Source organism: Lathyrus oleraceus, chromosome 7, assembly GCF_024323335.1.
Source record: "Lathyrus oleraceus cultivar Zhongwan6 chromosome 7, CAAS_Psat_ZW6_1.0, whole genome shotgun sequence".
NCBI classification, from domain to species: Eukaryota; Viridiplantae; Streptophyta; class Magnoliopsida; order Fabales; family Fabaceae; genus Lathyrus; species Lathyrus oleraceus.
Genome location: NC_066585.1, coordinates 146,598,298 through 146,670,386, shown reverse-complemented (window position 1 = coordinate 146,670,386; position 72,089 = coordinate 146,598,298). Strand labels below are relative to the sequence as shown.

Below are 72,089 nucleotides of genomic sequence, written 5' to 3'. Positions count from 1 at the left end.
TGAAGAAAGGGGTTCTGCCCCGACCTTTTACAGACGCTGTGGCGGGCGCCACAGGGTCTATGGCGGGCGCCACAAGGCAAAATTTGGCTGGGTCAGATTTTGGTCCTTTGACTTGGGCTTCTCTTGTCTTTTGGCTTTGAGGGGTTCGGATAGCATTTGTCTTGTGATTTTCCTAGTATCTTTGACTTGCATAATTTTATAAAGGTAAAAAAAAAAATGAAACTGAAACAAAAACAAAAATTAAATATAAATAAATAAATAACTGAAAAATTAAAATGCAAATAAAATAAACATAGAACATATATAGATAAAAATAGAAATACTAATGTATAGATTTTATATAATATTCCAAATGCGATAATATAAGATGAGTTATGTAAATACGAGAAATATAAAAAGGAGATAAAATAAGATTAAATGGTGAGATCATATAGTGGGGATGTCATCTTCCTGAGAGGAACCACGGAGCATGGCTACTTCTTGCTTGAGCTCTGCGATCTCCTGATATAGACAGTTGGCTTCAGTAGCATGGGTGAGATCAGACACTCCCATCTGTAAAGTGAGGCCAGCCACCTCCTGTCTAAGCGCTACGATCTCTCTTCGACACTCAGCAATCTGAGTGCGGATGTCGGGTGTCTACAATGAAAGATTATTAGAGAAAATAGTGATTCTGGGAGATGGTGGTGTAGGTGTGTATTCAGCAATGGATGGTGATCTCGGTTCCTCAACGGTCTCTCCCTGGCCCTCAAGAGCATAACTCCAATTCGCTGGATCATGCACACTGGTCATCATAGGATCTGGCAGTGTGAAATAGTGAATAGCCTCACTGTCGACTAGCAATCGGAACTGACATGGGTGGAAAGAGGCTCTCCTCATCAACCCTCTGGTCAAACAAAAGTCGATGTCCATGGTAGTGTACCTACAGTAGGTCCGAAGATGTAAATGAAGGTGAGAAAAACAAGAAAGGGGGGTTTGAATTGTTTTGGAAAATAAGCGCTTTTTCAGAATCAGAACACACAGGATTTTATACTGGTTCGCTTATAACACAAAGCTACTCCAGTCCACCCGGCCAAGGTGATTTCGCCTTCAAAAAGGACTTAATCCACTAATCTTGAAAGATTATTACAACCAACGTCTAAGAGAAAGATCTCTTAGTCCTCCCAAGTATACAGACTGCGCAGAGTCACTTGAGGAATAAAAATCAATTTAGGTAACAACATAATTTGTAATCTAGAGTGCTTCTAGGATAAAGCAAATATTACAGCAACTTTGACCAAGTAAGAAGTTTCACGTAATGAGCAAAAACTCGTGAAAGATTAAGAGAGAGAGTAGAGTATTTCTGTGTGTTCAGGTGTATCTCTCAATGAGGTTCGTCGTCCTTTATATAGAGGTGAAACGATCGTTGTAGTGATGGCATATATTTTGTCTTGATGAGAGTTTAATGCCATAACTTTTGTTGTTTCTTGCCATAGCAAGTTTGTCTCCCTGAATAACTTCTTTCCAAATATAATTTCTTTCTATTTGAAGTTGTAGTTGCCGTTACTCTTTCTGGATAAGGAAATTCTTCGTCAGAGTCTGAATTACTCTATTAATCTGAGATCTGAGAAATGACATTAGAGCTTCTGATAGTCCTGGTCTTTTAGATCATTAGTGTTGACTTCAGAGGAAGTTGAGAGCTTTTGGTATTCTGATATGCTGTTGCTCAGAGTCAGAACTTCTGGAGCGCGCGTCTTCTTCAGATGCTTCTGATATTTTGATATATTGTTTTGCTCAGAGTAAGAGCTTCTAGGGCGCATTTTCACTTCAGATGCTTCTGATCTTCTGGTACTTTGTATCTGATTTTATTCTGTATCTGATAAAGCGATCAGATTCCTTTGATCTTGTTCAGAGTCCTGCACACTTAGAAACTTTCCGTTAGAGTGCCATTTTTGGTTTCATCCTTTGTTATCATCAAAATCCTGGAATCTGTTGTAGAACTATTTTTGTTCTTACAATCTCCCCCTTTTTGATGATGACAAAACAAACTTAAATGATAGATGAAACATTCAGATATAAGAGTTTATCAGATCAGATAGAAGTGAGCTCCCCCTGAGATAGGCTAGGGAGTTCAGAAGTTCTTACCAGAGCTTCCAAGCAATGAAGTTTCTAGATACCTTTCTGCAATTTTCTAAGTCAAGAGTGTTAGATAGATTTTTATTGAATAGTATGTTTGCAGAGTACTTAAGGAATTAGACAATTTTTCATCAGAGCTGTTTGATTTCTCCCCCTTTTTGTCAGAATCAAAAAGACTTAAAAAAATAATAAGCAGGAAGAAAATATATATCGATATATCCAGATAAGAGCAAAAACATCAGAGACAAAACAATAAAAGCAACAAGCAAGAAAAGCATCCTAAGTGCCTAAGGATTGGGAGGAGGAGACATTCTCTGAAGCAGTTGAGTCAGCAGATTCTGGATGTTGGCGTTGATTGTGTCCTGTTGATCCAATCTGGCTCGGACTTCCTTCTGCTCTTTCTGAAGCTCCTCAAGGGTTCTAAGAACCAGAGGGGCAAAGGTAGAGGACTCCCTTTGAGTCAAAGCATTCTGTTCTTCAGCGACTTTAGCTTCAGCTTCAGCAGCAGCTTTTGCTTCAGCTTCAGCAGCAGCAACATCAGCTAGAGCTTTGGCTTCAGCTTCATTTACCCTTTGAAGTTCTTCTTGTCTTTCTCTTTCCTCTTCTTCCCTTCTGGCCTGTTCCTCAGCTTCTCTGGCTAAGCGCTCCTGTAGTCTTTCCTCAGCGTCTCTGATGAAGTCGTTTCTGACTTGCTCAGAGAGGTTCTTCAGCTTAAAGGCCTCAGAGGTCATCCAGCCAATGACTCTGTTCCAGTGTGTCCTCACAGAGGAAGGATCATCACTGATGTCAGAGTTTATGGTCAGAGACTTGACCTTTTCCACTGATGCTCCTGCAAACATCATAATTGCTTCTTCTAGGGTTGGCAGGGAGTGTTCAGGTTCTGATGGTAGAGGTGAGGAAGTGGGAGGACTTAGGTTGAGAGTTTGAGGTTCAGCAGAAGTGTTTGGAGGGGTAATGTCAGAGGTGTTGGGGTCAGAGGGTTGGACGTCAGAGGGAATGATGGTTGGTTGTTCTAGGGGTGGTGAGGTTACTTCAGGTTCAGGTGGAGGTGGTTGTGGTTGTTGGGAAGCAAGGTTTTGTGTCTGAAGTTGGGCTAGAGCGGGAGAAGCGGGGTCAGAGAATTTTGTGTCAGATGAGATGATATAGTAAAGGGGTGATTCTGGGGATGAGGATGAGGAGGTGGTTTCATTCATTTGTTCAGCTTCAGATATGGGTAATGAGGTAGTGGTGAGATTGAATTTTGGGAGTGGTTGAGATGTTCTAGTTGTTGAAGGTGGGGTTTCAGATGTGGTGTATAGAGGTGTTGGTAGAGGAATAGAAGAAGCAAGTTGCTGTACAGAAGGAGCAAGAGAGGTAGACTTACCAGAAGACTCATGCAGAGGTGCTGGAGGTCTTGATTCAGAGGATTCTCCTAGCTTTGCCTTCTTCGCCTTCGATGTCTTCTCAGATGGACCTCTTTTATACCTCACGAAGTTTGGAGTTGTATCTGGCAGTTCGCTCAACCTAAAATCTGAGATGTCCACTCCTTCATCCTTCAGACGTTGGAGATAGTGGAGAATTACCTCTTTGGGTTCTTCCTTGTAGAACATACAGAGACCATTTGGAATTTTCCTCTGATCTTTTAAGGCTTCCCAAGAGGTATCCAGAGTAGGTCTAACGTTGACCTTCTCCAGAATTCCCATGCTCTTTAGATTCCTGGAGTTCAGAGGCTTTCCAGTTTCTATTGTCATGTCTTCCATGAGCCTGTGTTTTACCAGATGGTCCACGAGACCATTTTCTATCAGTACATCTGAGATTAGTCTTCCCAGAGGAATGTAAGTTCTTGGCTTCATGTGATTTCTGGTTTCTCGTACAGAATCTCTGAGGTATTTGAATAAAAGTGTAGGGAGGCATAACTTCAGACCTTTGTGAATGCAGTACAAAATGCATTTCTGATCTGTATTGATGTAATCTGATGAATTCGACGCTGGGCGATGATGGATTGTTCCCAGAATGATTTTGAGCCAGACTCGGAGGTTCTGATGCAGTTCCTTGTTCTTTGAGGGGTTGCCTTCTGCATTTTGTTTGAAGATCGTTGGGTTGATTTCTTGAGATATGTATTTCGCCCTGGGATTGATGTTATAAATCCTTCTTCCTCCATCTTTCTGCATGTTCAGCAAAGCAGCGATGGACTTTTCAGTTATCACAATCTTGACTCCCAGAACGTATGAGACGATGAAATAATCGTCAGCATCAGCAAATCTCCAGAATTCCTTAATGAGATTTGGGTAAACTGGACCGTAGAGGCGTTGAAAGAAGTTTCCCCAACCTTGTTGATGAAGTTCTTCAGTGAGGTCTACGCCATTTCTTCTCATGTTATCAAAATCCACCAGGGATTCACACAGTACGTCCAGTTTTTCAAAGGGTGTTGCAAGGTTAATATGGGGTTCACGGTCAAGAATATGAGGCTCCTTGTAAACTGGTGTTGTAACTACGTTTGTAACCGTTGGAGTAGGGTTGCTGGTGCTTTGAGCTGGGTTGCTGGAATCCATTTGCTGAGAGTAGTTGAACACAGATTGTTGTTGAGTATCCATGGAGTTGATGAAGAACTGAGATGAAGATGAACTGTTTGCAAAAATGCCTGAGAGAGCTGGGGTTAAACGAGTGAGTGAGAGTGCAAAGTGTGAAAAGAGTGTTTAAATACCCAAAAGGGCGCATGCAAAACGACACAGAAATCAGAGTTTAAGCACACAAACCAAGTTAGCACGTTTAGAAGGAGAAATGATTATGCCTTATAAATGATGTTTAATCCCAACAGTTTGCACACTGCTCGAGGAGATCTCAAGAGTCTGTTCTTTAATTACTGCTGGACAGCTGTCTAGAAGTTCCAAAGTTAGACGCAAGTCACTCCACGTGTTGATTTATCTGATCTTCAGGAATACCAAACGATTGGTTCCTGGAGATTTCCAACTCAGATAACTTCTAACTGGGTAGAGGTATCAGAGTCAGAGGCAGAATCCATTTGTTTATGTCAGAGTCTCATTTAACCACTTCAGAGGCACATTTTATTCAGGGCAGTTTTGAATGTTCAGATTTTCTAAGATAAAGAGGAATCTATCTTCAGCTAAGGGTTTAGTGAAGATATATGTCCATTGATGATTTGTATCAATGAACTTCAATGTGACTATCCCTTTCTGAACATAGTCTCTAATAAAATGATGTTTTATTTTAATGTGCTTAGCTCTGGAGTGCAAAATGGGATTCTTACTTAAACAAATGGCAACAGTATTATCACAAAAGATAGGAATGTTACTCTCGAAGATTTGAAGATCTTCTAACCGATTCTTCATCCAGAGCATCTGAGTAATGCATAGTGATGCTGAGATGTATTCTGCTTCTGCCGTGGACAGGGCGATAGTTGATTGCCTTTTACTTGCCCGGGATATCAGATTGTTTCCCAAGAGTTGACAATTTCCAGATGTGCTTTTTCGTTCCAATCTATCGCCTGCGTAATCTGCATCACAGTAACCAGAAAGTCTATACTCTGATGTTTTCTCATACATCAGGCCCAGGTTAGGAGTTCCTTTCAGATATTTGAGAATTCTCTTAACTGTAGTTAAGTGAGTTTCTCTAGGATCTGATTGGAATCTAGCACAAAGACAAACACTAAATAGAATATCAAGTCGAGTAGCAGTCAGATAGAGAAGGGAGCCTATCATACCACGATAGAGTTTCTGACAAACCTTTTTACTGACTTCTTCCTTTTCAAGGATGCATGTTGGATGCATGGGAGTCTTTGCAGAGTTGCATTCAGCCATGTCAAATTTCTTCAGAACATCTTTTATGTATTTGCTTTGATGAACGTAAGTGACTTCTGAAGTTTGGTTAATTTGAATTCCCAGAAAGAACTTTAGTTCTTGCATTAAGCTCATTTCAAATTCTACCTGCATTAACTCAGAGAATTCTTGACAAACATATGCGTTAGCTGAACCAAAAATGATATCATCAACGTATATCTGGCATATCATGAGATCATTGTTAAGGTTTTTACAGAAGAGTGTGGAGTCAACTTTCCCTCTGATAAAGTTATGTTCCAGAAGAAAGTTACTTAGACGTTCATACCAAGCTCTGGGAGCTTGTTTAAGTCCATATAAAGATTTTTTAAGTTTAAAAACATGTTCTGGATAATTTGGATTTTCAAAACCTGGAGGTTGGTTGACGTACACTTCTTCTGATATATAACCATTCAGGAATGCGCTCTTGACATCCATTTGATATAATTTGATAGAATGATTTATAGCGAAAGATACAAGAAGACGAATAGATTCTAACCTGGCGACTGGAGCAAAGGTTTCATTATAGTCAATACCTTCTTGTTGACTGTAACCTTGAGCCACCAGTCGAGCTTTGTTTTTGACGACTTCTCCTTTCTCATTCAGCTTGTTTCTGAATACCCATCTGGTTCCGATAACGTGAGTGCCTCTGGGCTTAGGAACAAGATCCCACACGTCGTTCTTTGTGAATTGATCTAGTTCTTCTTGCATGGCTAGAACCCAGTCGTTATCTTGAAGTGCCTCATCATAGGATGTAGGCTCGATTAGCGACACTAGTCCCAGAGGAGTCTCTTCAGAGGTCTTGAAGGTAGATCTGGTTCTGACAGGTTCGTCCTTGTTACCCAGAATCAACTCTTCAGATATGTTGAGACGACTTTTAGCTTTCTTTTGGATTATTGGGAGATTAATTTCTTCATGATTTTGAATGGCAGTTGCTTCTGGAGCTTTGTCAGATCCTGCAAGAGTGATTTCCAAATCTGCAAAATTCTCAACTAGCTTTGACTTTTCAGGGTCAAGCTTATCATCAAATCTGACATGAATTGATTCCTCCACAATTTTGGTTTCTGTATTGTATACTCTGTAGCCCTTAGAGTGTTCTGAGTATCCTAACATAATATCTTTCTGTGCTTTGGAATCAAATTTGTTCAGATGTTCTTTAGTGTTTAAAATAAAGCAGGAACATTCAAAAGGATGAAAATATGAAATGTTTGGTTTTCTTCCTTTACACAGTTCATAGGGAGTCTTTTCCAGAATAGGTCTAATGGAGATTCTATTCTGAATGTAACACGCTGTATTTACAGCTTCGGCCCAAAAGTGCTTAGCCACATTCGTTTCATTGATCATGGTTCTGGCCATCTCTTGGAGTGTCCTATTCTTCCTCTCTACAACTCCATTTTGTTGTGGAGTTCTAGGGCAGGAGAAATCATGGGATATTCCATTAGAGTCAAATAATTCTTCAAAAAATTTGTTTTCAAATTCACCACCATGATCACTTCTGACTCTGACAATTTTAGAGTCAAATTCTTTTTGCACTTTGGAGCAGAAACTGGTGAATACAGAGTGAGACTCACTCTTGTGTTTTAGGAATTTAACCCATATCCAGCGACTGAAATCATCAACAATGACTAGTCCGTACTTCTTTCCATTGACTGATGTTGTTTTCACAGGACCAAATAAATCAATGTGAAGAAGTTCCAGAGGCTTAGAGGTAGTAACAATAGTTTTCTTTTTAAAAGAAGTTTTTGAAAATTTTCCTTTCTGACATGCTTCACATAGAGCATCTGAAGAGAACTTCAGTTTAGGTAGGCCTCTGACTAACTCGAGTTTATTTAGCTGAGATAAATTCCTCATGCTAATGTGGCCCAAGCGTCTATGCCATACCCATTGCTCTTCGTGAACGGACATCAGACACTTCACGTTTTGTTCTTTTAAATCAGACAAATTAATTTTATAAATACTGTTTTTCCTCTTGCCTGTGAATAGGACAGAACCATTGTTTTGATTTATGGCTTTACATGTTTTTTGATTGAAAATTACATCATAGCCGTTATCACTTAATTGACTTATGGATAACAGGTTATGCATTAATCCTTCTACGTAAAGAACATCAGATATAGAGGGAAGAGTACCATTACCAATAGTTCCGGAGCCTTTGATCCTTCCTTTCTAATCTCCTCCGAAACCTACGAATCCAGCGTCTTTAAGTTCCAGGCTTTGGAACATAGACTTTCTTCCCGTCATGTGTCGCGAGCATCCAAAGTCCAGGTACCATGACTGGTGTTTGAACTTTGCTGCATAAGATATCTGCAACATAAACAATCTTATCTTTTGGTACCCAGAGTCTCTTGGGTCCTTTATGATTAGTTTTCCCAGAGTTTCTTATTACTTTGGGTTTTCTAGCATTATCAAATTTTTGTTCTTGTGTGTGTGTATATAGTGATATGAAAATGGAGATTTAGGTTGATCACTAGTACAAGTTTTATCTTCCTTAGGATCATACCCAATTCCTCTTCTATTGTTCTGACTGACTCCCTAAATCATGGATGCCATTACACTCCTTCCTATCCCATTTTTCAGAAACTTTTGAAAGGCTTTTTCGTATTTATAAATTATCGTGTTTGAAGTTTGTGGAGCTTGAGATAACGCTTCTTCTAGTTTTAAACAATTTTTCTTTGCTGCATCTCTTAGTGATGTTAAAACTTTATTTTCGTCTTTTAGTTCAAGAATTGTCATCTCAAGTTTGCCACATTCTTCAAACTTTTCTTGAAGACAGCCTTTTATTGCTTTAAATTTTTGTTTTAGTTTCTGATATGAGCTAAGAGTTTCAGACAAGCATGATTCTAGGTCAGATCGAGAGAGTTCAAAAAATACCTCTTCTAATTCAGATTCTTCATCTGAAGTATTCCTGGATGTGGTAGCCATGAATGCCACATTGGCCTGTTCATCAGAGTCAGATTCTGATGAGTCAGATTCACTATCATCCCAGGTGGCCATCAATCCCTTCTTGGTTATGAGGGTGTTTTTCTTGAAGCTCTCTTTTCTGGAGCTGTCTTTCTTTAACTTTGGGCATTCGTTCCTGTAGTGACCTGTTTCTTTACATTCATAACAAGTAACATCTTTGTTAGTTTTACCTTTTGAGGTTGATTCTGATCAATCCCCTCTGGGTCTTGGTCTCCTGAAGTTATTGTTCCTCTTTTTCCAGAGTTGTTTAACTCTTCTAGTTAGGAGGGACAATTCTTCTTCATCATCAGAATCTTCCTGTTCAGAGTCATCAGCATCTTCTGTTTCGGCCTGGAAGGCTTTGTTCCTGTCAGACTTGCGTTTTTCAGATCTGGACTTTAATGCTACAGACTTGTTCTTTTTCTGAGGTTCATCTTCCTCCAGCTCTATTTCATGACTTCTGAGTGAGTTGACAAGTTCGTCAAGACTGATGTTATTCAGATCCTTTGAAAGCTTTAAGGCAGTGACCATGGGTCTCCACTTCTTTGGCAAGCTTCTGACTATCTTTTTAACATGGTCTGCAGTTGTATATCCTTTGTCTAGCACTTTGAGACCTGCAATAAGAGTTTGGAATCTAGAGAACATTACCTCAATAGCTTCGTCTTCCTCCATTTTGAAGGCTTCATATTTCTGGATTAGAGCCAGAGCCTTTGTTTCTTTGACCTGAGAGTTTCCTTCATGAGTCATCCTCAGAGAGTCAAGTATGTCTTTAGATGTTTCCCTGTTGGTGATCTTTTCATACTCATTGTAAGATATGGCATTGAGAAGTATCGTTCTGGCCTTGTGATGATTTTTGAATACGCGCTTTTGATCATCTGACATCTTACTTCTGGGAACTTCAACTCCAGCATCTGTTACAGGAGGTTTGTATCCATCTGTGACAATGTCCCAGAGATCAGCATCATAGCCTAGAAAGAAACTTTCAATTCTATCTTTCCAGTAATCGAATTTCTCTCCATCAAAGATAGGAGGCTTAGCATTGTAACTGTCTCTTTCATTTGTGTGGGCCATAGTTTTTCTCGTTCTGGATCTCTCTACACTGTTAAGTGTTTGATTAGAAAATCAATAGCAGAGTCGAAGCTCTGATACCAACTGAAGGTGAGAAAAACAAGAAAGGGGTGTTTGAATTGTTTTGGAAAATAAGCGCTTTTTCAGAATCAGAACACACAGGATTTTATACTGGTTCGCTTATAACACAAAGCTACTCTAGTCCACCCGGCCAAGGTGATTTCGCCTTCAAAAAGGACTTAATCCACTAATCTTGAAAGATTATTACAACCAACGTCTAAGAGAAAGATCTCTTAGTCCTCCCAAGTATACAGACTGTGTAGAGTCACTTGAGGAATAAAAATCAATTTAGGTAACAACAGAATTTGTAATCTAGAGTGCTTCTAGGATAAAGCAAATATTACAGCAACTTTGACCAAGTAAGAAGTTTCACGTAATGAGCAAAAACTCGTGAAAGATTAAGAGAGAGAATAGAGTATTTCTGTGCGTTCAGGTGTATCTCTCAATGAGGTTCGTCGTCCTTTATATAGAGGTGAAACGATCGTTGTAGTGATGGCAGATATTTTGTCTTGATGAGAGTTTAATGCCATAACTTCTGTTGTTTCTTGCCATAGCAAGTTTGTCTCCCTGAATAACTTCTTTCCAAATATAATTTCTTTCTATTTGAAGTTGTAGTTGCCGTTACTCTTTCTGGATAAGGAAATTCTTCGTCAGAGTCTGAATTACTCTATTAATCTGAGATCTGAGAAATGACATTAGAGCTTCTAATAGTTCTGGTCTTTTAGATCATCAGTGTTGACTTCAAAGGAAGTTGAGAGCTTCTGGTATTCTGATATTCTGTTGCTCAGAGTCAGAACTTCTGGAGCGCGCTTCTTCTTCAGATGCTTCTGATATTTTAATATATTGTTTTGCTCAGAGTAAGAGCTTCTAGGGCGCGTTTTCACTTCAGATGCTTCTGATCTTCTGGTACTTTGTATCTGATTTTATTCTGTATCTGATAAAGCGATCAGATTCCTTTGATCCTGTTCAGAGTCCTGCACACTTAGAAACTTTCTGTTAGAGTGCCATTTTTGGTTTCATCCTTTGTTATCATCAAAATCCTGGAATCTGTTGTAGAACTATTTTTGTTCTTACAATAACAGCTTGCGAGACATACCTAAAGCGACAGCAATCTGTGTGATGATTCCGCCAACATGGATGACTCCTTCGGTAGATCTGGAGATACCACTGAGACTGTATAATAAAAAGTTCCCACATGCTACTGGGTGAGACTGGGATGCACAAAATAATAGGAAAATCTCCTCTTCACTCAGTAGTGTCTCTGCATCCGGCCTTCCCAGGAAGGAATGTGCTAATATCATCTGAAAGTATCTGAAGGCGGGGTTATGTATGACATGAGACAGCTGCATAGATGGATCCTGGCTTCCGCCACCTGATATATCACTCCAAAACTTCTCAACCTCCTTGTAAGACCCCAATTTTGTCCCTAAGATCCCTCATGGCATCATATCATATCATATCATTTGCCTCAAGGATCATTGTGCACCTTGCCTCCTTCCCTGTGGGTGGGTTATCTTTTGAGTGTGGTTTTTGATCACCAAGCATGTTGCATTTGTATATCATTGCTTTTCATTTGTTTACTAACCAAAAGTACAAAAATATGTCATCTAACCTTGTTACTTGCAGATGAAGCAATATTAGGTCAAACCAGTCAAAGGCATTCATTGAGCAATAGATGGTGGCCATTCTTGAGAACTTGGGCACCATGATCATTCACAAGAGTTCATATGAGCTATGGCATCATTTTGAATCAAGATCCCAAGTGGTAGAGGCTTGAATCTCATCAAGGCATTCTTTAGTCAACTGAAGCCCTAGCCAGTCAATTGCCAATCAACTGTGATTTTTGGAGGTGGGAAGAGCCTGGAAATACTTCATTCATGTTCAAACAAGTCTCATTTGACATTTCAAACATCAACATTGAAGAAAATAAAGTCAGGTCAAAACTTTCCAAAAATAGAAAGTGACCTATAATTTGGATTTGCCAAAAATGGAAAGGTTTTCTCCTCAAGATTACATGACCAAAAATGCTTCAAATGAAATTTTGTCCAACATGAAAGTTGAAGATCTTGTTCTCCCCTTTCCAAAAAGTCCAAGAACATGAATTTCTCATTTGTGGTTAAGAAGATATGGATCAATCATGGCCAAGCAAATTTGAACTTCAAGCATGCATAACTTTTGAACCAAAAGGCCAAATGAAGTGGTTCTTTTTGCAACACTCTTGTCTTGACATGCCCTATTCAAAACATGCATCACATATCATGCATTTCCATCATAAAAATTTTGGTTTTTTTCATTTGAATTTTGGAGGGAAAATCCAAATTCAAAAATTGTGCATTGCTTTCACTTCCAACCAATTGCATTTGCTTCCAAACAGGTTTTTAAGTGCATTTCCAAGCTAATTCGTGCACTGTAGCATTACATGCATGCATGAGGGGTGATTTGGCCAATTTGCATAAACACTTGAATTTCACTAATCTCTTGGCATTAGCTTAAGCATGATTAACAAGCTTCATTAGCAGAGCATATATAAGCATAATCCTAACAGAAAATCATAGCAACACTTCACAAATCTCAGATCTAGAATTTTCTCTCCAATTTTCTCTCAACTTTTTCATCCAAATTCTGCATAAACATTGCCTTGTTCTTGATTTGTTCATCATCCACTAGCATCATTGAAGGTTTTGGAAGCAAGATCTAGAAGAATTGAGTTGATTCGAGGACTGTTGAACCTTGCATCCTTTAATGGCAGTTGAAGATTCAAGCGAAATTAAGCACTATTAAGCTATCATTTTTCATCCATTCATTCATCTAAGCATTGGAGATCATCTGTTTTTGCTTATCAAGGCCTGAAAGCTGCGATTCCAGTTCTGCATTCTCTTGAAGGTCAGAATTCGACTTTCCTAATTCATGAAATTGATAGATGTATCTTGTAGATCTTCCATTGGTGGTTAATCTGCGCTTTAGATCTTTGAATTTCATGCAGAAATGAAATAGTTATGATGATTATAAGTTTGATGGATGAAATTTCATTTGATCGAATCTTTGAACATGTGCCGAATTAGGTTAAATTAGTTGTGGATATGTGATGTATGATGAAGGACGAGTCTATTGATATGCGTATGGTGAATTTCTGTGCATGTTTGTTCTTGAGGAGGATGAACACGTATGAACATGATGAATGTTAGGGTTTTAGATTTCCAGAACTCATTTGATCTGTCCAAGTGTGGTTTGCATGTGTTTTCATGTTATGGTTCATGCACTGGTCCACGTGTAGCTGGCTTGGCACATTGATTGGCTGTGAACGCTTGCCATTGCCACATGAGATTAATGAAACGGCGCGTTTCATGTTAAGCGCCTCCATTCAAATGAATACTCCCTTCGATTCTGGCCGAGGACAACTTCAATAGGCCATTTGCATTTTTATTCCATTCATCCATATGCCATTCATGCCATGCTATTTCATGATTTTTAATTTTTTCCCTTCATTCAAAAATTCATAACTCCATAAATAATGATCCAATTGATCTGAGATTTTTTGCATTGTTTTCCTCATGATGTCTACTATTTTATGAGTATTTTTCCAGAATTTGTGCTCGGTTGAAATTTAAATTTGCCTAGGGTTTGTGTATGCATATGCTATCTTATACCTTGCTTGCCATTTTCTTTGTGAAATAATGTTGGTTGATCCAATGAATGTGAAATTTGGCATGCTTAAATTAGACATCTTGCTGGTCATTTTGGTGTTGAGTTTGCATTTTTAGCATTTTTGGTTGTGGAGATATGATCTATTTAATGTAGGTGTGACAATGTGTGTCACACCTTGGCTTGCTTGATTTGTTGATTTTCTTTGCCATGCCAAATAAATGCCAAATTATGTGATTTTTTGCATGACGCTTATTATGTATGTTAGGATTGATCATGAATTTTTGTAGAATTTTTGGATTCATTTCTGATTTGTTTGAGATTTTCTTTGCTGGTTGACCATTGTTGAACTTTTGATGAGTGTTGAACTTCAATGATTTGGGAAATGCTTATGCTTTGTCATTTGGACTTGAAATTTTACACATTGTTTCTAGACACATTGAAGTTTATTGTGGCTTTAGTTTGAGTCATTTATCATTTGTCATCTCTGTTTTAGGATTGCCTTAAGTTGATGTACCAATTTGTGCCTCCTTTGAGCTTGTTTGTGCTTACATTGCCTTATGGAATTTGATTGCCATGCTTATACTTGTCCAAATGCCTTGATTTTTGGTGTGTTGATCATATGATGTGTGTTGTTTATCCATGATTTTTCTTGAGATTTATTGAACCATTTTTGAGTTGATGTGGATTGGTTCATTCTGTTTGCCCCAATGTGCTTCCAACTTGCATACCTTGACATGATTGGTTTGTGAAATGAATTTGGTTGATGCTATTGACATGAGACCTTTTGGATTATGTTCTTAATTGGTTGAGTTTTATTCATGTCAATTTTCATGTTCTGTTTTGGATTATTTCTCCCACTTTGACCCTAGGCCTTGACCTAGTGGTTTGCTTCTCATGTTTGAGCTTGTTTTCAGGTTAAGAGGTACATGGCCATAAGGGGATTAATTCACATTGCTTGAGTTGGTTTATTTGATTGATATTGACTAACCTTGACTTGTTTTGTAGGATGCTTTTAGCTCATTTGAGTTGAGCTTGTGCCTTGCACTTTGTAGCCTTGCCTGTTTGATTGTGCATTGTCTGTTGACTGTTGGATTATCTGTTTGACTTTTTGAGTTGTATACTGATTGAGTTGGATTGTTTTCAGGTACATTAGTTGCTTAAGTTCATTTTGAACTTGCTTTTGCTTGGTTGCTTAACCACTTAGGTATATTTTCTCTTCTTCATGTAGTCTGGAAGACCTGGCCTGTTATGTGGCCAGGCACCTGTCTGAAGTCCTCCTTAAGAGGCAATGCTTGTGTTTGTTTACTCTTTGTGCCAAGCAGGAAAAGTCCTCATATGAGGCAATTGGTAGATAAAAGAGATGTGTAGTCCATCTCCTACTATTCAGTGTGTCATCCCTTTGCTCACATTACATGTTGATGCATTGTGGATCTTAACCCAAGATCTATAGAGTCATTAACTTGTGGAGAGAGTTCCAACTTTCTGAACTCCCACACCTTCTATCATTTGAAGCTCTCTCTGACCAGGGATAAGAGCTATGAGGCACACCCCTCATCTCCATTTCATCTGCTTCACCTTAACTCTCAATGTTAAGGTTAAGAGCACAACTTACCCCATGCCAGTTGACTGTAAAGTCTAACCTTGTTTGAGCCTAATTGCTTGTGTATAGTGTGTGCTAATTGACTTTGTTTGATTGATTGCTTGATCCATCTGTGCATGTTTGCTTGTGTGCTTTGTGCATTTATCATCATTAATTGTACATAATTGCATAATCATTGTTCATATCTGTGTGATCATTTTGTTTTGAGGAGTCAACTGTAAGTCCATTTATTGGCAAGTGTTTCCTATGACCATTGAGGAGTCAATTATAAGTCCAGTTATTGGCATTTGTTTCCTGTGATATGGTAGGAGATTGGTGTAAATCCATTGATTGGTATCCGATATCCTTGTTTCTTTGCTTTGGAGATTGGTATAAGTCTAAATAGATTGGCATCTGATATCCATGTTTTGTTTTGCTTTAGGAGATTGGTATAAGTCCATTTATTGGCATCTGATATCCTTGTTTGTTTTAGGAGATTGGTGTAAATCCATTGATTGGTATCCGGTATCCACCTTTGTTTTTGAGATTGGTGTAAGTCCATTGATTGGCATCCGGTATCACCTTGCTTTGCATTTGTTATTTGCTTTGTTGCCTCATTCCAAAGGACACCCTTGAATCATCTTCTATATGATCTCAAGAGGTGAACTTCTAGGAAGTTTTACACTCCCTCACCCACACCCTTTTGTTTCCAAAGCTCCCTTTTCACCTTGTTAATTCAAAAAACTGTGACAAATATTGTGCAAGCATCTTCATGCCTTTTCAAATTAGAAACCTAGGCTTTAGGCCTTTGATTTTTTCAAACTCCATTTCATAACACTTCTTTGAATTGAATTCTAATCATACTTTGACCATACTTTGTGAATACTCATAATCAATTAACTTCACTCATTCAATTGTTTTGTGGCTTTGTCCATTCTTTATAAGTTTTCATACATTAGCCATAGGTTTGATTTATCCTAGTTGGTTGATGTTAATCTCACCTTTTTGTCCTTAGTGATTGAATTGTAAGACTTCCTTGCTTATTATAGGGTTAATGTAACACCCCGATTAAAATAAGAGAATTATTTAATTGAGTTAATATTATTTTATTAATTTAATTAAATAAAGTTGAATTATTGGATTATTATTATTATTATTTGGAATAATAATTATTTGGAAAATATATAAGTTGGAAATAAGAGAAGAGTCTCATTTTTGGAACAGAAGGGTTTTACGTGAAAAAGCAGAGAAACATCGTGAAAGAGGAAAAGGGCAAGGGAAGGAGCAAGAGCAAAGGTTGAAGAACGGAAAAGCTTGAAGCTCAAAGAATTGTCGGATTATCTCAGGTAAGGGGGGTTTATCGTCGCTTAATGGGTATTATAGATTAACATGTCATGGGTAGTGAGAAACCGTTGAATTGACCCTAATTGGGATTTTGAATGTTGGAAACTATGTTGGATAAATTGTGTTTAGACTGTAATTGAATCCGTGTTTGAGTGTATTGTGAATTCCGAGCGTATAGCTCTTTACGGAAATTGAATCGGAGGTCCGGAAGTCCTCCAACGGCGGAAAATGCGGAGAACTCTGCATTCTGCCTTGTGTTAGCGCAGGAACTACTGTTTCGTCTGCGTTAACCGGTTAACCCAGGGCGTTAACCGGTTAACACTGTTATATTTTATGAAAATGTGCTGTTTTGCCTGCGTTAACCGGTTAACCCAGGGCGTTAACCGGTTAACACTGTTGCGTTTTGCCAGAAAATGTGTTTTGTCCTGCGTTAACCGGTTAACCCAGGGCGTTAACCGGTTAACACTGTTGCAGTGTGGAAAAATTGTTAATTTTTATGTTGTGAACCCAATTGGTGATTGGCCTATGGTAGTTAATTGTGATGAGTACATTTGTTGGGTTTATGTTATGAAAAGTTGATTATAAGTTGATTATAAGTTGATACAAATATGTTGATAAGGTGTTTTGTTGAAAATACTGAGTTGTAGGCTGATGAGCCAAAGTTGATTATAAGTTGTTTTGTTGAAAATACTGAGTTGTAGGCTGATGAGCCAAAGTTGATTATAAGTTGTTTTGTTGAAAAAGCTGTTGTGTTGCTGTTATTATTATGTTGTTGAGATTGCAAGTCGTACATGCCATATACATTCATATGCATTAAGTCGGAGCTTTGCTCACACCACGTTGGCCTGGATTGGCAAAATTATGGAGCTTTGCTCACACCACGTTGGCCTGGATTGGCAAAATTATGGAGCTTTGCTCACACCACGTTGGCCTGGATTGGCAAAATTTTAAATTGAAAGTTGAAGGCTTATGCCTTGATGCCCACTAAAATGGCAATGATTCTAAGTTGGGAGTTTTACTCCAAATGGTACCACATGCATGACGAGTCGAGTCTCATTGGGTTGCATTTTATGTTGTTGTTGAGTTGCATTTTATGTTGTTGTTGAGTTGCATTTTATGTTGTTGTTGAGTTGCATTTTATGTTGTTGTTGAGTTGCATTTTATGTCGTTATTGAGTTGCATTTTACGTTGTTATTGAGTATGATATTTGAGTTGATGTACCGTTACTGAATGCATGATATGATTAGGGTGATTAACGTGTAAATTTACTTAACATAACATGATAATTTATAATGTTTGTTATATCGATTGAGGAACTCACCCTTACAATTATTTTTCAGGTAACGAGCAGTGAGTGAGTAGAAGCTAGTGCTTGGAGTCTAGTGTGGTTTATGTAGGGGGTCATGTTCTGATAGATGTAACATCGGGACGGGATGTTTTAACTTGTTGAATAATTTTATGTGTAATGTACTACAGATGTTGAATGATTTCTATCCGCTGCGTATTTTTGCAAGAAGTGTTTATGTTGAATGAAATAATGAGCATGACTGATTTTTATGGTGAATTGTGTGAAGTGTTGTGTGACACCCTTAACTGCAATAATTACTCTGATTTATATATTTGTTGTTGTGAAACAATTATTTGGGGTATTTTTAGAAGGGTGTTACATTAGTGGTATCAGAGCAGGTCGGTCTGTCCGGCCAGTTGTCGTGTCGTTACTGTCTAACAATTGTGTATTGTTACTAATCTAACTTAAGTTGTGTTGTATTGATAAGTTGAAATGGCTGGAAGGAATGACGCTGCAATGGCTGCCGCAATGCAAGCAATGGCACAAGCTGTGCAGAATTTGCCTAATGCTGGTGGAGATGCTGGATCACGTAGCTTGGCGACTTTTCAAAGAGAGAATCCGCCGGTGTTTAAAGGGAAGCATGATCCAGATGCAGCCTTGGGATGGTTGAAAGAGATTGAGAGAATATTCCGTGTTATGGATTGCACTCCAGCTCAGAAGGTTCGGTATGGTACTCACATGCTAGCAGTCGAAGTTGATGACTGGTGGCTAGAGACTCACGAGAGGTTGACCGTGGCAGGTGAAGTCATTACTTGGGATGTATTCCGTAGGGAATTTCTGAGGAAGTATTATCCGGAAGATGTCCGTGGTAAGAAGGAAATTGAGTTCCTTGAGCTGAAGCAAGGAAACATGTTTGTCACTGATTATGCTGCGAAATTTGTGGAGCTGTCCAAATTTTATCCTCATTACACTGGTGCTGGTGCTGAATTTTCAAAGTGCATCAAGTTTGAAAACGGATTGCGCTCTGAAATTAAGAAGGCTGTTGGGTATCAGAAGATACGCATTTTCACTGAATTGGTTGATAGCTGCAGGATATTTGAAGAGGACAATAATGCTCATTTCAAGATTGTCAGTGATCGCAGAGGCAAGCAACATCAAAACCGTGGCAAGCCGTATGATGTTCCAGCTGGAAAAGGGAAGCAAAGAGCTGCTCCGGCTCAGAGAGCTAGTGGGGGAGGTGCTCCTGCTGGTATAGTTTGCTTCAAATGTGGTCAGGCTGGTCATAAGAGTAATGTATGCACTGCTGAAGTAAAGAGGTGTTTTCGCTGTGGTAAGATTGGCCATGCAATAGCTGATTGCAAGCACAAGGAAGTGATTTGTTTTAATTGCGGAGAAGAAGGGCATATTGGAAGTCAGTGTCAGAAGCCGAAGAAAGGGAATCAGTCAGGAGGCAAGGTCTTTGCTTTATCGGGTTCTGAGACTTCTGCAGATGATCGTTTGATCCGAGGTACGTGTTATATTAATGGCTTTCCTCTTGTAGCTATTATTGACACAGGTGCGACTCATTCCTTTATATCTTTGGATTGTGCTGTGAAACTTAAGTTAGAGATATCTGAGATGTTTGGTAGTATGGTGATTGATACTCCTGCGAAGGGTTCAGTGACTACTACTTCGGTTTGCTTAAATTGTCCTTTGAGTATTTTCGGTAGAGACTTTGGGATGGACCTAGTGTGTCTTCCACTAGTGCAGATTGATGTTATTCTAGGTATGAACTGGTTGGTGTTTAACCGAGTTTCTATCAACTGTTTTGATAAGACGGTGATCTTTCCTGAAGTTGAGGAAGGAAAGAATTTGTTTCTATCAGCGAGACAAGTGGATGAGGCAGTAGCTGATGGGGCAGAGTTGTTTATGCTGTTAGCGACTTTGGAGGCTAAAGATAAACTGGTGATTGGCGATCTAGCCGTGGTGTGTGATTTTCCTGATGTGTTTCCGGAAGAGGTGAATGAATTACCGCCAGAGCGCGAAGTGGAGTTCTCGATTGATTTGGTACCTGGTACTAGACCAATATTGATGGCTCTGTACCGTATGTCTGCTGTTGAGTTAACTGAATTGAAGAGTCAGTTGGAAGATCTGTTGGATAAGAAATTTATTCGTCCGAGTGTGTCACCGTGGGGTGCACCAGTGCTATTGGTTAAGAAGAAAGAAGGTACTATGAGGTTGTGCGTGGACTACAGGCAACTGAATAAAGTGACGATCAAGAATCGGTATCCTTTGCCGAGGATTGATGATTTGATGGATCAGTTGGTTGGTGCAAGTGTGTTCAGCAAAATAGATTTGAGATCTGGGTATCATCAGATCCGTGTGAAGACTGAGGATATTCAGAAGACTGCTTTCAGAACAAGGTATGGACATTATGAGTATTCTGTAATGCCTTTCGGTGTGACTAATGCGCCTGGAGTATTTATGGAATATATGAATAGGATTTTCCATCCGTACCTAGACAAGTTTGTTGTGGTGTTTATTGATGACATTTTGGTGTATTCGAAATCTGAAGAAGAGCATGCTGAGCATTTGAGAGTGGTTTTAGGAGTTCTGCGAGAAAAGAAGTTATTTGCTAAACTGTCTAAGTGTGAGTTTTGGTTAGAAGAAGTAAGTTTTCTTGGTCATGTGATTTCAAGAGGTGGTGTTGCTGTTGATCCTTCTAAGATAGAAGCGATATCTAAGTGGGAAGCTCCGAAGTCTGTTGCTGAGATTCGAAGTTTTCTTGGCTTGGCTGGTTATTATAGGAAGTTCATTGAGGGATTTTCTAAGTTGGCGTTACCATTGACAATGTTGACTAGAAAGGGGCAAGCGTTTGTTTGGGACTCAAAATGTGAAGAAGGTTTCCAAGAGTTAAAGAGAAGGCTGACTACTGCTCCTATTCTGATATAACCGAGTTCGTCGGAACCATTTGAGGTTTACTGTGATGCTTCATTGTTGGGTTTGGGTGGCGTGTTGATGCAGAATAAGCAGGTTATAGCTTATGCTTCCAGACAGCTGAGGGTTCATGAGAGGAACTATCCGACGCATGATTTAGAGTTGGCAGCTGTGGTATTTGTTCTGAAGTTATGGAGGCATTACTTGTACGGGTCAAGATTTGAAGTTTTCAGTGACCATAAAAGTTTAAAGTATTTGTTTGATCAGAAAGAGCTGAATATGAGACAGAGAAGATGGTTAGAGTTTCTGAAGGATTATGACTTTGGTTTGAATTACCATCCGGGTAAAGCAAACGTAGTGGCTGATGCATTGAGTCGGAAATCATTACATATGTCTATGCTAATGGTTAAAGAATTGGATTTAATTGAGCAGTTTAGAGACTTGAGTTTGGTGTGTGAGAGTACTCACAACAGTGTTAAATTGGGAATGTTGAAGTTAACAAGTGGTATTCTGGATGAGATCAGAGAGGGTCAGAAATCCGATATGCTTTTGGTTGATAAGTTGACTCTAGTGAATCAAGGTCAAGGTGGCGAATTCAGAGTTGATGAAAATGGTGTTTTGAGATTTGGTAAGAGAGTGTGTATTCCGGATGTTACTGAACTTAAGAAGAGTATTCTTGAAGAAGGACATCGTAGTGGGTTGAGTATTCATCCTGGAGCTACGAAGATGTATCATGATTTGAAGAAGTTATTTTGGTGGCCGGGAATGAAGAGAGAAATTGCGAGTTTTGTTTATTCTTGTTTGACTTGTCAGAAGTCGAAGATTGAGCATCAGAAGCCGTCTGGGCTAATGCAACCGTTGGCTATTCCAGAGTGGAAGTGGGATAGTATCAGTATGGATTTTGTTTCTGGTTTACCAAGGACAATTAAGAATTTTGAAGCTATTTGGGTGATTGTTGACAGATTGACAAAGTCGGCTCATTTCATTCCGATCAGAATGGATTATCCGTTAGAGAGATTAGCCGAGTTGTATATTGAGAAAATTGTAAGTTTGCATGGTATTCCGTCTAGTATTGTTTCGGACAGAGATCCTAGATTTACATCGAAATTCTAGGAAGGTTTGCAGAGAGCTTTAGGAACTAAGCTGAGATTGAGTTCTGCATATCACCCGCAGACTGATGGTCAGACTGAGAGGACGATTCAGTCACTAGAGGATTTGTTGAGGGCTTGTGTTTTGGAAAAAGGAGGTGCTTGGGATTGTTATTTACCTTTGATTGAGTTTACCTACAACAATAGTTTTCATTCGAGTATTGGTATGGCACCGTTTGAAGCTTTGTATGGTAGGAGATGTCGGACACCGTTATGTTGGTATGAGTCCGGTGAGAGTGCTGTGGTTGGACCGGAGATTGTTCAACAGACTACAGAAAAGATTAAGATGATTCAGGAGAAGATGAGAATTGCTCAGAGTCGTCAGAAGAGTTATCATGACAAGAGACGGAAGTCACTTGAGTTTCAAGAGGGAGATCATGTGTTTCTCCGTGTTACTCCGATAACGGGGGTTGGTCGAGCTTTGAAGTCAAAGAAGTTGACACCTCGATTTATTGGTCCTTATCAGATTTTGGAGAGGATAGGAGAGGTAGCCTATCGTATCGCTTTACCGCCGTCACTTGCGAATTTGCATGAGGTTTTTCATGTGTCTCAGTTGAGGAGGTACATTCATGATTCGTCGCATGTAGTCCAAGTAGATGATGTACAGGTGAGAGATAACCTGACTGTTGAAACATCACCTATGAGGATTGAGGATCGAGAGTTGAAGCAGTTGCGGGGTAAAGAGATTGCCTTAGTGAAGGTAGCTTGGGGAGGACCAGCAGGTGGCAATGTGACTTGGGAACTTGAGAGTCAGATGAAGGAGTCTTATCCGGAGTTATTTGCTTGAGGTATGTTTTCGAGGACGAAAACTCTTTTAGTGGGGGAGAGTTGTAACACCCCGATTAAAATAAGAGAATTATTTAATTGAGTTAATATTATTTTATTAATTTAATTAAATAAAGTTGAATTATTGGATTATTATTATTATTATTTGGAATAATAATTATTTGGAAAATATATAAGTTGGAAATAAGAGAAGAGTCTCATTTTTGGAACAGAAGGGTTTTACGTGAAAAAGCAGAGAAACATCGTGAAAGAGGAAAAGGGCAAGGGAAGGAGCAAGAGCAAAGGTTGAAGAACGGAAAAGCTTGAAGCTCAAAGAATTGTCGGATTATCTCAGGTAAGGGGGGTTTATCGTCGCTTAATGGGTATTATAGATTAACATGTCATGGGTAGTGAGAAACCGTTGAATTGACCCTAATTGGGATTTTGAATGTTGGAAACTATGTTGGATAAATTGTGTTTAGACTGTAATTGAATCCGTGTTTGAGTGTATTGTGAATTCCGAGCGTATAGCTCTTTACGGAAATTGAATCGGAGGTCCGGAAGTCCTCCAACGGCGGAAAATGCGGAGAACTCTGCATTCTGCCTTGTGTTAGCGCAGGAACTGCTGTTTCGTCTGCGTTAACCGGTTAACCCAGGGCGTTAACCGGTTAACACTGTTATATTTTGTGAAAATGTGCTGTTTTGCCTGCGTTAACCGGTTAACCCAGGGCGTTAACCGGTTAACACTGTTGCGTTTTGCCAGAAAATGTGTTTTGTCCTGCGTTAACCGGTTAACCCAGGGCGTTAACCGGTTAACACTGTTGCAGTGTGGAAAAATTGTTAATTTTTATGTTGTGAACCCAATTGGTGATTGGCCTATGGTAGTTAATTGTGATGAGTACATTTGTTGGGTTTATGTTATGAAAAGTTGATTATAAGTTGATTATAAGTTGATACAAATATGTTGATAAGGTGTTTTGTTGAAAATACTGAGTTGTAGGCTGATGAGCCAAAGTTGATTATAAGTTGTTTTGTTGAAAATACTGAGTTGTAGGCTGATGAGCCAAAGTTGATTATAAGTTGTTTTGTTGAAAAAGCTGTTGTGTTGCTGTTATTATTATGTTGTTGAGATTGCAAGTCGTACATGCCATATACATTCATATGCATTAAGTCGGAGCTTTGCTCACACCACGTTGGCCTGGATTGGCAAAATTATGGAGCTTTGCTCACACCACGTTGGCCTGGATTGGCAAAATTATGGAGCTTTGCTCACACCACGTTGGCCTGGATTGGCAAAATTTTAAATTGAAAGTTGAAGGCTTATGCCTTGATGCCCACTAAAATGGCAATGATTCTAAGTTGGGAGTTTTACTCCAAATGGTACCACATGCATGACGAGTCGAGTCTCATTGGGTTGCATTTTATGTTGTTGTTGAGTTGCATTTTATGTTGTTGTTGAGTTGCATTTTATGTTGTTGTTGAGTTGCATTTTATGTTGTTGTTGAGTTGCATTTTATGTCGTTATTGAGTTGCATTTTACGTTGTTATTGAGTATGATATTTGAGTTGATGTACCGTTACTGAATGCATGATATGATTAGGGTGATTAACGTGTAAATTTACTTAACATAACATGATAATTTATAATGTTTGTTATATCGATTGAGGAACTCACCCTTACAATTATTTTTCAGGTAACGAGCAGTGAGTGAGTAGAAGCTAGTGCTTGGAGTCTAGTGTGGTTTATGTAGGGGGTCATGTTCTGATAGATGTAACATCGGGACGGGATGTTTTAACTTGTTGAATAATTTTATGTGTAATGTACTACAGATGTTGAATGATTTCTATCCGCTGCGTATTTTTGCAAGAAGTGTTTATGTTGAATGAAATAATGAGCATGACTGATTTTTATGGTGAATTGTGTGAAGTGTTGTGTGACACCCTTAACTGCAATAATTACTCTGATTTATATATTTGTTGTTGTGAAACAATTATTTGGGGTATTTTTAGAAGGGTGTTACAGTTAACCCCTCACTAGCAAGTGGAAGCTTTTCTCACATGGTGGACTCGTTGTTTGTGTAAGGTTGAGTTTTCTCCCGTGGATAATGAAAGACCTTAGGGCTTTTGTTTAAAATGAACCCACTCATATTTTGGAAATCTTTTAGCCGAACTACGAGGTTTTGATCCTGTAAAGGTACGTAGGCAATGGTTATCCATCCAAACACAAAAATAATAACTTGTACATTCTTTTCTCATCTTCCCAATCATGTTTGCACAATATGTCATTAACAAATAAACTTTTTATACAACAAGTGTGAAAAGGGCTCCCTAGGAATACCTAGGACGTTTTGGGTGCCTAACACCTTCCCATTGCGTAATTTACCCCTTACCCGGACTCTCTGATCTTTTCATTAGTTTTCTATGTGTAAAACTTCTTAGGCTTTTGTTTGCTTTTTAGCCATTCCTTTGGATAAATAAAAGTGCGGTGGCGACTCGATTTCTTTGTATACTTTGCTTTTGGTTTAATCGATAAATCATAAAGTGACGAATACACCGCTACACTCCTTACCCAGGAAATATCCCATAGGTGTCTCTGGGATAGCATCAGGAGTAGTCTGGAAGCCCAATAAGTCGCCGAATTCTTTCTGGCTGAAGGAGTACTCAACCCCGAAAAGCCGGAAAGTAGCATACCCATCTGGTCCAGAGTATGGGTCATAGTCGAATGAACTCAGGAACTCCAAAGTCAGGTTCCTATATGTGTTACTCAAGTCATCAGCAAACTCATCCCAGTGAAGCTGGTGGCTAAGGAATCGGATACTCGGCTCGATACCCAGTGCCTCCATACACTGCTGATCAGGATAACGTGTGGGTGCCATAGGGCGCTGATACAAAGCAATGTAGCGCTCCCTCTGAGCATTATCTCTATAGGCCACGTGCATATCATCGAAATCCTGCATCCTGTAAAAGTTAAGAAAGTGATCCTGAAAATACAAACCATTCAAATCTTAGTCTCAATGCAAAATATGATAAAATAAAATAAAAATAAATAAATGCGAAAAAGTAAAATGAAAGAAAACCATGGGTTCTCTCCCACGCAGCGCTTGTTTAACGTCATTAGCTTGACGATTAGAATTTATACACCTGTAGTAGTAGGAATCGGTGGATCAATCAGGGTGTGGCTCGAGTAGTATGCTGGAATGTCTCCTCCTTCGTAGAGCTTCAGTCTTTGTCCATTTACAATGAATGGACTACAAGTTTCGTTCTTGATTTCTACGGCTCCGGATCTCAGAATCTTGGATACTTCGAAAGGACTAGTCCATCTTGAACGTAGCTTTCCAGGGAAGAGTCGTAACCTAGAGTTAAAAAGGAGAACAGGATCGCCTATATTGAAGTTTTTCTTTACTATTCTTTTGTCGTGATAGGCGTTTGTCCTCTCTTTATATATTTTTGCATTCTCGTAGGCAGATTGCCTAAGTTCTTCTAATTTATGAATGTCTAGGGTACGCTTTTCTCCAGCGGCTAGGTAGTCTAAATTCAAAGTTTTAATAGCCCAATAGGCCTTATGCTCTAATTCGAAAGGTAAGTGACAGGATTTTCCATAAACTAGTTGATAAGGAGTAGTTCCTATAGGGGTTTTGAAAGCGTTTCTATAGGCCCATAATGCTTCTTGAAGCTTCTGAGACCAGTCTCTCCTAGAAATAGAAACAGTTTTCTCTAGGATTTGTTTTATCTCCCTATTAGATACTTCTACTTGGCCACTAGTCTGTGGGTGGTATGGTGTTGTTACTCTATACCTAACTCCATATTTTCTTAAAAGTTTGTCAAATATTCTCGATATAAAGTGTGATCCTCCATCGCTTATGACTAAACGTGGTGTTCCAAATCTAGGGAATATATAGTTTTTAAATAGTTTGATTACTACCCTAGTGTCGTTTGTGGGTGCAGCTATAGCTTCAATCCACTTAGACACATAGTCTACAGCTACTAAGATATACCTATTTCCTAACGATGGTGGAAAAGGTCCCATGAAATCTATACCCCATACGTCAAAGAGTTCTACTTCCTGAATGTTTCTTAGAGGCATTTCATCACGCCTTGAAATGTTTCTAGTGCGTTGGCATCTATCACACTTGACAATGCAAGCATAGATATCGCGCCACATGGTAGGCCAGAATAGGCCAGCTTGAAGAATCTTGGCGTATGTCTTAGAGGTGCTCGCATGTCCACCATAAGGTGCAGAATGACAATGCTCGATAATATTATTTACCTCTTCTTTTGGAACGCAACGGCGAAAAATGCCATCTTTACCCCTTTTGAAAAGGAGTGGTTCGTCCCAATAGAAGTTTCTCACATCGTGGAAGAATTTCTTTTTGCGGTGGTAGTCAAGATCAGGGGGTACTATATCAGCAGCTAGGTAATTAACGAAATCTGCATACTAGGGTACGTTACTTATTGCTAAGGAATTTTGGGAATGCTCATAAGGATCTAGGTTATTATCTTCAATGGTTTCTACTCTAGCGATCAGTCTATCATAGGCGAAATCATCATTTATGGGTACTAGTTCTGGTTTTAGATGTTCTAGCCTAGAAAGGTGATCGGCTACTACATTTTCAGTGCCTTTTTTATCTCTTATGTCTAAATCAAACTCTTGTAGTAATAGAATCCATCGGAGTAACCTGGGCTTGGCATCTTTTTTACTTAATAGGTAACGAATGACAGCATGATCGGTGTAAACTATAATTTTTGCTCCTACTAGATAAGATCTAAATTTGTCTATAGAGAAAACTACAGCGAGTAATTCTTTTTCAGTTGTTGCGTAGTTAAGTTGGGCAGTATCTAGGGTTCTACTGGCATAATAAATGGCATGTAATTTTTTATCTTTCCTTTGTCCTAGAACGGCTCCAACTGCATAATCACTAGCATCGCACATTATCTCGAAAGGTTCCGACCAATCAGGTGGTTTCATAATGGGTGCTGATACTAATGCTTGCTTTAAAAGATTAGATGCGTCATTACATTTTTCATCGAAAATGAATTCAGCATCTTTCATTGAAAGTCCAGTTAAAGGTTTAGTTATTTTGGAGAAGTCCTTAATAAAACGCTGGTAGAATCCAGCGTGTCCAAGAAAGCTTCGGACTTCTCTGATGGTTTTTGGGGGTTTTAGGTTTTCTATAACTTCTATTTTAGCTTTATCTACCTCTATACCTTTTTCGGAAACTATATGTCCTAAAACTATTCCTTCGGTCACCATGAAATGACATTTTTCCCCATTTAGCACGAGGTTCACCTCCACGCATCTCTCCGGGATTTTCTCAAGGTTAGCAAGACAATTGTGGAAATCAAATCCGCAAACCGAGAAATCATCCATAAACACTTCCATGATACTATCTAGGTAATCTGCAAAGATTGACATCATGCAGCGTTGGAAAGTAGCTGGGGCATTACAGAGGCCGAACGACATTCGTCTGTAGGCAAAAGTTCCATAAGGGCATGTAAAGGTAGTTTTTTCTTGATCTTCGGGGTGGATAGGTATTTGGAAGAATCCAGAGTATCCATCTAGATAGCAGAAGTAAGAGTGTCTGGCTAGACGCTCCAACATCTGGTCTATAAATGGTAAAGGGAAATGATCCTTCCTAGTTGCTTTATTTAATTTTCTATAATCTATACACATCCGCCATCCTCCTTCTAAACGTTTTGCTACATGTTCGCCTTTATCGTTTTGCACGACTGTGATGCCTCCCTTTTTAGGTACTACATGCACAGGGCTCACCCACTTACTATCAAAGATCTGGTAGATTATACCTGCCTCAAGTAACTTAAGAACTTCCTTTTTAACGACATCACTCATTATAGGGTTTATTCTTCTCTGATGTTCCCTAGAGGGTTTTGAATCTTCTTCGAGCGAAATCTGATGCATGCATACGGATAGGCTTATACCTTTCAGGTCAGAGATATTATATCCTAAGGCTGAGGGATATCTTCGTAAAACGTCTAAAAGTTGGTTCGTTTCCTTTTGGCTCAAGGTAGCACTAACTATAACTGGACGGTTCATCTTTTCATCGAGGAACTCGTATCTTAGGTTCTTAGGTAGTTCCTTAAGTTCTAAGGTTGGTTTCTTAGGGCATGGCATAGGATCTGGGGTAAGGGATAAACATTCGTAAAGGTTATCATCGATGTAGGGTTTCTTAAAGTCATCATCTTCCCTTATGAGAGTCGATGGTAACTTAATTGTTTTTATAATTTCTTTTTGTTCTAATTCTCTAACACATTCACCAATGATATCTAAGGCATAACACGAGTCTCCCATCACAGGTGCCATAAGAAATTTCGAAAGTATAAATTCTATTTTCTCGTCACCTACCTCAAATTTCAACTTTCCTTTCTTGACATCTATTATGGCTCCTACAGTCGATAAGAATGGTCTACCTAGAAGGATTGGTATATCATTGTCCTCTTTGATGTCCATGACAACAAAATCAGTAGGGATAAATAACTGACCTATCCTAACAGGAACATCTTCTAAAATGCCTATCGGATATTTAACAGATCTATCGGCTAACTGAAGTGACATCTTAGTGGGTTGTAATTCTCCTAAGTTTAACCTCTCACAAACTGCTAAAGGCATTAGGCTCACACTAACTCCTAAGTCTAGAAAAGCTTTTTCGATGACATGATTACCCAAAAGGCAAGGAATGGAGAAATTTCCAGGATCTTTATCTTTCTTTGCTAATTTGTCCTCGGAAATAGCATTACATTCCAAAGGCTTCGGATCGTCAAGTCTACGTTTGTTGGTAAGGATGTCTTTGAGAAACTTTGCATAAGAAGGTATCTGGGTGATGGCTTCTGTGAAAGGGATTTCTACATGAAGTTTTTCTATAACTTTAATAAATTTTTGATACTGTTTATTGATCTGGGTTTGTTTGAGTCTTTGGGGATATGGTATAGGTGGTTTATATGGCGGGGGTGGTACGTAAGTTTTGTCTTTAGGTTCTTCTCCTTTATCTCGACCTTCCTGGTTTTCAGGTTCCTCTGGTTCCTTTACTTCGTCCAGGGGCTTGGTACACTCCTTATAAGTTTCGGGTTCACTTAATCTAGGGTTTGGTGGCTCATCATAAGCGTTCCCACTTCGTAGGGTAATGGCATTGGCTTGTCCTCTCGGATTTTGTTGAGGTTGTCCAGGGAATTGTCCTCCAGGAGTAGTCTGAGGGGCTTGGTTTAAAGCTACCTGAGAGATCTGGGTTTCAAGCATCTTGGTATGAGTAACTATTTGGTCAACCTTGGTTCCTAACTGAGTAATCAATTCGTTAACATGAATGTTTTGGTTCATGAACTCCTTGTTTTGTTGGGTTTGAGCGGTGATAAAATTTTCCATAATTTTCTCAAGGCTCGGCTTTGGTGGTACATGTTGCATAGGTTGATTTGATCTTGGGGCTTGATAACTAGGTCTCAGAGGTGCACTATTTTGAATAGGGTTATTGTTTTTATAGGAAAAGTTCGGGTGATTCCTCCATCCAGGGTTGTAGGTATTCGAGTATGGGTTCCCTTGGGTGTAGTTCACTTGCTCAGAGTGGGTTTCATTTAATAGACTGCATTCTGCAGATTGGTGTCCTTTGGTTCCACATATCTCACAATCCGACGAAACTGCGGCTACAGTATTCGGGTTTATGCACATATGCTCGACCTTAAGAGCTAATGCGTCCATTTTAGCTTGCATCATGTCTATAGAGCTTAGTTCATGCACTCCTCCTTGGGCTTCCTTCTTCTCAACTGTCGCTCGTTCGACTCCCCATGATTGATGGTTTTGAGCCATGTCTTCGATGAGGGCACTAGCTTCAGGATAAGGTTTGTTAATCAGAGCACCGCCTGTGGCAGCGTCGATGGTCATCTTTGTGTTGTAATGAAGTCCATTATAAAAGGTTTGAATGATTAACCAATTTTCTAAACCATGATGTGGGCATGCTCGTAACAACTCTTTATATCTCTCCCAAGCTTCGAACAGCGATTCTCCTTGGTTTTGGGTAAATCTAGTTATATGGTTTCGAAGAACGGCGGTTTTACTCGGGGGAAAATATCTAGCAAGGAATACTCTTCTAAGGTTATCCCAAGTCGTAATGGAATTGGGTGGAAGGGAATCTAACCATGATAAGGCTTTATCTCTGAGGGAAAAAGGAAATAATCTTAAACGTATTGCCTCAGGAGAAGCTCCATTGGTTTTAAAAGTGTCTGCTAATTGAAGAAATATTTTTAAATGTTGGTTTGGGTTCTCAGTAGCGAGACCCGCAAATTGTCTCGGTTGCACTAGTTGCAACAGGGATGGTTTAAGTTCAAAATTATTAGCTGGGATGGTTGGGTTTACTATACTAGAACTAGGTTCTTCATTAGATGGTTGAGCGAAATATTTAAGAGGTCTTTGGTTTTAATCTTCGGCCATAGCTCTCTTAATTCTATGAAAGAATAAACGTGCGCGAGCGTAACGTTCAGGTTCCGCCAGAGGGTATACTAAGCTTAAACTTCGGGTGCTGCGAGTTCTTCGTATTGACCGGCGGGAAATAGCCTAAGTCTAAACGATATAACAACAGGAAAATGAAATTTAACGAAATTGGTCCCCGGCAACGGCGCCAAAAACTTGATGCGGTGTTTCGCAAGTATACGAACGCGTCAGAGTAATATAAAAGATTGTCGAATCCATAGAGACCAAGTGTCAATCTATCGTTATCTATTGTTATGGTGTTTATCAAAGGCAATCAAAATAGGTGTTTTTGGAGTATGCAATGAAAAAGTAAAGTGTTGAAATAAAATATAATAAATAAAGACATGGTCGAATGTAATTCACGTAATCAATTAATAATCCAAGTACTTGCTAGTAGAGCTACTTATGGGCAGTGTTTCCTACTTTGAAAAGAACTAATTTAATAGGAACTGTCGCTTTCGCGTATTCAGAACCGAGTTGTACTCCCTAATCAAACCCTCTTATTGTCACTTATAAAAAGGCGCGCATTGCGTTAGAGTAGTAAACCTATTTTTAAGAAATATAGTATCTTGACTAAGTTGAAAAGTATTATAACCTGGATTTCTTAACCAAAAGAGGTTCTTACGAACCAGACTCTAAACGTATAAACGCGTCCGAAAATAGTTTAAAAATCTCTTTTCTTCTTAATGTTAAAAACTCCTAATGAACTAGACAAAGGGCTTTCGTTGTTTTTGAAATAGTTAAAAACAATTAAGTTTAAAAAGACGTTGGACGGCTTTCGATCTTATCCAACGGAATTGAAGTGCGGGAAAACTTAAGTTGAAAGTTAAAATAGCCCTTAAGTGTTTCTACGAACAATTGTACAGATTACTGGTTCAATTACGATCCTTACATTCTAACCTTATAAATTTAGCTAGACATGGTAAAGTAAAAGTGCATTAAAATAAATAAAAGTAGTGCGAGTGCGGAAAATAAATAAAAGTAGTGCGAGTGCGGAAAGTAAATAATTTAAAGCGAGTGCGAGGAAATAAATAAAGTAAAGCGAGTGCGAGGAAATAAATAAAAGTAAAGCGAGTGCGAGGAAATAAATAAAGTAAAGCGAGTGCGAGGAAATAAATAAAGTAAAGCGAGTGCGAGAAAATAAATAAGATAAAGCGAGTGCGAGGAAATAAATAAAGTAAAACGAGTGCGGGAAAATAAATAAGATAAAGACGAGTAATAAAAACCTGCTCCAATCGGAGGGTTGAATAAATTGCAAAGCGGAAATGAAAATGGCGGCAGGATTAACTTCCTTCCAAAGTGCTCCAAACTCGATTACAGACTCTATCACATACTTGATTACACAATTGTGGTAACACTCCAATGCGAAGCGATTACCACTTTAAAATACTGAATATATGCCTAAGTGAAACAAAGTTGCTCTGAGTTTACCTCTGCTCTAAGTTTGGATGATTGTAAAAGTGAATTCGAGTTTCTATTTATAAGCAAGTAAAAAGATGGAAATGACTTGGATGCCCTTCAACTTGAAAATGGGAGGGAAACTATTTTCCTCTTGTGGCGCCCGCCACAAGGCCAATCTGAGGCGCCTTGGTGGAGGTAGTGGGGAACGTGGGAGTTGAGGGAAGTTGAGCTTGGACACGTCATGGCAGGGTCTATGGCGCCAGCCATGGGGTAGGCCACAAGTACAAAATGCTGAATTTTAGGGTTTTTGGCTCTTTTTCGCTCCTTTTCTCGATCGGGGCTCCGATTAAAGTAAAAACCTAAAAACAAAGAAAAACATAGCAATAACACAACAAAATAACAATAAAACATCTAGAATGCATGTGAAATCGGAGTCGAAAATACGGTAAATTTCAGTGTTATCAAGTACCAATGCTAAAGTGATTGACTTAAGCAAAAAAAAACAAGAAAAAATACTTAAGACCAAAAGTACTCTTTATGACAAAAACTCACGTGTGTTAAAAATTTTAAAAAAATTATGGAAGAAACAGTGGTAATCGATTACTCTAAAAAGGGTAATCGGTTACATAGATGAAAAACACGCGAGGAAGGCAAAAACAGGCAAGGTAATCGATTACCCAATTTGGAATAACCGATTACTCTAAGAAAAAAGTGAAAAAAACAGTAGCTTTGCACAACCCAAATTATGAAGGATTTTCAAAAAATTTAAGCTTGACAAGGTAATATACATACTAATGCAATTTTTAGTGAAAAAAAATTTATCAAAAAATTTAATTTACCTAATATAAAATCAACAAAAGGCAAAAATTTCATATACACATTTTAAAGAGAAATTTCACAAATAAAAAAAATAAAAACTTGTGTACCTTGGCCTCATTATAATGTATAGTGAATAATTATGGAAGATTTATATATCACCTTCATCCAAAATGCCAAGTTCTCTTCGAATCTTATAAAATGGTTCTTTTGCCAGTGGTTTTGTGAAAATGTCCGCTAGTTGATTATGAGTATCGACAAAGGTAACTTCGACATCGCCTTTAAGCGCATGATCACGAAGGAAATGGTGTCGAATGTCTATGTGTTTGGTCCTTGAGTGCATGACAGGATTCTTTGTAATATTAATCGCACTTGTGTTGTCGCATCAGAGTGGTATGCATCCAAAATCGATTCCATAGTCACTTAATTGTTGCTTTAGCCAAAGATTCTGTGCACAACAACTACCCGCTGCTATGTATTCTGCTTCAGCCGTACTAAGAGCAACACACGCTTGATTCTTACATGACCATGAGACTAATGCATTACCAAGGATGTGACATGTTCCACTAGTACTTTTTCTATCTGTTTTACAACCTGCATAATCCGCGTCAGAATAACCAATTAACTTACAAACACTACCTTTAGGATACCATAAGCCAACGTTGGTTGTTCCTTTGAGATACTTCATGATTCTTTTGACCGCCGTGAGATGTGACTCCTTTGGATTTGCTTTGCATACTTCTTGAACGCTTTAAATGCATCATTTTTCTGCACTAAAAAGAATGTCCAAGTATATCTAGAATAATCATCAACAATAAATAAAGCATATAAGTTACCTCCGAAGCTTCTTGTTCTTGATGGACCAAATAAGTCCATATGTAACAATTGTAGTGGCCTAGAAGTGGACACCACATTCTTGGATATGAAAGTTGATTTGGTTTGCTTCCCCTTTTGACAAGAATCGCAAAGTCTATCTTTGATGAATTTTATCTTTGGCAATCCAATGACAAGGTCATGTTTTACTAACTTATTCAAGTGCTCCATGTGAATGTGAGCAAATCTCTTATGCCATAACCATGAGTCGTTGATATTTGCCACAAGACACTTAACCTTCAAAGAAACATCATCAAGGGAAATCATGAAAGTATTATTAATCCGCTTACCTATAAGCATTACCTCTTGTGTGACTCCGTCTTTAATTAAACATTCATCTTTTGTGAACCTTATTTTGAATCCTTTTGTCACAAAGTTGGCTTATGCTTAAGAGGTTGTGCTTTAGTCCTTCGACATATAATATGTCTTTGATGGATATGAAATTTGGTGCACCTATTTTGCCTATGCCAAGAATTCTTCCTTTGTTGTTATCTCCATAAGTAACATAACCCTTGGCCTTAAGCATTAGATCTGAAAATTTGTGCACATCACCAGCCATATGCTTGGAGCACCCATTATCCAAATACCAAAGATTTGATGTTGCCTTCAAGCATACCTACAAAACAAAATTAAGTTTTGTTAGGTACCCAAATTGCTTGGGGTCCTTCATAATTAGTATCTTTCTCAACCCATACATAATGCCCCTTTGCTACACTAAAGTTTCTAACATAGCAAGCATTAGGTGTATGGCCAATAATACCACAATAAAAACAAGTTGGTTCAAAATTGCTTTTATATCTAGGAACATAAGACTTTTTTTTGTAAACCTTTTCTTTTTAGGTCGTTGATGCATAACTTTTGGTGTGTTGACTCTTTCTTTTGGAGATTGATCCTTAGGCCTAACAAAGATAGTTTTATTTGAACTTGGTTTAGAAAATTTGGAGTAACCAAGTCCACTTTTGTCATTTGAGTACCTTTGTTGGCTAAGAACCCCTTCCAAACCAATTTGTCCTTTTTCATACCTTTCAAGGACTCTTTTAAGTTGGACAATTTGGAAAGAGAGAGACTCACACTTTAGACATACAAAATTCTTCTTTTCACTAATCATCTTTTGTTTTTCATTTTCAATTTTTTTTTCAAAAATTTCAATCTTTTCTTCCAAGGAAGAAATTTGTTTCTTTTGAGATGATATAATTTTATAAAGAATTTTGCATTAATTTAACAATTCATTAATTGCACCTTGTGCATCATCATCAAAAAGAGAAAAATCATTACTAACCTCTTCTTCATCATCGGAATGATGAGAAGCCATTAGCGTCAAGTTTGCACATTCCTCGCTATCTGACCCGGATGAAGAACTAATTTCATTGTCCTCCCATGCAGCATATGCCTTTTTGTTCTTGAAATCCTTCTTGCTCTTGAATCCGCCTTTCTTTGAAAGTTTAGGACATTCCGGCTTTATGTGGCCTTGATTTCCACATTTGTAGCATGTTATATATTGCGTAGATGTGGTGGTCTCCTTTTTCCTGAAATGTCTATTATTTTTAGTGTTAAAGGATTTATCATTTTTGTTAAAGAACTTACCAAGCCTTTTAACAAGGAGCATGAAATTCTCATGTTCCTCCAATGCGTCATCATCTTTATCTTCTTTTGAGTCTACCTTCAAGGCAATTCCTTTAGATTTCTTTTCTCGACTTTCATGTTTCTCAAGCCTACCAAGTTCTAACTCATGTTCTTGAAGTTTGCCAAAGAGTGATGCGGACGTCATTGTTGAAAGACTTTTCTTTTCGGAGATAGTCGTCACCTTCGGTTGCCATTCTCGAGTCAATGATCTTAGAACTTTAAGATTGAGATCGTCATTTGTAAATGTTTTTCCGAGAGCAATCAAGTGGTTAGTCAAGTGAACAAATCTCTTTTGTAGCGCCACGATGGATTCTCCGGGCAGCATTCTAAACATCTCATATTCTTTACTTAATGTATTCAACCTTGATCTCTTTACTCCGGCGGTGCCTTCATGTGTCTCCACTAAGGTGTCCCATATTTGTTTCGCCGATTTGCATTGAGATATGCGGAAGAACTCGTCCATGCTTAAAGCACTTTGAAGAATGTTTATTGCTTTCTTTTCATTTAAGATTTTTTTCTTATCATCTTCGTCATACGAACTCTTTATCTTTGGAGTACCAATGCCATTGACCACACTCATAGGATTATGCGGATCATCTTCAACGGCTTCCCATATTCCTTCTCCTTGGGCTTCTAGATGTGCCTTCATGCGGATCTTCCAAAAATCAAAATATTCTCCAGAGAAAAGTGGTGGTTTGTTACTACTTCCACCGTCTTTGAAAAACGGATTCGTGCTTGCGGAAGCCATGCTGATCTTTTAGGAACAGGTTACCTATAACCTGCTCTGATGCCAATTGTAAGTTTAAGGAGTGCCTTAGAGAGGGGGGGGGGGGGGGGGGGGGTGAATGAGGCACTAATACGATTTTCCAGATTTTTTACGGTTTATTAATTTTTACTTTCTTGAGATGCTTATGTGATGAAAAGCGGTAAAGTGCGGAAAATAAAGAACACCACGATGTATAGTTGTTCCCCTCACAGATCGAGAGTACTCCACTCCCCTTTCAACACGAAAGAGAATTCACTATAATGTTAGATTCCTAGACAAGACACCTTAAGGCCTTTATATCTAATTCTAACACACCAAGAACAATCCTCTTGGATTTACAATGTTTAAAGTCCAATCGAGACTCAAATTCTCACAAAATGACCTCTTGCATCCACACACCGGATAGCAAGGATAAAACCTAACAAACTTATTCTTAACAATCCTAAAAATAAGTTGTAATCAAGAGATACAATTATGAATTTTTGTAGAAGATGAAATAGTTGAAAATTTGAAGTATATCAATTTATCAATTGATCTTCTCCTTTGTAACACTTACTTCTCACAATAATTATACAAGTGTTCTTTGTATGGAATGAAACTATGATGCTTAAAAAGAAGGTTTATGCAAGGTTTCACTCTTAAGAAAATTTGGAAGATCACTTAAAAAATGTTTGAAAGAATATGAGTAATTGATTTGAAATTTTTGCAAGGAGGTGAATTTGAAATATGAAAAAATGATGTATATATGTTGTCTAAACACCTCTCAAATGGATGCAATTACCCAAAGGATGCCATGGTTCATGGTAAAGAAAATAGAAAAGTTTCCATTAAGATATGCACTGATTTTTGCCTCTGGTTCAGTGGTAATCGATTACCTTAATATGGATAATCAGTTACTTGCCTCCAACGTGCAAAAATATTTGAATTTTTCACAGAGTAATCGATTACCTTAAAATGGATAATCGATTACTTCATCCAAAATTTGAAAAATAGCTTAAAAGATGAAGTGTTATGATTTCTTTGATGCATAAAATTACTTCCAATGATTATGGCATGAATGAGACATGTTTTGAACACTTGTATAATCATCTAGAGGTCAAGGGTTATACCTATTCATTTGAAATACGAATCTTCATGAGTTTCATCGAGACTTGATCATTTAGTTGAAAACTTCTTTCATGAGCTTGAATCTTGATCAACCCTTTTTGTTAATCAACCTTAGACTTGTAGAGAAGTTTGTGGTCATCAAAATATTTGAGAAGTCATGCCTTCACAAATTCAACAAACACATAACCTGCATAATTGATAACAGTAGAATCCATTTTTTTTCAACTCAGTTCAAAACGGAATCCCTCATATTAATTGAACTCTCCACCATATTTCTAACTTCCCTTTTAACACCTCTAACAAACCTAACTGTTTATAACTAACAAACTAACAAACTCTGACATAAATCAGATCATAAGATAAAGAGTATCACTCATTATTCTTCATCTATAAAACATAAATCATACCATTCATTCAGGAGAGGCTTCATATTTCACAAATAAAAAAGAGAAACACAACTCACATATTTGTAGAGATTGGCACTCTCTTTCGGACTCCAATATTCTTCAATCTTCATCTTCCACATGCTTCTGAGACCGCCATCACCTCTAGTTCAAGCATCCAAATCGAGCTCTGCTATCGCAATCAATCAACGACACCATACAATCAGCAGAGGAAGAAGAAGAGGAATTAAGCAAGATCGAAACAAAAGTGTGGAACCTGTTTAACTTGGTGAGTCTTCGACTTTGATGCTTTTTCATTTCTTCTACTCGCACGCACGATTCCAAGCGAGGTTTGACGATAAACCTGAACCGCGAAGAATGAAGTGACTTTGTGTTTCTTTAATACACAAACGTGAAATTAATGGATGAATACGAGTCCATGGTGATGAACACTGATTGTAAAACATGAGGATATGTTGCTTCGTTATGTTGAGCGTGATGGCGATGATGAAGGATTATGAAGCTCGCCTGGAGTTTTTCGCGTGGGTGTCGTCGGCTTTATTGCTTTTTTCAAATCTTCTCTCTGAGGCCAGTGTACTGCGTATGTCTCTATATAGTGAGGTTGGTGGATCCGGTTTTGGGCCACAAGTCCAAACTGACTGCTTCGACCACCCCCATTGATGCATTGCCAAGGCCATTGGGCCAGGGGTAGGACCCGTGCCCCAGGATCTATTCCAACATCCATCTGCTTTAGTGGGCTTGCACCACCATCTTTTCATACAGGCCCAATCCTGGTTTGTGGGCTCATTTTTTTGTTTGTTCCTTTGATTAATTAGTTAGTAATTAGGGATTAGTTAGTAATTAGGATTTTTAAGTCTTGATTAGTTAATTAGGTTTATTAGGTTAAAATGATATTGGTATAATTAGGATCTAATTTTTGATTAGTAAATAGTTAAATAGAATTTTAGATGTTAGTAATATTAATTTGATTAGTTAATTAGATTTAGAAAATTAGAATTAATTAGATAATTAGATAATCTTGTAGAATATTAGAATATTGTGATAGATTAGATATAATTAATTTTTAATTAGGATTTTCATGATTAGAAACTAGTTCAATATCAATAATTTATGAAATGACCATTTTACCTCTTAGGGGTTTATTTTGGTGTTTTAGCCATATAAATGCGTGTTCTTGTAGGACTAATCTTTGACTTATAATATTAGATAGTCAATCAAGTTGATTTTCATGAAACACCTGATTAATATGACATGCTCCCCTAGGAATAGTTTGTGAATACTTTAACCTTTAAATTAGGTTAACTAGTCAATTTCAAGCTAATTCAAACCCTCGATTCAAGTTGATCAAAAGCAATTTTGATTAACTAAATCTTGTGATCTTGTATAATCCCACAATCTATTCAAGTGATCAAAAGACCTTTGATCACTTGGTAAGACTCTTTCTGTAAGTTGTGGATCCCAAGGCCTCAAGTTCAGACTTTCATGCAAGGCATCCCAGTCAAATCAAGCAGCAGATTATACAAGTTACATCAAAGGTCAACACTTGGTAAATACGATTCAAATTGTATGTCATGAGCCTTAAGTAATGAAGAATGATGAGACATAATTTCTCTTACCCTTGTCTAGAGTAACTTTGCGTACAAGGCGTGGGCCCTAGCTATTCAAAGCATTTGTCTTCATTCATAGACTTTAGTGCAATGCGAATCAAACAAAGTGCCAAGGCTTCTTCACTAAAGCAACATCAACTCAAGGAGCTGCAATAAGGATTCTTCTTTAGCAACATGTCAATTATGAGAAGTATTATGCGTCACGAGCCTTAAGTATTGAGGAATGATAAGATGAAGTTTCTCCTAGGTGTAGGCTTGGCTATTCAAAGCATTCACCCTCATTCATAGACTTTTAGTGTGATTCTTATCAAACAAGTGTCAAGCACTCTTCGTATTCCATTATCAATCAGTCATTTCTTTTGCCCCAATCATCTTGTTGTCAGCCGTAATAGGCTGAACTATGAAAGCACTACTTTCTCATTGCACGATGAGAATACATAGGCACGAGGATTCAGATTTTTCGTGAGCTACCTTATTTATTTCCACCTCACTTTTTCATTCATCAATCAATACCATCCTTTGAGATCAAATATACTTCTCCTTAGACTCCATGTACATCCTTTTAGGACGATATAGCGGCAATCCACCTTGTGAACCAAGAGTTGTTTGGCTCGTACCCAAACATTTAATTCCTTTTTTGTATGGCTAAACGCCTATTTACTCTTCGGTTCAGAGTCTATTCCTTCATGGATCCAAGATACCATTCTTCTTTGATTTCAAATTGATTGTTCCCCCGCAAGTGATATATTGTTCCTTATACCCATCAACACTTTCTTTTGGGCCCTGTATATACCATTTTAGGACGATATAACGGCAATCCACCTTGTGAACCAAGAGGTGTTTGGCTCGTACCTAAACACTTAATTCCTTCTTTTTTTGGCTAAGATGCTTGTTTACGCTTCGGTTCAAAGTTCACTCTCCCCTGTGGGTTCCCATGTTACCATTTTGTTGGTACAAGTTATACTTTTCATCACTATCAATCTCTATTTGTTTTCGTGGTTTCACGAACTACAAATGCTCTTATTTTCTCATTGCATGATGAGAATATGTATGCACAAGGCTTTGAACCCTATGCGAGTACAATCCTAATTATTTCTTCTGCCTTAGGGCATCATTCATATCTTTTATGAACCATAATCTACCTTCAATCATTGAACCATTCACTCCATGTGATATACCTATATCTTTGAGCCAAATACATTATCTCTTTGAGCTCTATCTTGTGTCACCTTGTGAACCAAGAGTCGTTTGGATCATACCCAAACACTTAATTCCCTTTGTTTTCGGTTGAGCCATATAGTGGTTGACGCTGCCAGCTAGCCCACATATTGGTTCACGCCAGTTTTACTCTTGGGGTTCCGATTTCATCCCTTTTGGAGTTCAAATTATACAATCCTTTGATTCAGACCACGTTGTTGTCACAATCTCTTTTCACCTCCTACCATTAGTTCTACGAACTATGGAGCTATAAATTCTTTATTGCACTATAAGGATGTGTAAGCATAAGGGCCCCAATCCTCACTGAGAACTTTATCTATTTCATTCTTTTGTGAGTAATCTTCAGATAGTAATACCCATTCTTGCAAAAAACAATCAAAATGGTTCCCGTTGAGTACAACGGACGTTAGGGGTGCTAGTACTTTCCCCTTGCATAACTGACTTCCTTACCCAGATATCTCTTTCCTCGGGTTTTATCGATCTTTTCCCTTTCCTTTGGGAGTAAATAAAGTTTGATGGCGACTTTGTTGTATGTTCGAGCATGCGATATGTTCGGGTATATTTTTGCTAGCTTCAAGCGCCACTAACCCAAACTCTTTGGCCTTCGACTTCCTTTAGTCTCTTTTTGTTGACTGCGAACTTCTCACAGACTTGCTTACCCTTGTCTTCCAAGGCGTGGTTACGTTCCTTGGCAAGGTTGAGTTGGACTCGTAATTGAGTGTTTTCCAACTCAAGCTCTTGTATTTTATCAGTAAGCTATTCCATGTCTTCTTGCAATATGGGCTCGGGTTTGGGCACCAATAGAAATGATGAAGAGTCAAAAAGGAAAGGCATCTTGACAACCATAGCCCTTTTTTTTTACCCATACAAAGTAGGTTCCTTGGATAGGATCTTCTTCTTGCCCCACTCTTGGTCAATCCAAATATATGCTTGTCCAAGCTATTCACACTCTCTTTATATTTGAATCGAGTGGATCCACGGTATTGACGATGAAAGGTATGAGGTCTCGATCCTCAGGAGGACTCAACATGGCGTATCCCAACTGTCTCTTGAGTAGCACGGGGTTGTAGTTGATACAACCATATGTTCCTATTAAGGGAACATTCGGGAACCCTCCACATCTTGCAATTCCATCCTTTGTTTCCCATTCTCTCTTATACCAAAGAATTGATCTGGCGAAGAGAGATGCGAACTTTTGAGGCCATGACAGGTTGCTATAAGCAAAAGATCCATGTTAAGGCATATGATCCCTCATCCGTAAGCGTAACAGAGGAGCGCAACAGAGAAAGGTCCCTATTTTCTTCTCGTGCCTTGTATGGAAGGTATGATAGAAGTCGGCGAACAGAAATGGCATAAAGTTATTGGCTTTGAAGACTTCCACCACCAAATAATCCATGAATTTGTCTATATTAGGGAATATAACAATTCCATGAATCAAAAGTGGTAGTGTTGCGCTACATAAATCTGGCCTTTCTTCCTTAATCATCTCCCAAGCATGGGCTTCGAGGAATTTCTGAGTCAAACGCTTGACAGTACATTTAGATCCCCAATTAGCCACTAGCTTATTAGCGTTGATACCCAAGACGGTAGAGAGTTCAGTCAAGAAAAATACTTCTTCCAACTTGGGAAAGGGGTTATATTCCTTTATCGGTCGGTTGAGAAGTCTCTCAATATCTTCCAGAGTTGGGGAAATTTAAAAGTCTGGGAAGGTGAAACATCTCAGAGGGACGTCATAATATTGAGCTAATATAGTGATTGCACCATAGTCAACCTTTTCTGTCAAGAGGTTAATGATGTTACCAAAGGCAACTCTAATTTTGTTGTCCTTGAGGGATGTTACTCTAGAGCAAAGGACCTTCAAAGTATCCACATCCAGACTCTTGTATCTGAATGTGGAAGTGTTTTACCTTGCTGAGGGATCCATGATTGTGTTGGTAAAAAGTCTTGTAATTATGCGTTTAAACAAATGAAATGCTTAAGAGCTTTGCTTATTAGTTTATGATGTACGAATGGATGAACGAATGAATAGTTTTTTATTAGTTTCCACATAACTTTTAGGCACGGGGTTCAAAGTCTGGGACCATCATGATGAAGTGTGAGGTTTAATAGTGTCTGCTTTTCAAACCAGGGTTCTCACTTTGTATTATTTAGGGCTTTTGAGAAATTGGGTGTAAGACATTACCCTTAGAGTCATGGACTCCCTTGATTGTCCGCCGCTTATGTCAATTTACTTGCCAGGCAACAACTTCATCAAGGAAATCTACTCCAAGTGAGATCTTCGTATCTACCCTCGTGAGGAAAGCTCCTCGGGGACCTAACTACGCGACCATCGGTCTAGGCCGATCAAGGTTAAATGTTCTAAAAAGGGAGTCTTAGGGTCACAAACTCTAATGAAGATAAGGATGCTTACGCTGAAACATCGACAATCATAAATACCTCTAAGAGAGTCTACCGCTAAGTGAAGTTTTCGTACGACCCTACACGAGGAAAGCTCCTCGGAGACCCATATTGCTCAACCTCTCATATCTCAAGTAAGCTCTTGGGCTCGGGTGAATAGTCTTTCACACAAGGTTTTAATTACAATCATCATTGTAACCTTTTTCCTTTGTCACAGAGCCAAGGTTTCATACCAACAAAGAAATATATACATGGGTTAGTAACAAAAGGAAATATATATTGATAGAAAAAATAAATAAATAAATAAGTCTCAGAAAAATAACCCAAACTAGGCTAGACTTGCTTAGGGAAAGTCGGGTCCCCAGTAGAGTTGCCAGTTGCCGTTATCGGGGTTTCGGAGTGAGGAACCGATATTGAACTAAAGGATGCCTCCTCAATCAAAGAGAATGAGAGAAGGCAAAATAGAAGAGTCGCCACCAAATTTTATTTGGATTACCTTTATAGGAAATGAGAGAGAAAATAATCGATAAAACCCTTAAAGAGAAAAGGTGAACACATGAAGTGCGAAAGGATAAAGAATTGGTTTCGTAATCGAGACTTGGGTTCGGAAGCCAGTTACGCAAGGGAAATGTATTAGCACCCCTCATGTCCATGATACTCCATGAGAATCATTTGGGTTGTCTGTGTATATGGGCATTTATCTCGTTTATTGTTTAATTTTCAAAAGAGTGTAAAAAAATGACTGGACTCTATTTTTTTTTATTGTGGTCACCAAGGATTGTGGCCCTTATGCCTACGTATTACTCACTGAGTGATAAGGAATCAGAGTTCCGTAGTTCGAAGTAGAAAATATTTGTGTGTTGGTTAATTTTACCTTTGAGAAAATGATTTTCAGAGTGATGCCCTAAGACACAAAAAATAAGGTATGATGGGTTGTATTATTTTTACCTTGAATAAGGGTTTATAAAATAAGGTTTGTGATTAGATTGCACTAAAGTCTATGGGCGGAGGTAAAAATTCTAGACAATAAGACAAGCGTCATGCATCCAAAATAATCAAAGTAAGGGTATGAATGCTTCATTCTTACTCATTCTCCACCACTTAAGGCTTGTGGTGCACAATACTAATCGTTGTTTTAAGTACTTTGAATTTTATTATGAAAATGTCACTTGACGTTGAATCAATGGTTTGTTTATTTGATTATGAAATTGGGTAATGTAATGAATATACAAAGTAACCAAAAAGAAAGTAAAGGGTCTCATTGTAAGGTAGCTCAAGAGAAAACCTTGTGTGCGCAAAAGTGACCTAAGTTAAACAAAGGATAATGGTCTTACAAACATATTCTCCTAGGGTAGTGCCATGATGCCATTCTTACAACCAGTATGTAAGTTACAAATGAAATTCAATCAGGTGTGGTGAGAGAGATTATAGATAATACCTCGGTAGTGAAAGCCATGTTGCTGTTGAGAAAGAGAGTCCATAAAAGCTTGCGACGACTTAATGAATGGAGAAAAACAGAAAGTGAGGAGATAATTGTGGTAGGGTTATTGCTTCCCAGTTGGGCTTTTGCAAACAGAGTCGTGGTCGTTGGAAGAAGGAGGAGGATGAAGTAGGAAAGAGGCACGACACAATACTTTTAAGGATTGTGAGAAGTTCTCTCACAAGCTTAGTGATGCATAACTCTAAAAAAAATAATAAAAAACTAACATTATTATTTGTGGTACAAAGTAATAATACTAATAATATAGTATTGTAAAAAAGATACTATTAATATTATTTCTTTGTAAATAATAATAATAATAATATTAATAATTAATTAATTAATTAATTAATTAATTAAAGTAATAATTATAATTATAATTCTATTTTTTCCCTTAAAGTTAGGCTATGTTTGAATCAACCGACTGAAACATACCAAATTAGAACGAAATATAATAGACTTGAGTGGAATTGAGCCGAATGAATATTTTTTTAGTGAATCAAATATTTTATTTTATTTTTTTGAATATTTTTTGTTAATTTGACATAATAGAATATAACTATTTAATTTATTTGGTTGCATATATTTTTTTTGTGGGTGACATATATCTTTTGACTTGACTCCAAAATTACAAATTGGTCATAATCATTAGCAAATAATAAATGTATCACACCGAAGAAATTGGAATTACAAATTCTTCTCTTCATTTCAAATCAATAAATTTTAGATATTTTGAGCATTTGTCTTCATTTCAAATCAATTAATTTTGGATATTTTGAGCATATGCATTTGAAAACATTGAGAGAGAGAGAGAGAGAGAGAGAGAGAGAGAGAGAGAGAGAGAGAGAGAGAGAGAGAGAGAGAGAGAGAGAGAGAGAGAGAGAGAGAGAGAGAGGAGAGAGAGAGAGAGGAGAGAGAGAAGAGAGAGAGAGAGAGAGAGAGAGAGAGAGAGAGAGCATTGCTTTCGTTGATTTGAATATGCACATGATAGACCAAGATAAATTTTTCTAAAGTATAGAGAAAAGAAAGGAGTTCAAATGATTGAAAGAAAAAGAATGTGAGGTGTTGAAAGCATGTAATATATTATAGCAAAAACTAGAAAATACCCCTAAGATTCGTTAATAAATTATAATTTCTGAAAATAGAATCAAGCAAGAGAGAAACAAATATGTTACCACGTGAAACCATCCAAAGATTGGTTTAGTAATTTTAGGACTGGTGTTTCCACAATTTTGACACTTCCTATAATCCTTATGTAGAAATGTTCTTAGAACAACCATTGCCTCAAAAATTGAACGGATGTCCAATTTTCTACTGGTTGCTCGGGTCTACTACATTGGTCTTTATCATCAACATCAAAATCGTCTGAATCTAGAGGTCCATCTACTTTAGTTTCATCCTAACTTTTGGCCTTGCTAATATTCCCTTCCATAATTAACTTCAACTTAGACACACGACTTTCCACCTTGAATCATCATTAGACCAAAGGAACAACAATCAAGGAATACATTAATAAAAGATAAAATAAAAAACTACAATATGACCAAAATGGTCGGAGCAGTGATATTTAGGCTGACCACAGGTTTTACAACTGCATCGAGCAAAAGACAAATACAACATAACTTAATGTAAGGAAACAGAACTTACAAAGTATAGATACAACATCAAAATAAACATAGTTAGTTATTAGAAAACAATGGCTCACTTCACAACTCCACCAAATTCCATCTCCACAAAGCTAAGTCAAAAAATAAATCTCTAGTGTATTCCATTGTTCATAAGATATAAGTATAACACCAAAAATCAACATAATAGGAATTAAGAATAAGCAAAAACCTAATAAAAAATGAAAAGTAGTAGAAAAAAGTGGAATTAAATTGAGATACATACATAAACCTATCCATGAAAGGACCAAAAGCAGGTTCATATAATCCGTCAGGTACGGGACAACCGAGATTATCGACTAGAATAACATCGGTAACTTTAACACGACTACTCTTAAATATCTCTTTGTTCGTCAGAAAACTGAAAGCCATAGCCTCCACGAAGTTCGTTGCGCCCTGTAAAGCCATAATAAACGGTGAAAAACGAAGGGGGAGAGAGGTTGAGTGTGATGAGAGAGATTATGAATACTACCTCGGTAGTGAGAGCCATGTTGTTGTTGAGAAAGAGAGTCCATAAATGCTTGCGGTGACTTAATGAATGAAGAAAAATAGAAAGTGAGGAGATGATTGTGGCAGGGTTATTGCTTACTGGTTGGGCTTTCACAAACAAAGTCGTGGTCGTTGGAAGGAGGAGGAGAACAAAGCAGGAAAGAGTCACGACGCAATAGTTTTAAGGATTGTGAGGAGTTCACTCACAAACATATTGATGCATAACTCTAAACATAAAATTAAAAAAAAAAACTAACATTATTATTTATGGTACAAAGTAGTAATAATAATATTATAGTATTATCAACAAAATACTATTATTATTATTCTTTGGAAATAATAATAATAATAATAATAATAATAATAATAATAATGATAATAATAATAATTAATTAATTAAAGTAATAATTATAATTATAATTCTATTTTTCCCTTAAAGTTAGGCTATGTTTGAATCAAACGCACTAAAACATACCAAATTAGAATGAAATCTAATAGAATTGAGTGGAATAGAGCCGAATGAATTTTTTTAAGTAGAATCAAATATTTTATTTAATTGTTTTGAATATTTTTGTTAATTTGACATAATAGAATATAACTATTTAATTTATTTGGTTGCATATATCTTATTTGTGGGTGACAAATATGTTTTGACTTAACTCCAAAATTATAAATTGTCATAATCATTAGCAAATAAAAAATGTCTCACGTTGAAGAAAATGGAATTGCAAATTCTTCTCTTTATTACAAATAAATCAAATTTAGATATTTTGAGTATTTGTCTTCATTTCAAATCAATCAATTTTGGATATTTTAAGCATATGCATTTGAAAACATTAAGTGAAAATTTTATAAATTTAGATTTTTTTTAAAAATTAATATATATAAATTTTATGCGAAATTAAATTAATATATACAAATTTATGCAAAATTAAATTAATATATACTAATTTAATATGTGTGTGTGTGTATGTGTGTGTGTGTGTGTGTGTGTGTGTGAGAGAGAGAGAGAGAGAGAGAGAGAGAGAGAGAGAGAGAGAGAGAGAGAGAGAGAGAGAGAGAGAGAGAGAGAGAGAGAGAGAGAGAGAGAGAGAGAGAGAGAGAGAGAGAGAGAGAGAGAGAGAGAGAGCGAGAGAGAGAGGAGAGAGAGAGAGAGAGAGAGAGAGAGAAGAGAGAGAAGAGAGGATGAGAGAGAGAGAGAGAGAAAATGCATTGGTTTCATTAATTTGAAAGTGCATATGATAGACCCAAAGAAGTTTTTTCTAAAGAATAGAGAAAAGAAAAGAGTTCAAATGATTGAAAGAAAAAGAATGTAAGGTGTTGAAAGTATGAAATATAACCTAGCAAAAACTAGAAAATACCCCTAAGATTCGTTAATAAATTATAATTTCTAAAAATAGAATCAAGGAAGAGAGAAACAAATATGTTACCCCGTGAAACCATCCAAAGATTGGTTTAGTAATTTTAGGACTGATGTTTCCATAATTTTGACACTTCCTATAATCCTTATGTAGAAATGTTCTTAGAACAACTCATTGTCTCGGAAATTGAATGATGGCAAAAGAAACATGTTTTCTTTAAAATATTTATAAGAAAAGTGAATATCAGAGGATTGTAGATAGGGGCAACGAGCTCAATATGACCAAAATGGACGGAGTAGTGATCTTTGGACAGACCACAGGTTTTACAACTGCGTCGAGCAAAAGGCAAATACGACATAACTTAAAGGAATGAGACAAACCTTACAAAGTATATATACAACATCAAAATAAACATAAGCAATTATTAGAAAACAATGGTTCACTTCACACCTCTACCAAATTCCATCTCTACAAAGCTAAGTCAAAAAATAAATCTCTAGTGTATTCCATTGTTCATAAGATATAAGTATAACACCAACAATCAACATAATAGGTATTAAGAATAAGCAAAACCCTAATAAAATAATATATGAAAAGTAGTAGAAAAAAGTAGAACTGAATTGAGATACATACAAAAACCTATCCACAAAGGACCAAAAACAGGATCATACAATTCGCCAGGTACGGGACTACCGAGATCATCGGCTAGAATAACATCGGTAACTTTAACACGACTACTCTTAAGTATCTCATTGTCCATCAGAAAACGAAAGCCACGACCTACACGGAGTTCGTTGCGCCCTGTAAAGTCATGATAAACGGTGAAACGCGAATGGGGTGAGAGGTTGAGTGTAATGAGAGAGATTATGGATAATATCTCGATAGTGAGAGCCATGTTGTTGCTGAGAAAGAGAGTCCAGAAAAGCTTGCTGTGACTTGATGAATGAAGAAAAACAAAAAGTGAGGAGATGATTGTCGCATGGTTATTGCTTTTGGGTTGGGCTTTTGCAAACAAAGTCGTGGTCGTTGGAAGGAGAAGGAGGACGAAGCATGAAAAAGGCACGACACAATAAGGTTTAAGGATTGTAAGGAGTTCTCTCACAAGCTTAGTGATGCATAACTCTAAAAATAAAATTAAAAAACAAACAAACATTATTATTTGTAGTACAAAGTAGTAATAGTATTATAGTATTATCAAAAAGATACTATTATTATTATTCTTTGTAAATAATAATAATAATAATAATAATAATAAAAAAAAATTAATTAAAGTAATAATTATAATTATAATTCTATTTCCCCCCTTAAAGTTAGGCTATGTTTTAAATTAGAATGAAATCTAATAGACTTGAGTGGAATAGGGCCTAATGGATATTTTTTTTAGTAGAATCAAATATTTTATCATACTTTTTTTTGAATATTTTTATTAATTTGACATAATAGAATATAACTATTTAATTTATTCGGTTGCATATATTTTATTTGTGGATGAGAGATATCTTTTGACTTAACACGAAAATTATAAATTGTCATAATCATTAGCAAATAATAAATGTTTTGAGCATTAGTCTTCATTTCAAATCAATCAATTTTGGATATTTTGAGCATTTGCATTTGAAAACATTAAGTGGAAATTTTATAAATTTACATTTTTTAATTAATATATACAAATTTTATGCAAAATTAAGTTAATATATATAAATTTATGCAAAATTAAGTCAATATATACTAATTTATATGAGATAGATAGATATAGAGAGATTGTGTCACACTTATTACATATTTTAAACAAAATTAAAATTAAGTTAATATATACAAATTTATATCACAAAATTTATGATACAAATAGTTTAAATTAAAACAAAATTACATAAAAAATTACCGATTATATTTTCACACGTGTGCGTGCTAAAAAAGCGGACATGAATACTCGTTTGGATGCTAATATGTATAACCGAAAAAGAGACATACTCTATTGACAAGATAATATGTATAACCGAAAGTTTTATCATTATCACTTACAATATCCAATGAATATTGCTTACGGTCTATCACAAACCACTTATTTACCGGTCACCTTAAATACCACTATTATTATTACGTCAAATTAGTCATATCTAACCGATTATAAGTATTTTAATGAAACATTGTTAAAAAAACACACAATATTTCATGACATGCCACTATATCTTCATGCATATCCACTTGAGATTATTGCCCATAGAGCTGATTACTTGAATTCAAAAGATTGTTGCAATACAAGACCATTGATTCTGAAAATTAGAGTTATGGTTACAAGAAATTGGAATTGAGATTTTAAATTTGAGACAAATTCATAGCTAATAATAATGAAAATAACAAATTATACACGTTAGATGTTCATAACATGTCATGTGTTTATCAACACATAAATTTTTTGTAATAATATTTTATTAAATGATTAATGTTGTAAACCATTATATACACAAAATGACTAATTTAATATTAAAAATTTAAATGAGTCATATGTTATAATAAGCATGCAATAGGTTTAATAAGTCTAATAAAAGAAAAATTATAAACGAATATATGAAGATATAGTCTCACAATTCTTAAACCCTACTGCGCCGTTCCTGCTCCGTCCTCCTCCTCCTTCCAACGACCACCAACGACTACGACTCTGTTTGCAAAAGCCCAACCGGGAAGCAATAACCCTGCCATAATCATCTCCTCACTTTCTGTTTTTCTTCATTCATCAAGTCACCGCAAGCTTTTCTGGAATCTCTTTCTCAGCAGCATCATGGCTCTCACTACCGAGGTATTATCCATAATCTCTCTCATCACACTCAACCTCTCTCCGCCTACGCGTTTCACCGTTTATCATGGCTTTACAGGGCGCAACGAACTCCGTGGAGGCCGTGGCTTTCAGTTTTCTGACGGACAAAGAGATACTCCAGAGTAGTCGCGTTAACGTTACCAATGCTATTCTGGTGGACCATCTCGGTAGTCCCGTACCTGGCGGATTGTATGATCCTGCTTTTGGTCCTTTCGTGGATAGGTTTCCGTATGTATCTCAATTCAATTCCACTTTTTTCTACTACTTTTCATTTTTTTATTAGGTTTTTGCTTATTTTTAATTCCTATTATGTTGATTGTTGGTGTAATACTTATATCTTATCAACAATGGTATATATTTGTTTTTTGACTTAGCTTTGTGGAGATGGAATTTGGTGGAGCTGTGAAGTGAACCATTGTTTTCTAATAACTGGCATGTTTATTTTGATGTTGTACTTCATTCCATTAAGTTATGTAGTATTTGCCTTTTGCTCGACGCAGTTGTAAAACCTGTGGTCTGCCCAAAGATCACTGCTCCGGCCATTTTGGTCATATTGAGCTCGTTGCTCCTGTCTACAATCCTCTGATGTTCACTTATCTTAGCAATATTTTAAGGAAAACATGTTTCTCTTGCCATCATTTTAAGGCTAGTAGAAAAGAGGTAAACATACATTGATGCAGAAATTTTGCATGTAGCTTTTTATTTTATTTTTTATAAGTGTATTCCTTGACTGTTGTTCCTTTGGTCTCATGATGATTCAAGGTGGAAAGTCGTGTGTCCCAGTTGAAGTTAATTATGGAAGGGAATATTAGCAAGGCCAAAAGATGGGATGAAACTATAGTAGATGGACCTCTAGATTCAGACGATTTTGATGTTGATGATAAAGACCAATGTAGTAGACCCGAGCAACCGGTAGAAAATTGGACATCCATTCAATTTTCCGAGGCAATGGCTGTTCTAAGAACATTTCTACACAAGGATTATAGGAAGTGTCAAAATTGTGGAAACATCAGTCCTAAAATTACTAGACCAATCTTTGGATGGTTTCACGTGGTAACATATTTGTTTCTCTCTTGCTTGATTCTATTTTCAGAAATTATAATTTATTAACTTGGTTTTTGACTATGAGAAGTTTGAAATTCGAATGACGCGAATTCTTTAATTTTATTGTTGATACTGCATTTTGGTAGGATGTGTACATGCTTTCTACCACAAGTTACAATGTTGTGTCCATAGTTTCAAATTGTGTAGGTATTTCTTGGTGCAATTTCTAATTCTTTTTCCTTCTTTTTCATGCTACTTCTCCATATTTGCTATCTGGTTGATGGTTCTAGAAAGGTCTCTCAGCTTCTGAAGCCAGAGCAAATGTTATTACAGGCTGCGATGCATCTGTGACAAGTGAAACAATTAATGATGATATATCTGTAGGAAATGTGGATAATGAAAGTGACATATTGTCTACCAAGCTTATTGAGCAAACTTCACTTTCTGGGTCTTTGCTACCCTCCCTGGTTAGTTTCTTGGAAATATTGGCTTACTGCGTCTATAATAACTCTCTGTTGTGTTTCAAGTTGAAGTGTATAGGTCATATCACATGATTCTCTATTCAAATTATAGGTTAGGGGAATTCTAAAGCTTTTGTGGAAAAATGAAGCTAAGCTGTGCTCGTATATCAGTGACATTCAAAATCAAGGTTTTGGAAAGAAAGCCGGTCACTCCATGTTCTTTTTGGAAAACATTTTTGTTGCACCAATCAAATTTCGCCCCCCATTGAAAACAGGTGATAATGTAAGTACGATTAAAAGAAACTGTTGCCAAAAATTTATAAATTTCTTTTAGTGTTTTGACAGCATGTAATACTGTGAGAATGTAGTTCATGAGGCAAGCTTTTTGCTCAACTTGTTGAACAAGGAAAGGAAATGCATGAAGATGATCTCTATCTTTATAAAGACGGAGTTTTATTTGTATTTTCATAGCTATAGTTATAGTTTTTATTTTATTGGTCTTTCCTTTGCCTTTTTATTTTCTCCAACTAATGAAAATGTGCCGTATTCTGTTAGAACTGTTACATAATATGGATTACTAGTGTGTTTTATTCATTGTGGACCATGTAAAGAGTATTATGATCTATTGGTATTTCATAGTTATAGTGTATGTTGTAGTTGGTGCCCATGACTTGTATTATGAGTTGCAGTACAAATTAGATATGATCAATCTGCTTCTTCCTTTCATTAGGGAATTTCATTCTTTTGTATTCCCTCTGCTTATTTAGTATATCACATCTTATCAATCTGGTTGGCCGTCTCTTTTTCTCTCCTAATTGATCTTTCTACATTACTACAAAGTTACTCAGGAAGACTAGTGGAGTTGGTTAACCTTGGAAAAATATATATTATGCATGATGTTTATGTTTTATTGTTAACATGTGAGATGTTTGTTGACACATTTAGTCTTATGGGTGTGTGATAGGGATGTCATAGGGGCTTGGGTATTATGGGGTGCACAAGTTCAATAATGTAGAAAGCCCAAAGTTGTTGCAATTAAGGCAGCTAGGGGAAGATCACAATTATGATAACTTTATTTTTATGGCATAATTAATGGACTGATGACTGATCCACGGTGGACCATATGATGGGTGCTTAGTTACTTGTTCCTTGTATTTTGTAGGTGGCAGATCATCCTCAAACTGTTATGTTGAGTAAGGTTTTAGAGTCCAACATATCCTTGGGACAAGCCCATCACAACAAGTTAGATGCATCAATCATTCTAAGGCAGTGGATGGATCTTCAACGATCTGTAAACCTCTTATTTGACAACAAAAGTGCTTCCAAAAGTGAGTTTCATTTGGTATCATTTTGTTTAATTTATTTTGGAATAGTAATGTGGAGCTTGGTGTATTTCTGTTGGCTTGTAATTGGGCCGATAGTAAAAAAACAGCCTAATTAGCCTAATTCCATTAGTAAAAGAGCAAATACACCCAGTGAAAGTATACATGATTTATACGTGATGTTTGCAAAGGGATCTCTCTCCCTTGATAAAAGATGCAATATTATAATGTAGGAGGAAAAAAATTACAAAAAGAAAAATTTAAAGTAATAGTCAAAAAACCAGAAGTCAATAACATTTTTAAAAACAAAATTTCAATTCCATAAGATGAACCTGTGGATCAATATATAAGCATGTTGTTTTGTAGCTATTTCAAATTTCTGCTAATAGTTCTCACCTACGTAGAAATATCATTACTTTTTGCTTGCCCCAGGCCAAAAAGCTGTGACTACTGGAATATGTCAGTTGCTGGAAAAGAAGGAGGGCATCTTTCGCCAGAAAATGATGGGAAAGAGGGTTAATTTTGCATGCCGTTCTGTCATATCACCAGATCCTTATTTAGCTGTCAATGAAATTGGGATTCCCCCATATTTTGCTCTAAGGTTAACATATCCTGAGGTGAGAGTTGTACCTACATATTTTGTCAATATGCATTTCTTGTACTTTTTCTGTCTATTATGTTGTTAATATTAGATAGCTGGGAAGGTGGTAGAGCACATAAAACAATAGTCCTGTGTGAAAAAGTTTTACACTGACAGTACATGCATATTAAATTATATGTAATTTAATTTGTATGCGCTTATGTGTAAATTTTTTTTATCCATACCTACTCGGTGTGGGATTTGAGCACCCCATATACAAATCTCAACGAGAGTTGGTAGAAAATGGGGGTATGGTCGCTCTGGCACGTCTATTTCTCCGGGATTCTGGTCGGAAAAAACGAGGTCCTTTATAGGATCCTTGGTATAAGAAAGAATTCCCAAACTAGACAAAAGTTGAATAAACAAAAGAATAATTTTAACTAGAGTTAAGCTTGACCAACAAGATAATTCTTTGAGTATCCTTCTGGTATCATCAATTGAATGGAAATGATACGAATTCGCAAGATCACCCTGCACACAAGGCTACCCCAAAGGAGCACATTCCTTTCACATTAGAGCATTCTCTAGTTCACAGCTCTCAAAAAATGTTTTCCTCCCCTTCCCTAAGCGAAGCAATTCCTATTTATAATCCATAAGTCCAACAAACACAAAAAGACTAACAAGCCTAACAAATAAAACTAACCAATAACCAACTTAACAACTATCAACAACCTACCCATTTGTATTAAGTCCTCACAATGCACCCTCCCTCATATGTGGAATACTCATTCTGCCCCGCCATCCTTCCTAGTCAGGACCTGTTCTCATGCGAACAATGATGTTATCTTTGTTACTCATGTGCTCAGCGCTTGCAGAGACATGGTAAACACCATTTGAAGACTAGGAAACTCCAAGTCGTGGCAGGAGTTGATGAGCTCCTGCAATAAGGCCCTTTTTGCAGCCTCAATTGGGTGATTTTGGCGCAATACACGACCACAAACAGAGCACCCGGTTTTCGCCGCACAGCGGCAACTAGTGTCTAAGCAAAGTCTTATTTAAAACCACAATTCACTATAAATGTGGTGCATAGCACCTCTTTTATGAATTTCGGGCGTTTATTCAATTTAGCAATCTGCATATGGTACTCATCACAAAATTCACAACCACCATGGATCTAACAGAAGCAAATATTTTGGTATTGTGAGTATTGCTTAGCTGTCTTTATCGGCTTGTGTAGTGTGCCTTACTAGATACAAGAGTTAGTTAAGAGCTGAGTCATCAACAGCTTGTGTAGCATGCGTTACAAGGCTCACAAGTTAGTTATAGGAGCTGCTGCTACATCAACCTAAACTAATTGTAAATGTCTCTGAGAGTTTGTTATCAGTTGGTGTAGGTTAGTACCACTGTAACTGCAGGATAGTAATCATAGTCATTCTCTTGTAATTTGATCATCAAGATCAATAAATAATTCATATTCAAAAGTATAGAAAAATTATCTTCACCTTTTCTCTCATTTTTCTATCTAATATAGTAATATGCCTTTGATTACTTTTTTGACTGCTTATATTATATAAGTCCGATAGTCTTAGACAAACCATCTTTTACCTTGGTACATTCTTTATAAGTTAAAGAAGAAAAAAAGGTAATTAAATTTAAGCATTCTTGTTCATCTGTTTAATAATTTGCACTCTGCAGCCAAATATTTTGGCCTCATTATTCTTCCTGAGCATGAGAAACATAGATTGAGATATTACTCTATAGTGAAGTGAAAACAATGTGTAATGTAGTAAATTTAATATGTTGACAAATCAATCATAATGCTTGCTGGCGGTTTGCAATAGTATAATTATGTATTGTACTTTATATGGAACAATGTTTTATTAGGTTTGCTATAACACATGAAGAGACCGCATTGTATGATATTTTGTTTCCTGGCATTGACTTTTTTTAATATATTGCAGAGAGTGACTCCTTGGAATGTAGTCAAGTTAAGGGAAGCCGTTCTGAATGGTCCTGAAACTCATCCGGGTGCCACACTCTATGCTGATAAAACATCAACACTCAGGCTTCCACTAGATAGGAGGTTACGTTCTTTTACATCAAGGAAATTACAATCGTCAAGAGGGGTTATTATGCATAATGGGAAGATACATGACCATGAATTTGAAGGAAAAGTTGTGTATCGTCACTTAAAGGATGGCGATGTAGTGCTTGTCAATCGACAGGTAATGCATTATCTCATTTGATGCATAATCAATATAGCACACCCTTATATTCCTTTGAGGATATATTTTTTTTCTTTTTTCTTCAAAAAGAACATGAAATGATGAAAAATCTGTATATGACAATAGAATGTTGGAACTATGCTGATTGCCTGTTCACATCACTGTGGTTGAAATCCCGATTTAAATCGTAATATTGCATGATTTTGTGATTATGCTTTGAAACATTTCTTTGATTATGCTTATGAATGAATTTATATTCACATAACTATTTGAATTGTGATTTAAGGATTTATTATCTTGTGAGCTATGCTTATGAATTTAAATTTACACAAGTATTTCAAGTAATTTAAGGTTTTCTTTGTCTTACCAATGTTATTATATGCAATTGTGCATATATGAGTTGTAGAATTTTTTTATAATCTTGTAATTAGTGTGACGATTTGCAATTTTACTTTCCTTTCGTGATTATGCACAAAATCTCGATTTTTGTTACCTTGGTTCACATTCGTTGAAAAGTTGATGTGGTCTATGTTCATACACGTTCACGTGTGCGTGCGTATTGTTACACACACAAGTATGCGAATATGCATTTTACTTTGAGTTGAAATCTTTGTTTTCTTAAGTTGGCAACAATTATTCTGATGTCATATCTGGCTAAATATGTGACATTAACAACGCCATTAGCTCCTTATGATTTGAATTGGACTTTGCATTCTGTTGCAGCCAACACTTCATAAGCCTAGTATCATGGCACATGTAGTCCGAGTTCTAAAGGGGGAGAAAACAGTTCGCATGCATTATGCAAACTGCAGGTAACATTTTATCTTTTTCTTTGAGCTTGGTTAGATTGCAGTATAAGTATGTTTTATTATTATTATTATTATTATTGTTCTTCTTCTTCTTATTATTATCTATACAATGACTGTATCCTAAAAACTTTTCATATACTAATATAATTAATATCATTGTTTAATATGGTTTATGGTTTATAAAGTCAATTACTTTATTTATTTTTGATTCTCTTCATGATCTCAGTACATACAATGCTGATTTTGACGGTGATGAGATTAATGTTCATTTTCCACAAGATGAAATTTCACGCGCTGAAGCTTACAATCTTGTAAATGCCAACAACCAATATGTGAAGCCTACAAGTGGTGATCCAATCAGAGCCTTGATTCAGGTATTTGCACACTTGATTCAGGTATTTGCATACATAATTCTAGAAGGACTGCCCACTCCATTTGGATCCCGACATAATAGGGGTCTAGAGAGAGAGAGAGAATCAGATACATCATGTATGCAGCTTAACTCCAGGGGCCCGAGAGGTTGTTTTCCGAATTCCCAAGTATACCCATGACCAATAAAACACAAGCAAACTAATCTATTGGTCACCTATTTGCATAAATTGTTAGCACGGTTTATTATATATATCAGAGGTCACCCATGCAGTATGTGGCAATATAAAAAATAAATTGACGGAGGGAACACAAACACTAGAGTGTGTGACACTTACGCTGGCAAAAATAAGATTGTACCACTTGTCTAATAAAAAACTGAGTTTTGTTATTCTTTAACTGATTAGTTTCTGAAGTTTATTTTTCCCATTTCAAATACATTTCCAGGATCATATTGTAAGTGCCGCCCTTCTCACAAAAAAAGATACCTTTTTGAGTTGTGAAGAGTTCAATCAACTTCTCTACAGCTCTGGTGTGTCCATGACTGCGTCGGGCTCTCTCACTTGCAAACCAGGACAGAAAATATTCATGTCAAACTCCGAGACTGAAATGTATCAGTTTCCTCCAGCAATATTCAAGCCAGAGCCACTGTGGACAGGGAAACAGGTTAGTATATATTTTAACATTTCAGATTTTATAAACGATTACTATCTAAAGCCGTGTTTGTTTCAAGTTTAGGAACCACGTTCCTGGGTAAGGAGTGAGTATATCCATGTTAGTATAAAGTTTGCAAAAAAATATTCTTATAAGGTTTCCAAGAATGATAACTTCCAATAATTTCGCAGATTCATTTCCAAGTTAGAAGGTGGGAAGTGAATTCCTATGTGGTTTTATATATATTTTATAACTATTAAATTTTCTAGGAATATTAAATTGTGTGCCAAACTATTAGTGTATATTCTAGAGTGCCATGTCATCATAACTAACATGTAGTTAGTTAGTGTGTGTGGTGTAGGTTAGTCCAGTAGTGGCACAGGTTAGGATACTTATATATATATATATATATCCTATTCACTGTAACAGAAATACACAACAAACAGAATCAATACAATAACAGAATTCAGATCCTCTCTCTCTCTCTCTCTCACACACACACACACACAAACACTTTTAATTAAAATATACCTAAGAATCAAATCCTATCTTTATAATTCTGGGCAACCTAAATAAACTTGCAGAAGCCTTTTTCGTTGTCATTTTATCACTTGTGTATTATTTTAAGGTTTATTAAATTCTTGAATCAACATGTGTTAAATCTTCTCACTTAGTCAATACGGGATCGTGGAAAGTAACACTTTGTCCTAAATAAGTGTATTATTACTGAACAATAGTGATCTGTTTAGATTTTGCTATGCAACAGCGCCACTGTGTGACAACATAGGTTTTTATTTTTATTTTTCTTGGGCACATACCGTTCCTTGTTTTACATGCCATTATCGTTGTATAAAGTAAATTTTGCTTCTACTTCTTTCTAGGTTATCAGTGCATTGCTATGCTATATCACTATAGGTCGCCCACCATTTACTGTTGAGAAGAATGCAAAAATCCCATCTAGCTTTTTTAAGACTCAAATGAGGGAGGGTAAAAAACGCACTAAAGATACCTCAAGAAAAAGGGATGAGAATGAGGATAAATTGTTGATATATAAAAATGATTTGGTGCGCGGTGTAGTTGACAAGGCTCAATTTGGTGACTATGGAATGGTGCATACAGTGCAAGAGTTTTATGGCTCAAATACTGCTGGCATTCTTCTGTCCGCATTAAGTCGGCTATTCACCAACTTTTTACAGGTTAGTCATCATTTCTCTAGTTTTGCCAATATGATATATTTTATTGTACATGATTTGATTATCTTGCAAGTTTCTGATTTATTTGGTCATTCAGATGCACGGGTTCACATGTGGGGTTGATGATCTTCTGATAACAGAAGGAAAGGATAGTGAAAGAATAAATCAACTTGAAAGCTGCGAGGAAATTGGTGACATTGTTCATCGTGAATTCATTGGAGTCATGGAAAGTGATAATATTGGTAATGGCCAATTTCCCAATGTGATAACATTTATGCTAATATTTTGGTTAATTGCTAGGCTGTCTATCCTGGATAGCACTGCAGAGCAGCCAACCTAAGGTGAGATAGCGGGATAGCGTATGGGAGGATGACCACTATTTGGTCATTTATTGGACAAATTACATGAATAATACTATAAGCACATATTTCATGTAAAATTAAACGATTAACTTAAAATCCATGAAACATTCATAAATCAAAACACAAGGCTTAATATAAAAACACTAAAAAACCTACAATTCTTAATCAAAACACTATTAAATGATTAAAATCCACAAGTAATGCACCTCAACAAAGCCATGGTCTTCAACGGTTAGCACCAACTAACTCAACGCAGCACATGGCGTGAACTTCCCCTGGATTTCCTCCTAGATCTTCGTTGCGTACACCTCAATTTCAAGTCAAACAACCTCAAGCCTATCTCATTGGTACCGAAGCTAATAACTCTTAATTTGCAGCATCTCAGTTGTATCCTGACCTAGATGCCACTCATCATGTCACTTACAGTGCTGATTCTTGGGAAGCATTTTGTGGAAAGAAAACCCGTGGATTATGTAGTAAGGGGAGTAGATCAAATGTAGAGTAGTCAAACAACTGGAGGTAAAGGAAGACATAGAAAAAGAGACTATTAAGATAGATCCCGAGCTATGTAGCACAGACACGCCGAAAACAGCCTCGACACTGACACAGCGATACCGTTAATAATTTGAAAAAATGAATAAATTAAACGTAGTAATCACAAGTGTCGGTGCAGGTGTCTAACACTGACACAGACGCCTTTTCTCAGAGGAGTCGGTGCTACATTGATCCCGAGATTAATGAATTTGATAAAAACATGGTTTTTGATAGAACATTATGGCATAGTTTGATCCATGTAACTGACCCCCCTTAGTGGATAAGACTTTGTTGTTGTTTTGTTGTGTACTTGGCATTTCCTTATTACATTTTTAGATTTTTGTGTAGAACATTAATGTGTAGGCATATTTGGTATTTCAGATCCAATCACAATGCAGTTGAATGTCGAGAAAAAAATACGCAGTAATGGAGAAGCAGCCTTAACATACTTAGATAGGAAGATGATAAGTAATCTTAACTCCAGAACTAGCTCAGGGGTATTGAAGGAACTACTATCTCAAGGAATATTAAAACCTTCAGGAAAAAATTGGATTTCTCTTATGACTACATCTGGAGCTAAGGGAAGTATGGTAAGTGTATTGTTGCATCTACATCATTTCTATTTATCTTAGTTGTTTGTGTATACAGAGCAATATATGTAATGCATATAGCGTGGCTTCCTTTGAGTATTCCAAATGATTGTCTCTTACAACACCTGTTTGAAGTATTAAAATTTTGTGCCGAGGACCTAATAAAATCCATAATTCCATACTTTATGCTTTATGCTTTATCCAAAATTATAAAACAGCATCAACTCTGGGCTTTGACTTCCATCAAGTTTAAGCCAATTATTATTAACCGAATACAATAGATGCATTGAAAATTCAAGGATGTTGGACTTTTTGTACACTTTCTTTTCTGGTATTGAAACAGTCTGGTAATTTAAGTTTTGTTTGCATTATGTTTTGTTGGATTCTTTTATTAACCAGACATTAATAACTAGTCTGACAATTGTTTTTATAGTTTTGTTTGGGATATTATGAACAACTGTTTCGGCGGTGTTTCTTGAACACACTATATATAATGGCTTTTAGTGATATGAAGGTGATTTCATATGCTTTTGAACAGGTCAACTTCCAGCAGATATCTTCTCATCTTGGCCAGCAAGAGTTGGAAGGAAAACGAGTCCCACGTATGGTTTCTGGCAAGACCTTACCGTGCTTTCCATCATGGGATTGTTCCCCCAGGGCAGGAGGGTTCATTATTGATCGGTTTCTTACTGCTCTTCGTCCACAGGAGTATTACTTTCATTGTATGGCTGGTCGAGAAGGGTAAGACAAAAGCTCCAATACTACAAATCAATATGCTACTATTAATTGTTTATGTATTATATCTATTTAAAATCTAAAAGACATAATGACCCATAGTACTAAAACACTTGCATCTGTTTCAAATACATTGTTATCGAATGTCGATGGTATATCATGGCAGAAAGCAAAACATCTGTCAAATTAAGCCTCCATATCTGCCATAAAGTGCCATGGTGGCGCTTTTCTTCACAAATTGGTCATGGCAGCCGTCAAAAAATCTGCACCACTGTTTTGGAAATACCAATCACTTCAGTTATTTAACTTTAATGGATACGATTTTCTTGAAATATAAACAGAATGAATCACTTCATCAAATCAAATAGAAATAGAAAATGAGTAAATTAGAAAGATTCCAAGTTTCTCTATTTAACATCTGGATGGTAAACAGACATGTACTAGTCTCATGCATGAGATGACCAGAAATACAACCTTCTGCTGTGATAGATTTTTGGGTAGAGAATAGTCCAAATTAGATAGTAGGTCTTATACCTGTTTATTGCAGATTAAAAGCTGTCTAATCCATTAGTCCTATGCACACCCTTCGATTATGTATCACCCTGGTTAGGTCTGTTCATAATAACATGTTAAGCTGTTCAACCAGATTTTTGTCCATAACCATTTAAGAAACATTTAGGTAAAATAAAAAGGGTTTTACACCAGTCAATAATTTTTTAAAATAAGATGTCCAGATCCATTTCTTAGTCAATAGATAAACGTAAGAGATCCATTGGAAAAAACCCGCAAGAGGTATGAGAAAAAACTGCAAAAGAAAAGAAAAGCTTTTCCATTTCTTTCCAATCCTTCTCAAAGGTTGAGTTAGGGAAATTCGATATTGATACTGTAGTGTGTTTGCTGCTTGTTTTGCTCTGATACTGCACCAGCACGACTCCGTTGCTTTGACAAGTAAATTTAGACATCGAGGGAGACGAAATCAAGGACAAGGGAGATTATTTAGATGGAGGAGTTAAGATTGGGTCCAATTGAGATATTGTTTTATTATTATTCTGTATCTATTACTTTTATTAGTAGTATCAATTAGGATATTATTGTATCAGATTTTTCCTTACTTAGTGGGGTTGATTAGGAGGCTTAGAAATATATATATATATATATATATATATATATATATATATATATATATATATATATATATATATATATTGTGTGTGTATTTTCCACATAATAGTATAAGAAATTCAGATTCAAGTTGGTATCTAGTGTTTGATTCAAAACCCTATTTTTTTCTTGGTTCACAATCCTATTTATTTCTGTTATTTTTTTTATCTCTTGGGTATTCAAGAGTTTTTTATTCAAATATGTGAACAATGACTCAAAGCTTTCTACAGTGGCCGGAAGTCTTCGATCTGCCACCTGCAAAAGTCGAGCTGCCAAAATCCCTGACACGCGCCCCACGGGGGAATTTCAACATTCGTTGTGTGCATTAGAGATACGAGAACAATAAAGGAGACCACAAAGTTGATGCAAAATAGAAACGACTTTTACTCATTATTCATAAGGAAAATAGGGCAAAACTCTTGATAAGTTACTAAAGTTATGCTTTCATGGCTACACCCAAATGGGCCTTAAACTCTGTCAACACGATATCACAAATCTCAATAAACTCTAAGACTTCATGGGGTACATTGCAAGGAAGAACAACGTTACTAGCCCTCCTATGCATCCTCAGGATATCTCGGACCAGGTTGTTTGCAAACTCTGTCAAGTTGAAGTGTTCGGTCTTTCAAGCCTCAGCCTTGTCGTATTGTTCTTGGACAATGACTTGAGCATCATTTGCGAGATCCCTTAAATGTTGAACTTCTCCCTCCAAGTGCAAGTTCTGAACCCTCAAGACTTCGTAGCTTTGGTTTTGATGATGTGCGTGCTCTTTGAGGTTTTGCGGTTCTTCATTCATTACTCTCTAATTAACGAGCAACAATCTTTCGGCTTCTAGTCAGAGACGACGCTCTTTAGATGCAAAAACTTGGGATTCCTCTATTGATCTTTTTGAGTTCTGAGATTTGAGCTCCAATTTCTCCTTTTACCTCTTCTTGCTCCCACATAGCTTGCGTCTAGACACTCTTTCAATTACGACTCTCCTTTTGGGCAACATCTAGTTGTTGATAGAGACTATCAAGGTTAAATCTGGCACCAAATAGCCCTCCTAGTGTTCTCTGCCTCTTGCTCCTTTCAAATTCAGCCTTCTCCTGACCCTCGTAGAGTTGCTTTTCTTTTTGGTTGAGGTTGAACTTCAACTCATTTTTCTCATAAGAGACATGATAGAGATCGTGCTCTAGTTCTTCTTTTTCTAACTCAAGTTGAGTGATGGTTGCTTTGAGCTCGGATGACCTCTTCAATAGAAATAGAGACTGGATCAGGCACATCGGGATGATATTGAGGATCAATGATGAAGGGTAGCTTGATTTGTTGGACCCTCCCTTTGACCCTTTGACCCATTGAGTATTGAGTTCCTTGGCTACATCAATTTTTTTTTCCTAACTCTCTTCCCTTTGTGTGCACTTTTTCCCAAGAACCAATGTTTCTTCGTAGCGTATCTAGATGCAAGGTACCCAATCATGCATGATCAACTCTTTCACAACTTCATCATCAGGCTTAAGGCTAGCACATGATTTTAGTTAATGCATCTCCTTGAGCCAATGAGAGGAACATTAGGAAAAGTTCCGCAGCTAAAGATTATCTCTTTTAGCTCGAACTTTTTGGAGTACCATAGGATTGACTTTACGGTATGAGGCACCAACTTCTGAGCCCAATTGTGGCTGCTCATGGTCTTGATCATGCAAATATCTTCATAGAGGTGAGAAGTGACCCATTGGTATAAGAGAGGAATACAGCAGCGCAACGACCCTCTCTTTTTGTCATGACGAGTATACAGAGTATAGTACACATCAACGAGGAGAGCGGGTACCAAGTCCATCCCTTGATTCTTTATAGCCCAAAACACATTAATAGAAGCAGAATCAATGAAATTTTGTCCACGTTTGATAAAAGGGCTAACCCAAAAATCAGCAAGGCCAATACATCTGCAAAGGACTCCCATTTTTCTGTATTTGCAAACCCTTGACCTACTATTTCCAAGTAATTTCTTTAGCTGATGTGTTTGTGAGAAAAATGCTTTTGTGGTCAAAGAGAGTGGTAGCTCAATTTGCCTCCGATTTGGGCAATAGACCGATAAAGATGGTTTCATAATTAGATTTGGGAAATATTAGTTTTATATCCATTATTTAGATTTTATTTGGATATGGTTTTGGATAGGGATGACAACCAAGCATGGATGGCCTAAGGCCTGTCCTGCAAAAGCTCGCAAAAAATTACAGAGTGGAGTGGGGGCAGACATAGTGGAGGGTGCGGGCTTAACCTTTAACTCATCCGTGAAAGACGAGGGCTGGGCGGAGCGGGTTTGAGTGGCCCTGCACCTCTAATGTCTAAAAATTGCAAAAATTCATGCTTGTCCCCGCAAAAAAAAAACTGGGCGGGGCGAACATTGTGGAGAGTGCAGGCCTAAAATCTTGGTTCGGCCCTTGAAAGTATGCAGTAAAACAAGCATGCCGTTGGGCTGGGCCCGTTATGCCACCCGTTGTTTTGGATAAGTCTATATCCAACCAATGAGCACCCCCTAACCCTGGGTCCCTTAGTTACGTTTTCTCAGTCTAGATTGTGCATACAACTTGCACTGTGGGTCCCTTAGTTACGTTTTCTCAGTCTAGATTGTGCATACAACTTGCACTGTGGGTCCCTTAGTTACGTTTTCTCAGTCTAGATTGTGCATACAACTTGCACTGTGGGTCCCTTAGTTACGTTTTCTCAGTCTAGATTGTGCATACAACTTGCACTGTTTGCACAGATATCTTTTTTTCTTTTTAAAGAGAACAGACATTATAATTTGTATTTGTTTTTAAAATATGATAAATATGTTATATTTACATTAGCTAGTGGATTTTTTCAAAGTTTATAGCTTACATCGAATGTGCAGAATAACCGGAGTTTAGGGCTTTTGTTAGTTAGAGCTCAATGGTGTCAATGAACAATGTGATCCCCATCGGGGAGGAGGTTTTGGGATCTGCATTTACCTTTTCACTCCCAAATCTGGATAATTGAAGCATGAAATGTGTAGGACTAGATATAATGTCATTGTTTGTGTTAGAAGATGTAAAATATCTTCTAATATCTTGATATTATTTAAGAGTATCTTCTTGCTGTTGGGTTAGGCTTTGATACTATGCCACAAACCAGTTATCCCCAAAGCTTAAGCTGAATAGTATAACTGCAACAATGCAAGGTATCTTAAATTATAATCACCAGTTTATAAACTAAAATTTGGCGTTACTATATTACAATACACCCCTCTCCCTTTCTCCCAACTGAATGAATTGCATTCAGTTTTTCTTGTCTTTTTGCTTTTGCTGTTCATGTGCAAGCTCAGCAAGTTTTGTTTGTGGAAATGTGTTGGTATTTTTCAAATAGAAGGCTTAATGTATTCTTGTCATCATGTCCTGATAAATGACATCTTTTGTTCACAGGTTAGTTGACACTGCAGTCAAAACATCTAGGAGTGGTTACCTGCAAAGATGTCTTATGAAAAACCTTGAGTGTCTAAAAGTTTGCTATGATTATACTGTCCGTGATGCCGATGGGTCAGTTATTCAGTTTCACTATGGAGAAGATGGTGTGGATGTCCATCAAACTAGCTTTATCACCAAATTAGAAGCACTGTCAATTGTATGAACTCGTTTAATATTTTTAATAAAACCATACAATTAGATATAACTCTTGTATCCATGGTTTATGCGTTTGTTAATTATTTTCAGAATAAAGAATTGGTTTACAGCAACTGTTGCCGTCAGCTAGATAAATCCAGTCCTTATATTAACAAGTTGCCTGATGCTCTTAAAGTAAAAGCAGAAAACTTCAGTCGTGATTTCTCTTCAACACAGAGAAATTCCAGTTCATTGAAACAAGAAGATTTCCTACAGTTGATGGAGCACAAGTACGTCTCAAGTCTTGCTCAACCGGGTGAACCAGTTGGTGTGTTAGCTTCTCAGTCTGTGGGAGAACCGGCAACACAGATGACGTAAGTTAATTAAATTTGATTGGGTTTTCATCCTCATTTTCTGCACATATAATAACAGCATAAGATGTCATTTTGTCCAATCCGTTTCATGCAATAACATGGGTAATAAAAATTTAAAGTTGTGACACCAGTTTCTTATATTCACTGGAAACCTTATAGAGTTATAGCTGCAATAGATAATCACAAAGCTTGAATTTTATCTTATGTTTTAATCGAATAGAAAAAGGTACACTTCACAAAAAGCTTGAACAAATAATTTATGGGAAATGGAGGTCATTGAAGCAATGAATAGCAGCTGACGATACACTTAAACAACTTGATCTTAGGTATTTTCACGAGCTCATTAAAGCTTTAAATAGCTGCCCGTGACATTCACATAAATTTTGTTTATTAGACACAGCTGGATTTAACTAGTGATAAATACCCATGTTTATTATTCTTCATTTAGTAGAGACCGTGTTCAATTAGGTTTTATCACAAGAATAACTAACACTCTGTTTATGAGTTAGGAGGGGAGGAGAAAACAAGGTTTTGGCGGAAGGATATTTAAAAATAAATGAGAAATCTTTAATATTTATTAAACACACAGTTCAAGCCAATTAATGATAAATGAATCTTCATCATTAATGTATTTTTATTTTTCAAAATATTCTAACAACATATATTATGATTGAAGAATTTATCTAAGCCCTCCAAAACCCTTCAAACCCCTATCCAATAAATTTTTTGAATCCCCCAAATTAGGGGGTTGTATTATGAATAAAATTAAACTCCCAAAAACCCTCTCCACCTAAATCCCTCAATACTTTCACGTCATACTTCCCTATTTTTCAAAACCTCTCCCCTCCCTTTCCGTCAGCATAAATAAATAATTGTCTATTAAATTGGAGCATTACTATGCCCTCTCCTCCCACTCCAATCACCGGGTGTCACCAAACAATGAATTTTATCAGTTGGAAGTGGGGAAATAGTGTTTTTGATGGCCATGAAATTCTCAATAATTGCAAAAAAGACATGTATCTATGTGAAAATTGTGTTTTGTACAGAAGCCAGTAATATTGGGAATGCATATCTGTTTGTTTTCCTTTTTTTTGTTATTTTGTAAAATTTATCAGTGATCTGACAAACCGTTTTGGCTTCCTATGTTCTTTTTGTACTCAGTTTGAATACTTTCCATCTTGCTGGTCGAGGTGAAATGAATGTGACACTTGGAATTCCTCGTTTGCACGAAATTGTGGTGGCAGCCTCAGATAACATCAAGACTCCCTTTATGTCATGCCCCCTGAGATCCAATAAATCTATGTGAGACACTGATATTTCTGTTCTCTGGAGGCTGTTTTTGGGTTGTTTGTGCATGACTCTGTGGACTTGTTTTCTCTACATAGAAGCATGAGTGTTTAATGAATTTGTTGTTTGCAGGGAAAATGCTATCCGCCTTGCGGACAAAATGAAAAAGATAACAGTAGCTGACATAATTGAAAGTATGAAAGTTTCTGTTGTACCCGTTGCCGTAAAAGATGGTCACATTTGCAGTATATATAAGCTTATGATGAAACTGCATAAACCTAAACACTATCCAAAATACACTGATATTACGCTTGAAGACTGGGAGGAAACTCTAAGAGTTGGGTTTGTGAGGGAGTTGGAGGATGCGATTGAAAGTCACATTGTATTGTGTGGTAAAATTAGTGGTATAAAAAATTTCCAAGGCAAAAGGGGTGTAGAAAATGATCATAGCAATGATTCAGAATCTAACAAAAATGGTCAAACTGACGATGACGACGATGGTGATGACACAGAGGATGCTGATGATCTTGGTTATGATGCTCAAAAGAGTAAACAGCAAGCTATGGATGAGGTTGATTACGATGATGGTCCTGAGGAGGAAACACGTGAGATGTCAGAGGATGGAAACATTGAAGGTGATGGAGATGACAGTGATTTTCAAGTAAATGGGGACAGTGATACTGAATTAAATGACAATGATAAAAATGTGACACCTGATGCAAATAAATCTCAAGGACTTGAAGAAACTTCAAAATCTGATAAGAGTAAATCTGAACCCGTGAGCAAAAAATATGATAGGAGAGTTTATGTGAAATCTGGGGGGATGCGTTTTGAGATCCACTTTAAATTTACTACTGAACCTCACATATTGTTGGCACAGGTACTTACTACTGCAAATCATTTTTTGGTTTACTAGTGAACTTTTTAAGTTACCCAACTCCAAGAATACAGGGTTGATTGTGGATTTCCATTTTCTACGTCTCTGTCCATTCCTAACTTTATAGAAATTCTTGTATCTTTATTTACCTTTTACTTTCAAACCCCAAGCATGGACAAACCTGTGTGATAGCTAACTATGGGTAATTCCAATATCAACCAATACCTATCGGATGAGTTGTTCTCATCTTCAACTTGTTCAACATCACAGTGTGCCTCTCGATCGGCATTCTATATTTAAATGATATGTCATTATGATCGATAAATGACAATGCATTTTACCATTTTGTGTTCCATGTAATTGGTTCCTCGTAGTGGACAATGGACTAGTTGTTGTTAGGGTAGGTAAGTTCAACATCCTTTGAGATGTGGACAAAAACTAGTAACAAGTGATTTCTAATGAAGTTATGTAGTGAAATAAAACTAAACAGCAGTTATGTCAGTTTTCAGTTTTGCTCCTTGCTCAACATATAAAACTCACGGTTTTCTACTTATCTTATACAGATTGCTCAGAGAACAGCCGAGAAGGTTTGTATCCAGAACTTTGGGAAGGTTGGCGAATGTAAAGCTATTACATGTAAAGAAAGTGGTGTAATCTACTATGGTGAAGTTGATGGTAAAAGGGATGATATTCCATCATCAGTGAAAGAAAAAATACCAGCGCTTCAAGCATCTGGTATACATTTTGAAACATTTTGGGAGATGGAAGATGACCTTAATCTTAGGTATGTTTATTCAAACGACGTGCATGCTGTACTAAGGACCTACGGGGTGGAAGCAGCCAAAGAAGTCATCATCAGGGAAGTACAAAATGTTTTCAAATCGTACGGGATATCAGTAAATATCCGACACTTGATCCTTATTGCCGACTATATGACACACACTGGCGGGTATCGACCTCTGACCAGGAAGGGGATAGAGGATTCTATATCCCCTTTGGTCAAAATGTCTTTTGAGACTGCATCTAACTTCATTGTTGAAGCAGCTTGTCATGGGCAGGTGGACACCTTGGAGACTCCATCTTCTAGAATTTGTCTTGGTTTGCCTGTAAAGATGGGAACTGGGTGCCATGACTTGATACAGAAGCTTGAATTATGATGAAGCAAATGTTACTCAGCTCTATATCTTTGGCCATCAACAAGTTTTGACACCATAATGTACAACTGTTTGAAAAATGTTGTGATTATTTATCTCTTTGAAAAGTAATTTGTTTACAGATAATATTTGAGTTTGAAATGTAGTTTCTCTTCCTCATGTTAAAGATAATTACTTTTTTCTCCTGTCTTATTTTTTTCTTTCTTTTCTAATGTATACGGTTTTTCGGGTAATACAATGTTTGTCTCTGTGCAGTGACTTGTTTTCTGACCACTGATACAATTTTTGACTTTCCCTGTACTAAACTTTTATCATATATATATGAAGGTTATTAGATGACTAATGGTGTGTTTGCTTTAGATACTTCCCTAGGCAAAAAGTTAAGATTGAGTGAAGGAGAACGATTTTATGAAAAGGTTTGTCTGCAGTCATTTTGTAAAATCATGGATGGATTCTGAGGTGAGGAGTATAGAATTGAGAAAGCAAACCTGTACTTCACGATAATCATATTTTCTTTCAGACTTTATTTTTTTAAACATGTTGAAACTACAATATTAGACAAGTGAAGGAGAACATAGTCTATGCATGAACTGGTCAAGTGTGGCAGACAAGTGGAGGAGAGAATAGTCTCTGCATGAATTGGTCAAGTTAGGCGCACTGTGGCAACGCCACAACAAGTAAAGTTGAAAATGTTTTGCAATAGTTGGGAAGAAATGATTGTATTGTAGCACAATGAGATACAAACACATTTTGATAAAAATTTCTCAATACTAGAATATAAATTCAAGGACAAATGTCTACATTCACGGTCGAACATATAAAAATGGCCCAAATAACTCCATTTGTGGTTGTGCACTTAGAAAAATCTATGATCTTCCACATGATTGTGTAAAAGCCAAGAAGATGAAGTTTAATAAACTTATTTGTATGGACCATGTCAACACGTGCGCGCACACACATATACACACACAAGATATTTGTATTATGATAGAATGACAGACGATTCAAGAAAGATTTATGAAAGATGATTATAATATAAAGTTACATGTTAAAGAACATATATTTAAAATAGCATGTTCAAAAATCACTTATAGCATGTTCAAAAATCACTTATATGAAACCAACAGTTGAGTCGGTAAAATCAAAGGGCGCTCTTAAGAAGGTCAACCCATTAAAAAGTGACCATCATTCTTTGAGCACGTCGACTAACTTGATCTCGATTCTCCTCTTATAGTCCAAAATGTTTTTTAGTAAAGGTGATTGCATCACAAAACCATCACCCTTTACCTGTACTAAAAATAATTTACATTGAGAATATGTTTGTTTTTATGCACATATACACCAGAGAGATTGTATATGTTTCCGGTGATGTTAATTGCATATTTCATGTTGTGTCAGTTTTAACATGTATGAGGGAGGATAATCATAACTTTGTTTGTCAATATTTTATCAAAGAGTTAAATTCTAATAAGGAATATTAGACGAGGCTATATGAGGATAAAAAATGATATAGCGATAGGTTTGAGTATTTGATTTCTGGTAGAATTGATTTTCTGACATATACTTAAAAATGATTGCGCTTTCTTGAAACTAGT

At 36.9% G+C, this 72,089-nt stretch overlaps 1 protein-coding gene and 1 non-coding gene across 2 annotated transcripts; both read left to right on the top strand.

Annotated features, from left to right (window-relative positions):
• The first annotated feature begins 30,616 nt into the window (after positions 1–30,616).
• LOC127108763 (small nucleolar RNA R71) lies at positions 30,617–30,723 on the top strand. Its single transcript, XR_007796276.1, has one exon. It is a non-coding gene; the product is annotated as a small nucleolar RNA R71 (small nucleolar RNA).
• A 20,174-nt stretch (positions 30,724–50,897) lies between these two features.
• On the top strand, positions 50,898–70,686 carry LOC127108356 (DNA-directed RNA polymerase I subunit 1). Its single transcript, XM_051045818.1, has 21 exons — positions 50,898–51,149; positions 51,226–51,395; positions 51,668–51,827; positions 51,930–52,220; positions 52,502–52,678; positions 52,785–52,955; positions 53,835–54,000; positions 54,427–54,611; positions 56,536–56,799; positions 57,523–57,611; positions 57,835–57,982; positions 58,425–58,643; positions 59,513–59,827; positions 59,922–60,066; positions 61,102–61,310; positions 61,849–62,051; positions 66,626–66,824; positions 66,914–67,176; positions 68,338–68,478; positions 68,596–69,343; positions 69,904–70,686. Exons 1-21 carry the CDS (start codon positions 51,132–51,134, stop codon positions 70,495–70,497), a joined length of 4,875 nt encoding a protein of 1,624 aa, XP_050901775.1. The 5' UTR covers positions 50,898–51,131; the 3' UTR covers positions 70,498–70,686.
• The last annotated feature ends 1,403 nt before the right edge of the window (positions 70,687–72,089 follow it).

Excerpts from the sequence above, each read along its gene's own strand:
- LOC127108356 (XM_051045818.1), top strand. Across the intron at positions 51,396-51,667 it reads CCTTTCGTGGATAGGTTTCC|TTGTAAAACCTGTGGTCTGC; the intron begins GTATGTATCTCA and ends TGCTCGACGCAG. Across the intron at positions 66,825-66,913 it reads AATTAGAAGCACTGTCAATT|AATAAAGAATTGGTTTACAG; the intron begins GTATGAACTCGT and ends AATTATTTTCAG.